Source organism: Arvicanthis niloticus, chromosome X (genome assembly GCF_011762505.2).
Source record: "Arvicanthis niloticus isolate mArvNil1 chromosome X, mArvNil1.pat.X, whole genome shotgun sequence".
In the NCBI taxonomy this organism is placed as follows: Eukaryota; Metazoa; Chordata; class Mammalia; order Rodentia; family Muridae; genus Arvicanthis; species Arvicanthis niloticus.
The window spans coordinates 48556654-48625121 of NC_047679.1; the positions used below are offsets into that span (position 1 = coordinate 48556654).

At 39.6% G+C, this 68468-nt stretch overlaps 1 protein-coding gene across 6 annotated transcripts; it reads right to left on the reverse strand.

Annotated features, from left to right (window-relative positions):
• Positions 1-10694: 10694 nt before the first annotated feature.
• Positions 10695-58425, reverse strand: Zfx (zinc finger protein X-linked). 6 transcript variants are annotated; one of them, XM_076918565.1, is made up of 10 exons: positions 56657-57330; positions 53237-53327; positions 49310-49375; positions 36062-36151; positions 32098-32667; positions 18286-18435; positions 17959-18102; positions 17443-17592; positions 16801-16941; positions 10695-16031 (listed from the first exon to the last, which is right to left on the reverse strand). In XM_076918565.1, the coding sequence occupies exons 4-10, from the start codon at positions 36120-36122 to the stop codon at positions 14848-14850; spliced, it is 2400 nt and encodes a 799-aa protein (XP_076774680.1). In that variant the 5' UTR covers positions 36123-36151; positions 49310-49375; positions 53237-53327; positions 56657-57330; the 3' UTR covers positions 10695-14847. The 6 variants fall into 6 exon arrangements, with proteins under 6 accessions (XP_076774680.1, XP_076774679.1, XP_034341031.1 ...); XM_076918564.1 differs by lacking the exons at positions 53237-53327; positions 56657-57330 and adding an exon at positions 58341-58425; XM_034485140.2 differs by lacking the exons at positions 53237-53327; positions 56657-57330 and adding an exon at positions 57798-58151.
• Between the last annotated feature and the right edge of the window lie 10043 nt (positions 58426-68468).

Below are 68468 nucleotides of genomic sequence, written 5' to 3' on the forward strand. Positions count from 1 at the left end.
CAAGTGCGCCCCTCAATCTTGTACTTCCCAGCACAAGCCAAATAAACGCCTATTGTTTATAAATGAGCTGGTCTGCTACTCTGTTGTAGCACTGAAAAACAGACGAAGACAGGAAAAAATGGTGCCAAGAACTGGGCTTGTTACTGAAGCAAATATTTTCTTTTTGATTTTCAAAAATTAAAAATTTGGCCAGGTTTGGTGGCTACACGTGCCTTTAATCCCAGCACTGGGGAAACAGAAGCAGGTGGATCTCTGTGAGTTTGGAGCCGGTCTGGTCTCCATACATAACAAGTTCCAGGCCAGCCAGGGTAACAATGAGATCCTTTCTCAAAATGTTTTTTTTGTTTGTTTGTTTGATTGATTTTTGAGAGGGCTGGCTTACTGAGTGAGACCGTGTCTCAAAAAAAAAAAAAAAAAAAAAAAATGTAAAAAACAGATCAAGATCAGGAGTACACAGAAATGCTTGTCAGTTAACATTGTCTTAGTGTAAATGACTCGGGACAAAAAAAGGGGGTGAAATAGACTATTTTAACATGTTTAAGATTTGTTTTGATTTACTGTGTATTGGTGTTTTGCCTGAATGTATGTCTGTGCGCCATGTTAGGCCAGAAGACAGTGTCAGATTCCCTGCAACAGGAAGCTATTAGCTCCATGTGGGTGCTGACTATTGAATTCAGAGCTTCCAACCACCAGGCCATCTCTCCAGGCCTTTTAATATTTAACATCTCCAATTATTGGGGGGGGGGGGTGAGTAATGTGCAAGTCCTGGAGAACGCCAGAGGCTTTGGATGCCCTAGAGCTTATGTTACAGATGGTAGTGAGCTGCCAGACGTGGGTGCTGAAAACTGCACCTTGGTCCTCCCTCTGGAAGAGCAGGAAGTGCTCTTGAGCACTGAACAGTTCTCCCTAATTTATAGCCATATTGAAATTCAAAAGTCTTCTAAAGGCACAATTAAAATTGATAAGATACCATGGCAAAAATAAGTAGGTACATGAAAATATATATAAATTAGGGACTGGTGAAATGGTTCGGATGGTAAATACTTGCAGCCAAGCCTGACAAACTGAGTTTGATCCCCAGGATCCACAGCATGGGGCGGAGGGACTGACTCTCATAAGCTGTCCTCTGACCTCCACATGCATGCTGTGGCACATATACACACACACCCAATAAATGTCAAAGGGTATATTGTGTGTGTGCATATATATATATATATATATATATGCATATATATATATATGAGATATAGCAGTAGCTTTTCTCTATACTCTAGCAGTAGATAGCCCTAAAAATTATCATGAACTTGATATGATCTACACAATTAAGCAGCAATATTTTATGAAAGAAAAGAAACAAAACTGAACTAACTAAATGGAGAAACAGATGTGAGGACAATATGATGAACATGTGAGGCTCAATTTAATAATAAAATTCCCAAATGGGTCTTTTAGGGGAACCAGTTAAAAAAATTTTCATGTTCCTTTGGAAGAATGTCAAGAAGATGATGAAAGAAAGAACAGAACTGAAGGTGGTTGTCTTCTAGATGTGAAAATCCACCATACAGGACTGAGAGTAAAACACTGTGGCACAAGCATAGAAAAATCAGTCAGAAAAAAATAGGTGTTAGAAAAAAATCCAAGGTTGTACATGTACGCACAAGAGTCGGTTCAACTCATGGGTAAAGGATGGCTTACTTCTTGAAGAGCTGTAATAGTCAGCTCTTTGCCAAGAAAAAAAGAGTCAAGACCTCCCTTTGGGGAAGAAAAACAAATAAATGGAGCTAGAGAGAAGACTTAGTAGTTAGTCAATTATACTGTTTTTGCAATGGACTCCAGTTCACGTCCTAGCACCATTGGATGACTCACAACCAGCAGTAACTCCAGCCCCGGAGCAGCCAATTTGGGATCCTGCACTCATGCACACATAGCCACACAGATGATACATATAATTTTTTTGTGATAGTTTTTTTTAATCAAATCATAATTTTTACTTTTTCACACAGGAGTTATAAACACAAAAATGCAGGATGTGGGGAAGGGGATGACACAGGAGCATAGATGTTCAGGGGGAATACAGATACCTTTCAGAACAGGGTATCAGCTGGGTGAAGGTTCAGGGGTCAGGTCACTATGACTCTGCCTATGATTCACTTGTCCTTATCTAAAAAATTTTAAACATCACAAAAACTTTAAAGTTAAAATAATAAAAATATTAAAAGCCAGGCATAGTGGTACACCTTAGAAAGGAGGGTCATGGAGTTCAAGGTTGTGTTTGGCTAGAATTTCAGGCCAGCTTGAAGTACATGAGATCCTGTGGGGCAAGTGGAGCCGTATCACCAGACAAGAACTGGTAAGGTTGAGCAGGTTAAGGAACTCCAGCAAGTCTCATAGTTGAGAATGGCAGGTGTTTGAATCTGCTCCTGACCAGATTCCTGTCCTGGAGCACATGACCACTATACCCCAGTAAGAGGACCATGACAACTGGTAGAGTAGCATAGAAACCCAGAGTTTTCCATGCTAATGAGGTATCTAGATGGGCCCCAGGGATTTAACCAATAAGCTTCCCTTCCCAGACATTCCTTCCTCCAAAAGGTATTTAATCTTTGGTCCACCCCGAGTAAGCCCTATGCATCCTTTTCTACTATGAATAAACAGTTTGGATAGGCAAGGACTGTCTCCTTCCTCCTTTCTCAAGGACCTCCATGGGGAGATCCCCAGCTAAGCCTCCTGCAGAAGGCCTCTCTGCACTCCTGGCACTCACTCTGAGCCAGCCTGGGCTCATCTCAGTCCCTCAGGCCCCCATCCTCAACTCTTCCAAGGTTCCCAGCAGCATCTGGATGCCCAAGAGCCACAGCCTCCATCCCAGCCCCTGCCATTTCTCATCTAGAAAAACATGGGCTAGGGCCCCTATCTTAGGCTGCATCTCATCTTCCCTGAGTGGGTGTCAGTATCCCACAAGCCAGTCACCTCAAAACAAAGAGTCTCGGAAACAGAGACCACAAGACCCAGTCTAGAAAAACTAGAAATAGGAGAAAATCTAGGGATATATTTGTAGAACTCTGAAAGCAGAAAAGAAAGGAACCTTTTCAAGCAGCACAAAACCTAAAGAAATCATAAAAAGAAAACCATAAACATAGTTGAACAGACAAATGGTGTGTGTGTGTGTGTGTGTGTGTGTGTGTGTGAGCACATGTGTGTGTATCTTGTTTCTATTTAATATATATGAGTTCAAAGCTGGCCTGGTTTACAATGTGAATATCATGTGTACCATGTGTTTCTATATAATAGAAACAAGATAAACTAGACAATAGAAATGTACAACAAGAGGAGGCCAGGGAGACGGCTCAGTGTGTAAAGGGACTTGCTGCTGTGCCTGATGACCTTGAGTTTGATGCCCGGGACCCACCTGATAGAAGAAGAGAACCAACTTCCAAAAGCTGTCCCCTGACCTCCACTGCCACACACATACTCCTGTGCACATATACACAAGCGTACGCATGTACACATACACACAAATAAGGAAATATAATAAAAAAAATTTTTCAGACATGGTCTCACTATATAGCCTTCGCTATCCTGGAATTCAAATTGTAAACTTTGAACTCACAGTAATCTCACTTGCCTCTGCTTCCCAAGTGTTGAGATTAAAGGCATGAGTAGGCACCGTGTCCAGTTTCCTAGAAAGAAACTGAATGTGGCCGGGCGGTGGTGGCGCATGCCTTTAATCCCAGCACTTGGGAGGCAGAGGCAGGTGGATTTCTGAGTTCGAGGCCAGCCTGGTCTACAGAGTGAGTTCCAGGACAGCCAGGGCTACACAGAGAAACCCTGTCTCGAAAAAACCAAAAAAAAAAAAAAAAAAAAAAACTGAATGTACAACAAATGCATTAGAAAATGAGTAGGTCATACAAAGGACACTCGAGATTCCAAATAGAAACTAAGAATCAGGATTTAAACAGGCAGTTTATCAGAGAGACAATGCAAAGAATAATCAGATATGCAAAAGTATTAAACTCTACTCTGTGGTGGATAGCCCTAGCCTCTTGTTGTCATGGTAACTCCACTCCTGGGAGGGGCTGCGAAGGAAGAGTGAATCTTGTAAACCTTCTGTCCAATCAAATTTGTTAAATAAAGGCTACAGCCAGTGATTGGGCAGTAGAAGAGGAGTGGGAGGAGCCAGTGGCAGGAAAAGAAGAAGACCTAGGAAACCGCAAGTTGTTAAGAGCTCTCATAGCCGGGGAATGGTGTAGTTTAATGGTAAATCTGCCCAATCTAGGCATGCAGCATTCATTTGATACTTATTGACTTGTGTCTTTTCTTCTATGGACTACCAATGGGCGAGAGATTTACTGCAACACTACTCAGAATCGCATCAAAGGACAGTTTGCTTGCTTAATGACTGGCTATAGTACTCTCAATAAGATTAAAGGGAACAGACTCTTTCATATATGGCCATGACAGGGTGAACTGCTCTAAGCCTGGAAACTTCATCTAACAGATTTCTTCAGCACCTTTTCTCCATTGCTCTATCCTATGTGAACAGAAACAAAACAACATACACCTCTGTATTCATATTTACCTTCTAGAAGAAAATAATTTGGCAATATCTAGTAACATTTTTAAACAACGCATGAACCATTCACCTGAGTCCCATCTTGGGGGAAGTGCTCAGGTATATGATATGCACAGATCATATACACAAGTGTAGTTTTTCGCTGTTCTTGTTTGTGTGTGTGGATGTTCATGTTCATGGATGGGAAGGCCAGAGGAGGATATCAGTATCGTTATCACTCACCATCTTATTGTTTTCAAGACAGGGTCTGGCCAGTGAGCTACCAGGATCCACCTATTTTTGCTTCTCCAATGCTACGACTTTGCGTGTCAAGAATCTGGACTTGGGTACTCCTGCTGAGACAGCAAATGCTGTTGACTCCTGAGACATCTCAAACTTGCTTTAACATTCTTCAAGGGGGACAAACTGAAAACAAGTGTCTATCAAGGGGCAGCTGCTTGATCAAATCCTGCTTGAGTCAGTGTATGAAAAGTTACTCAGCTGTTAGAGAAAATGAAGCTAAGCCTGGCTCACTGCCCCAGAAGAATGGACTTAGTATATTAAGTAATATGTAAAGATGTATAATTTCTAACCGTTATTGTCAAAAAACCCAAACAAACAAAAACCCTTGAAATAACTGGGTGCAGTGGTATACATCTGTGTTAGTTCAAGGTCTACAAAGCAAGACTGTCTAAAAAAATCTATCAATAAGCCTTGAAATCACTGTTTTTCTGTACTTATCTGCATGTAACAGGTCAACATATAAACTCAGCAGATGTGACTAAAAGCTAAAGAAAGACCTGTGTCAGACAAAACCCATGGGTTGATGGGGGAGGGGCTCCCAAGGTCCCACTCATACTTGAGGAGCTCCTGGCAATGCATGGTTGTTGGGAGAGGGAGAGTAAGATTTCTTGAGGTCCCCGAGAGGTTGCCCAGGCTTTAGCAGATTGCCCTACACTCATGAACATACTGGCAGCACTAAGTGGGCTCTGTGGGTTTAAAAAAAAAAAAAAAGAGCCAAGCACAGTGGCACAGACTTTTAATCCCTGCACTCAGGAGACAAAGGCGGCTGTATCTCTATGAATTCATGGCCAGACTGGTCTTCACAGCAAATCTAGCCAAGGCTATATAGCTAGAAAACTTTGTCTCAAAAACCCATAATAATAATTAATAGTAGCAAGTAGTAGTAATAGTAGTAACAACACAAGAAATTGTGGCAAGAGAGTAGAGAAGGATTCAGAGAGGGAGTGGGGGGCAGATCGGATTAAAATAGATTGTGAGTACATATGAAACTATCAAGCAATTAAAAAAAAACTCTTGAAATACCACAAGCTTTTTTTTTGGTTATTTAGCTTTGTAATTATGTGTGCATGAAGACAAAGTCTATGGGCTGTTCACTCTGATTCCCTCAAGGAAATCAGTTTGCAGGGGGCATAACAGTAAGATCATTAAGCTATTTTTTTTTTTTTTTTTTTTTTTTTTTTTGGTTTTTCGAGGCTGCGTTTCTCTATGTAGCCCTTGGCTGTCCTGGAACTCACTCTGTAGACCAGGCTGGCCTCGAACTTAGAAATCTGCCTGCCTCTGCCTCCCAAGTGCTGGGATTAAAGGCGTGCGCCACCACTGCCCAGCCATTAAGCTATTTCTAATACTTCTTCTGTATTGTGTAATATTTGTTCCAATAACATTTAAACATTTTTTGAAAGGCCCCTATGCAACTCAAACTGGCCTCAAACTCCCCGTGTAGCCAAGAATGACCTTAGACTCCTGATCCTCCTGCCTCTATCTCCTTGGATTAGATTAGATTGGATTAGAACTCTCTCTGTGTGGGCTTCAGGGTGGACTGGTGCCATGGCATACATTTGGAGTTCAGAGGGCAAGCTTTTTGGTACTTCTCCCCTTCCACCGTACTGAGACAGCCTCTAATGTTTCTGCTTCCCTGTGTACATACTCTGGGCTAGCTGGCCCATGTACATCATGGTGTGTGTGTGGGGGGGGGGGGGGCGGTTCTCCTATCTCCATTCTCATTTTGCTTTAAGAGTTGGGATTACAAGGTACATGTCGCCAGGTCCAGATTTTCAAAATGTGGATTCAGAGGGTCAAACTCAGGCTGCCAGGCTTGCATGGCATATGCTTTTCCCTGCTGAGCCATCTGCCAGAAGTAACAGACTTTGTAAAAAAAAAAAAAAAACAATTGTGTTCTAGGTAATGGAGATGAGGGGACAAAGTTGTTTTTGTTTTGTTCTGTTGCTACATCATTGTTATTTTCCGAATTTTCTCCAAAAATAAGTATATTTTATAAGTGTCTAAAGGCAATCAGTGGATTTAGAAAGGCACTTCATGTTTGACATAAAAAAGAATCAGTCAGGAAAGGTGAAACTCATGCATAATCCCAGCATTTGGGGGCTGAGGTGAGAATGAGGGCTTTTTGTTGTTGTTTAGTTTTTCAAGACAGGGGTTCTTTGTGTAGCTCTGTCTGCCTTGCTCTGTAGACCGGGCTGGCCTCAAACTCAGAGATCTACCTGTCTTTCTGTCTCTGAGTGCTGGAACTAAAGGCATATGTCATCACCGCCCAGTTTAGGACCGAGTTTGAGACTAGCTTGAACTACAGTGGTTTGAAGGCTAGTCTGGGTTACATAGCAAGACCTTAAGGATGTATGTAGTTCAGTATGGAGCTCTCAGTGAGTATGGGCAAGACCTTCAGCTCAAGACAGATAAGGTGGTATGTGCTTGTGTTCCCAGCAATTGGAGGAGGAGGAGGAAGAGGAGGAGGAGGAGGAGGAGGAGGAGGAGGAGGAAGAGGAAGAGGAAGAGGAGGAAAAGGAGGAGGAGAAGGAGGAGGAAGAGGAGGAGGAGGAGAAGGAGGAGGAAGAAGAGGAGGAGGAGGAAGAGATGATGGTGGACCATAAATTTGAGGCCTTAAATTCAATCCCCAGCTCAGAAAATAAGGAAGCAGGAGGGAGAGGGTGGGGGAAGGGGAAAGAGGGAGCGAGAAGGGGGGAAGGGAAGAGGGAAGGAAAGGAAGGAGAGGAGACAAAGGAAAGGAAAAAAGGAGGGGAGAAGAGAGGGGAAGAGAAAAGAGGGAAAAAGGAAAACTAGGAAAGGGGAAGGGAAGAAGTTACTGAACATAAAATAGAACCAATGCTGTTGTTACAAGGTGGAGATCTATGTCATGATCTAAGATTTGAAGGTGGCTGGCCTGACAGGTCTAGACAGGAGAGTATTGCCTAGCACATATGGAAAAGGAGCTCTGGGTTTGATCCCCAGCACCGCGTACAACTGGGAGTGGTGGTCTGAAGTGGAAACTGAAGGGTTCTTTGGAAAGTCGGTTGGATGATTTTCGCTGCGGCAAACACATGAAGGAACGTTTCATTAAAGTGGACACAGGTGTGAAAGGCTAAGGCAGACTCGTGAAGGAACGTTTCTCTGAAGCAGACACAGAATGTTCTGGTAAAATAAACATGTGAAAGGACAAGTGATGAAAGACTCTCTGTTGATGACACACATGTATTGGTCTTTCTTATAATATGTAGTTGAGTTACATTTGTCGGGATGCTATAGAGAAAAACGTACCAAAAAACTTTTGATGGTGTACTATAGTTTGTTGTCACTTGACTGACTGGATACAAGTGCTGAGACAAGGCACATGCTGAGGCAAGGCACGTGGAGGACACTTGATGTTTGGAGGGTATAAATGAGACTTTACAGAGTGACAGAGACAGTCTGTCTTGTTGGTACAACTAGGTGTGTAACTCTTGGGGGGGGGTCATGTCTTTGTTGATCTTCGATTTCCTGAGAAAGACACAGCTGAGAACTTTTCATGGTGTCTCTTGTTGACTTGAACTGAGGCTGAGGCCTGGCTGTCTCTGCTAGGTCGTGTCACCTCTGTTGCTAACCCCACTCTACTGAACTGGACTGCTGGTATATCTGTGAAGTGTTTGTGAGTGGATTGAACTGCTGCTGCTAACCTGTGAACTAAACTGATCATTTCCAGACAACACAGACGGGAGTTGTTCCAAAGACCCTTTTAAGGTCCACTTCTCCCATATCTTTTCTTTTCCACTATCTCTGGCAAGTGCTGGGTTACAAGAAGAGTTACAGTGGTCCATATCAGTAATTTCAGCACTCAGGAGGTGGAGGCAGGAGAATCAATTCAGTGTCATCCTCAACTAGACAGTGAATGAATTTGAGGCCAGTCTTAAGAGATAGGAATAGAGGAGAGGGTAATACACTGGCTATGTAGACCAGACTGACTGGCCTTAATTCAGGCATTCTACTCCAGCCTCCAAATGTTAAATGTTAGAGATGTAAACATGTAAACATTTAAGTCTGTGTGTGTGTTACCACTAGGATAAATCTTCAGCCCTAAATTTGCCCTTTGTGGTTATTTTTTCTGCCAAGAACTGTATTGTATGTCTGTAATCCCAACACTCAGTAAGCAGAGGCAGTGTGTTCTTAAATTTGAAGCCAACCTTGGGCCAGTAAGATGGCTCAGTGTTATGATAAAGGCACTTGCTACTAGACCTGATGTTGAGTTTGTTCCCCAGGATCCACAAGGTGGAAAAGAACCAATGCCTCAAAGTATATGATCTCCACATATACAATATGTTGTGCGCACACATGGCCACCAATAAAATTAAAATTGTATTTAAATTGAAGCCAACCTAGGTGATATATTATATAATAGTAAGTTCCTCTGTCAACCTTAAAGAAAACAAAATTTCTGAAGAACTATCAAAATATGCTGCTTAGGAGAAATAAGAACTAAACCTTTTAACATGCCACAATCCCTAGAAGGATAGACATAAACACACATGGCCAAAAGAGAAAACCTTGTACTTATTCATGGGCTAGTTAGTACCAGAGGAAGAACTGAAATACTGGTATGGCACAAGGGAACCCTCTCTCCATCTTTCCAGGTCTTAGTCAAGGTGGCTAGAGCATGCTGTTTCTATAGTAGGTGACAATCAGCTAGTCTTTGTGACTCAGTGTGGAGGGTGGATTCCATGCCTAGCTCTGAGTCTTCCCAATTCAGCATTACTACAGTGACAGTCAATATTTGGATCTTTTCATTATTTTTCAAGATTTTTATGTAAATGTATGTGTGTGCATCTGTGTAAGGAGATATCATGTATGTGTTAAGTGTCCTTGGAGGCCAGAAACAGGTATCAGATCCCTGGGAGCCAGTTACAGCTGCTCAACATGGGGAACTGAACTCAGGTCATCTAGAAGCACTCCAAGTGTGCTTAACCACTGAGCCACGTTTTCCAGCTCCAACATGTGGTTTCTTGTGCATATATATTCCCAACACGATTAGAACTCAAGGGAGGACAGATGTAACAGAACCTCCAAAACCTCAACATGGATCTATTTCCCAGAACCTCAGGTTAAAAGAAATGGGCTCTGTATTAAGTCAAACACAAACATGGAACAATCAGACTGCCTCCTTTCTAGAAAGTGAATTCACACAAGCCTAGTTCACTACTGTGTCATCTTAGCCAAAGTCCAGAGATTTCTGTGGCAATCCACATTGCTCTATGTCACCTAGAACTCATGCAAAAGGGGTCTTGAGTCTTGGTAACAAGGTACCATAGTGGCCTTACAGTATCAGCAGGTCATTACTGGCAAATCCTTGGTGTTCTCTAAAACCAGCAAGACAAACAAAATGGGAAGGGAAAACCAAGCAAAAGAAAATAATTCTTGATTTGTACCCTCAATTTCACCAAATATTTCCATCAGAGGTTAGAAAACTATTTTAAAACCCAAATAGGGCTGGGCAGAGGGCTGCCAGTAAAGTGCTGCTGTGCATTCATGAAGCCAGGTGCCCAGCACCAGCACCGATGCAAAAATCCCACAATGGCACATGCCTGAAATCTCAGTATGGGGGAGGCAGAGTCAGGAGCATCCCTGGAGTTTGCTGGCCAGTCAGTCTAGCCAAATAAAATTCAAGTACTTACAGATGCTGTACTTAAAACAACAGTGGTTCCCTTGATGGTGAGAAGTGCTAAAGTGAAGGGGTCACAGCATACTGGGCTTGTAACAAGGTAGGGATTGGTTGTGTGATCCAAGTCTCATTTCTGTGGGCATGTGTGTGATGTGTGCTCAAGTGTCCATGTATGCCTTATCTATAGCCAACACTCCACTAGGGTAACTTAAAACAAAATAGGAATTTATTTACAATAGCAAAGATGTCAAAAATAACAGGAACAATATATAACAAATCCAAGAATTATTTTATGAAAAAGGCAAACAATATATACATGAAACAAAAGATAAAAACAAAATTCATAGGGCAAACTTAACTTTGACCTCCTAAAAAGTTGTAAAATGCAGCAAAATGTCCTTTAATATGAATTACTTTAGTAACTCTGGGCCAATTAAAAACACACAAGAACACACAATTTTCAGTCCTTCTCTTTACTTATCAAGTCTCCCTACGTTTGAGGAATGCAACATTGGGGGCTATGTAAGAGTAGGAGATACAGGCTGTTCAGATGCACACTGAAGGATGAAAGAATAAGCCAAAGTCTCTGGATTCTAATATACTCTCACTGTGCCATCTCTAGCTGCTTTTGGTGAGCTTCTTGACTACTACACAAAACATCACACTAAGTAATCTTTTGGTTCCTCAAGTGCTCTAAGATCACATTCACTAAACTTAAACATGCAGCAGAATCACCAGGGAAGCTTGCTGAAACAAGCTGATGGGGCTCATGCCTTGTCCCAGCTCACTGGGGACTGGACTAAGAGGGCAGACTACCTTGCTGACAGGCATTATTCTGACACAGATCCTCTTTAAGATGCTGACTGATCTTGCATTTCCTTACACAAATGTAAGATTTTGCAGGAAATTAATACCTAGATCTCCGGTGACAATAGGGCGGCATATTTTAGCAGAATGAGTGAGATCAGGTTTTCTCAGACTCATGACTGATTGACATCCACCACATTCTCATGGACATGTACCTCAAGTTTTGGTTATTTGTCACCTTATCTCTCTTAGATCAACACTGGTTTCTAGATTACAGAATCTCATTGCTAAAATCAAAAGTGCTGTACATCTCTGAGGATTCCTGACTTTTACCCAACTTGCAATTTTCACTACTACAGTGACCATCCTCCAAGATTTGAATCTACTTAAGGCCTCTAACCTGGGTACAAATGGGTAACTCAAAGGTAGGGCCTCCGACTAAATGTGTTACGAATTGATAATAAAAACAAATCTTAAGTGCTTTCAAAACCCACTATATGGATGGGTAATTTAAAATAGGAATCAGAGATGCTAATAAACAAATCATTTACAAAGATAAAAAAAATGAATTTCAAGGACATGCTTATCAAAGGACTCACCAATCACCTCTTAACTTCTCAACGTTACTTTCAAATTCACAGGACTGAAATATCAGTATTTGCATCCAAGTCACAAAATTCAAAGCAATCAAGCATTTTGCATTCCACTGCTGCATAAAAGGAATTAAGAAATAGGGGGATGAAAATAATCCACTGCTTTTGATGTTTATTAAGTTTACAAAAACTGTACATTTTCTTTCTTAAGAAAAAGCTTTAACTTAGTACTGGTATCAAATAGACTGAACATTCGTTAACAGGAAAATATTCTGATTTTTATTTTTGCACGTTATTCTCAAGTACACAATTACAATAATGTCACACATCCCCTATATGATTTTCTTTTTATGTATTTTACTTTTTTTACAAAGTATACAGAGGGAGGGACATACAATATTTAATAGGATATTTCTACAGAACAATAACTTATATTATGTCCTTGTAAAAATCTGTACCTCTTTAAAACATTTAACTGAAACATCCTTTTTAGCTTTGCTAATCAAAATTGTTTTAAGAATTAAAACTAGGTTGTAACTAATGTCAGTACATAACAGTGACTACTTCATTTTCTTTTTATACAGACACATTTTATATTCACTTGACCAAACCCTTAAATACCTTTTAAAGGCTTCAATATTGTGCTTTAAAAAGAAAAGAACTGTGTGTGGTTCCAGATTATGTAAAGAGAAATATAAAGTGTGTAAAGTGTTGTGTTCCTTATCTTTCAGTTTATTTAAAAAAATATATGTTAAATAGTCCAATCATTTGTTCTGTACTGATTGAAGATGATTTTTAAATTTAATAAATTTCAATGTTAGGTGTTTACATTACTTCTGGGGAATATAATGAAGTAGATTTTAAAAGTTCTCACAAAAAAAGACAGCTTTCAAGAATAACAGGGCAATAAAACAAATCATAGTCGTGATGTATTTTTTAAAGCACATTGCGGAGGCTACAAAGGCAAAAGGGTTCCCTATTGGATGGAAAGCCTAGGGAACCCATGCCTTGGCATTGACTGGCATCGAGGATGGAGTTCATACCAGCCTTAAGAATTAATTTGATTTAGAACTAGACTAAATCAATCTAGCACTTCAGAGGTTTGCCAAACACCAAATACTCAAGACATCTAACCCCAAAAAATATAACTTTTGAATACAAATCTTGATGACAAAGAGAAGGATGGAAGGTAAAAACTAACGGCACGAAAGGGATGGAGCACCATAATGAGGCAGCAAGGCAGCTATCGAGTGGGAAGAAACTTCTAAGTCTCCCGTGATGTGCCAGACCCGTGTGCCAATAGCCAATTCCAGGGACTCTAGAAACTGTTTTCCAAAAAGACATCTTAACAAAAATCTTAATATCCAACTTATTTTTACAAATTTTCATCAGCGATCAGACCTGTATGTTACAAATTGCCAGCTCTCAAAAACAAAACTGTGAAAGACTTGGTAAGGATCCAAGTGAGGCCTCAGACTGTTCACACACTTGGACCACACCTCTATCATGTAATCCAAGACAAGCGAGTGTTAAGTTTTTCAAGTTAACTAAGAACTAACAGAGCAGGCTCAATTGGCCAAATCTAAGTCCTTATTAGCACCCGTTCTCTGGTCCATGGAGCCATCACTCCCTTTCTGTCCCCCTCGCTTGGTCAGACAAGAGTTCTCTCTCCAGCTTATCAGAGAGAACTGGGGGATTCATGTCTGGATACCCATTAGCTTTTCAGAAAAATATAAAGGCATGGAGTTGAAACTGTAGGAAAACATTGTATCTATAAACATCTTAACCTCTATTTTTCAATTATTTTTCAATTACCAAAGATATTTAAAAAGAAAATACCTTTACTCTTTAAAAATACTAGTGTCCTTATTTTCCTTCTAATTCTTCACCTGAGTAGTCTCTCTGAAGAGCAAGACTTACAAAATGCTCTCTCTTGCATCCCTGGATCTTTCATGTTACTGTAAATTTAATACTTTTCATTATAGATTTTAAAGAACTACTACTGGGGGTTGTGTGTATAAGTATGTAAAATAAGCAATACACACAGATACATGTTACATATATATGTGTATATATAGATAGATATATATAATTCAGGGTACATTTACATATATAAAGTTGCAAAAGATCCTATGAGCCACAATTTACCCCTAGGAGATTCCAAAATGCAGTCTTCAGTTAAATTTCATTTGGAGCACACAACCATTCCAAGACAAAGCAGCACAGATAAAATAATCAAAATACAACAAGATCAAGCAAAAATTTCCAACAAGGTTTTCTAAAAGTTTACTACACTGACAAAAGATGTAAAGAGTCTAAAGGAAAAAAAAGTATATTTTCTCCACTAAAAAGGAAAAAAATCAGAAAGCAAAGTAAACACAAACCCAGCCACTGCTCTTTTATGCAGCAATGCCAGGGACACATGAAAACTTTCATTGTCATACAGTTTACAATACTAAGCAAGACAAGTAAATGACTTTCATGTTACGATCATGAGACCTCACCATACAAAACCTCCCATTCCATTAGATGTCTCTGACGATTTAATTGTGAGAAATTTGTGAGACAAAAAGTCCACATGAATCCTTTCAGTTACCAATGCAGAGTTACCATGAGTTAACTGGTCTTACAAGAGTACCATCAAGGTAAGCAAGGTAAATATTTTAAAATAAATATAAAACTTCTAAGATAGAAAACTTCAGTATAGAATGAGGGATTACTTTAGTAAAAGCAACTAACTTGTTGCTGCTTTTTCCCATGTATTAAACAAACTGAATAGAATTCAGAACACACTATTGAACAAAACGTAAAAACAAAGAGTCAACTAGAAGCAATAATCCTATTTGTACACAGCATAAATCAATATACAGTATAGTATGTGAACAAGACTGATTGGCTTTTAAATGAATTTTCTGTTTCAAGACCAGTTTCTCTACAAACAGCTGTGAAGAGTACTGTTAGGGCAGGCCAACTTCTTTATGATGTCGCATTATGTGCTGGTTCTTTTCCGAGGGTCTTCGGAATCCTTTCTTGCAGTACTCACATCGGTGAGGATAGTCTTTTGTATGAATGGAGATAACATGCCGCTTAAAGCCTGAGGCATCTGTAGTGCTATATTCACAGTACTCACACTGATACACTTTCCGGCCACTGTGGGTCTTCATATGCTTTTTAAGCTCACTTTGTTGCCGAAATCCCTTTCTACATCTCTTACACCTAAATGGAAGGTCCTTTGTATGAACCGAGAGAATATGGCGACTTAGTACAAACGGATCTGCAATCTTAAAGTCACAATGTCTACACTGGTGCATTTTTTTACCCTTGTGGGCAGCCACATGTTTCTTGAGTTCTGAAGGCCTGTGAAAGCCTTTATCGCACATGTCACACTTATGAGGATAGTCCTTTGTATGAACTGAAATTATGTGTCGCTTCAAATCACTGGAGTTTGAACTCTTGTGGTCACAATGCAAACACTGGTGAGTTTTGCTCTCTTGATGGATAAGAGCATGTTGTTGCACCTCTTTGGTATCTGAGAAAGTCAGAAGACAAATGTCACACTTGAATGGCATCTCTTTACTATGCTTAGTTTTTACATGTGTTTTCAAGTTAGAAGAATCTGCGGACCTGTATTCGCAGTACTGGCATTCATAGGGCTTTTCTCCAGTATGGATTCGCATGTGCTTTTTGAGCTCTGATGGATGACGGAAACCTTTGCCACACTCTACACAAATGTGAGGAAAATTCTTGCTGTGGACTGCCAAAAGGTGGCGATTCAATAGGCCTTGTTCAGCTGTTTCATATTCACAGAACTTACACTTGTGCATTTTGTTGGCTCCTTTTTCCTTATGCACCATTTTATGAGTAAACAAAGCGCCAGCATGAGAGAAATGCTTTCCACACTCATCGCATTCTATGGCTTTCTCTGCCTTGCTGGTTAGCTTGTGGCTCTCCAGGTGATTGTGTAAACTTATCTTCTTGTTGGTAGTGTAATCACAGTCAGTACAGCGGTACTTTTTCTTGGCAAGGTGTTCAGGATGGTTCTTCATATGTCTTTTCAAGAAACCTCTCGATTTAAATTTCTTGCCACAAATCATGCAAGGGTAGACAGTCAGAGGATGTCCATCTGGGCCAATAATTATTGCTAAGAAAGGAAAGGAGCATAAGTGATCAAAACATGGTTTAGTTTCTTCAAAAGTCTGAATGCGTCCTCTGAACACTTTGGTCAAAGGCTCCTCATTTGGCCACACGCTACACATTCTTGTCTCATATTCAATCTAAGATACATGACAACCTGGCCCTAAGAACTTGAGCTGCATTAAACTAGCCTTTTCTATTTTAACAAAATCGGTTAATAAATATGTAATTTCTATTGAAAAGTGAGTAAGCCTCACCAACTTGGAAATCTATGGTAATTATTCATATAAAGTTTTTTAGTTAGAACTCCTGCTTTATTAAAAAATATTAATTCATGTTAATTTATAATAAAGCTTAAATATACCAATAAAAGTAAACTGGTATATAAGAAATAAGCTACATCATACAAACTCAAGTACTTATTGTGTTGCTCTGTCAATTACGCCCATTCTATGTGGAAATAATCATTCTTTAATTATAAAGCTTTTTTTTTCAAAAATAAACTGCCAACATGGATAAAAGGATTCCCCTTCATTTTTACACAATTCAAGTTTTGAACATTGTTCATCCTTCTTTGATCCATTTCCCACTCCTTTTTAATCAATAAAATCATTCATGAATATCACTGAATTCTGAAATTCAATACACGAAAGCTACATATATATATATATATATAGTCTAGCTACTAAAATGCCATCACGATACCCTGAGGATGCACACTAGCATTTCCTGAGAGCTTGCGGAGCACGCTGCGCGGGGAACTTGCGCGCCCTCACCTGTTTGGTACTGCCTGGAATCAGGTCTTCTCCTTTTCTTTGGTTTTTGTTTAGCCAGTCTGCCGAGGCCAGCAGACTCATCTATGTGCAAGAGGGCACTTGCAGTGCCATTCCGGTTTTCAATTCCATCAGAATTATTACCTAACAATGTGTATTAAAAAAACAAAATCATACAGTATTATAAATTATAAAGAATTAAGAATTCTTTATTAACTACAACAATGAAAAGCCATGATACTCATGAATGACAGATATACCCCACTCTAGAGTTTTATGAGCACACTCATTATAGTAAGACCACTGGAAATGACTAGCTTCCAAAACTAAAACATGTGTCAGAATTTTCCCATGGGTCCCAGGCTATCTCCCAAGATTTTAAAGCCATGGATCTGATACAGTTAAGCTGAACCGTTCCAGCTTGAAAGACTGTATACATCATATAGTGTATTTTCTTCATATAATGTAAACAAGAGGAATGCCTGTTGAAAGTCAGGACAAAAAGTAGGTTTTATAATCTTCCTCTGCTCTTGTTCAAATCAAATAATCCTCATACAGTATAACATTCCAGATTTCTAAACCTAAAACCACAAAAACCGTTTTTCAATCACAAATTCATGTCCAAAGAGTGGCTCTGTGACTTACCGTAAGCAGCCGCCCACGCAATCGGCATGAAGGTTTTCATTTCGTTGTCTTCCACTTGCTGTTCATGCACTGCAGCTGCGGCTGCGGCTGCAGCATCCTCCTCTCCAACAATCACTTCCATATAAACTTCATCGGCAATTTCAGCAACATCTAAAGTCAAAAATTATATCAACTTTTCCAACCAGGTTCTCAGAGCTCATAGGAAAGATATTTTTATTTTAATTCAGCTAATATGCAAATAGGAAGAAGTCTAAACATTACCTAGAATACAGCTTTTGTAAAATAAACACTCAACAAACACTTGCTGAATGGCTCTTTTCTTGGTTTTCACCATAATTTAGTTTTGAAGTAGCAAACACTCTAAACATACATGAGTCAATAATGATTCCCTGAGAACATGGCAGCATAATAATTTCTAAAATGATGCCACTTATTTCCTTCAAATACTGACCATTAAGAAGAGACAGAGAAAGACTTAGGAACACATTTACTCCCACAGAAAGACCATCTACTTACTCAGTTCTTCTTCTTCTTGCTGAGAGTCGTTAACAGTCATATAAACCATCTTTTCTCTGGGAACTCGAATACCATTGTTTGGATCGAGGAGTTCAACTCCGTGCTCATTCTCAGGCTCACTTTCGACAATGTCTACAGTTCCACCTATCGAGGAAAGCAGCAGCTCTAAGAATGTATTTTAAAATTTCATTTCCACTTCTTCCTTTTTCAAACATATTTCTCTGATACTATGCTAAACTCATTTATCTTCAGAAAAGACTTCACATCTTCTCAGTCTCAATAACCCAAAAAAAAAATTAGACTGAAGCTCTGCTCAGCACTGCTCACCTAAGTCATCTTCTCCAGGATCAGCTTTAAAAATGTACACCTTGATGACTTCAGGGCAAGTGCCATCCACTTTACAAGGATCAATTTCTGTTTCGTTGTCCATAGTCAGTCCAGATGAACCGTCATGTTCTATTTTACCAGCATCATCCACTAAGCAAGCAGAAAATACATCTCAAGTAATAATAGAAAATGCTTAAACAGAAAGTTACTGTTTGACTTCTGCTAACAAACATTCTCTTTCACTTGAGTCACATAAAATTGGATGATTTTAACCTAGACAAGTAGACGGTTCAATAAATACCCTTCTAAAGACTTTTAAAACTGAGATCAGATATTTAAAAAGGTATTATTAAAAAAATGCTTGGTAGCCTAAAAACTGTAAGTAAAAGGGTGTATTTAGCCTTTGCTAAACACAGGTAAAAGTATTCCTACATTTAAAATAATCTTTTAATATTTAAGGTGAAGACCTTTAATCTTCTAGTAGTAAAATAAAAAAGCATGGTCTTCATATGAATATTTCATCAACTCTACTTCATGGTTACTATCCTTAAATATCATTTGATGTGATCTATTTTCACCAGAATAATACGTTTAAAAATAAAGAAAGCATGACTGCCAAAAAGGATGGGGAATGGAAATTCTAATTCAATCTGCTTAAAACTTATAAAATGCTGGGCTCAGTGGCACATGCTTTTAACCCTAGCATTCAGGAGTGAAAGGCAGGCAGACCTCTGAGTTCCAAGGCCAACTTGGGTCTACATAGGGAAACCTTGGGCTACAAAAAAAAAAAAAAAAAAAAAAACAACAACAAAAAAACAAAAAACAAAAAAAACAACAAAAACAAAACAAAAAACACCCCCAAAAACTAAACAAACAAAAATCTTGTAATACATATCTTATGTAAGTAACACATATATATAACTTTCACTTGTGACTTTAAGTCAAGGTCCTTGGTGGTAAATACTGCAATATATAAATTCAAACACACTCTGATATGCCAATCTATCCTCTTGAAAGACAAAACAAGAGGAGCCATAAGAAAAGGAGAAGAGGGAAACAAAGCAAAGAAGGTAGAAGATCGTAAAGTGTTAAACAGCAAACTACACTTTTAAAAGCTTTATAGAAGTCACCAAAGTAATCAGTGTTATGTATGATTTGGAAAATAAAACACAAGAAAAATGATGTCAAACACACTCTAGATCTGAAAAAAGACCAAAAATGGAACTGCCATTATTAGTAACCTTATATCACACATGATTTAGGAGCATCTCTGGCAACACAGAAAGCATGGAAAAGGTTAATAAAAACTCAGCTATCATAAAAAGTTAGACTTATCAATGTTAAGTCTACTAAAGACACACGACCTGGAATGTGGTGGCATAAGTCTTTAATTCCAGTACTTAGGAGACAGAGACAGGCAGATCTCTGTTGAGTTCGAGGCCAACATGATCCAGAGCGAGTTCCAGGACAGCCAAGGGGCTGTACAGAGAAACCCTGTCTCCAAAAACGAATGAACGAAGGAGGAAAGGGAGGGAGGGAGGGCGGGCGGGCGGGCGGGCGGGCAGGCGGGCAGGCAGGCAGGCAGGCAGGCAGGCAGGCAGGCAGGCAGGCAGGCAAAGAAAAGGGCAAAGAAAAGGACAAACCATAAAACTAGCCCTAGTGGTCCAGCTTACCCCCAAGTAAAGGGAAATAGGCCCAAGGCCTAGAAAAAGAGACCTTATGGGCCATCAACAAGCCTTTCCCTTTCTCTTTTTAGTTTTCTTCTTGGTGTTCTCCCACATATATTTGTTTTCTTTCTGGCTAGATATTTATGTTTTACTCAATTCATCAAATGGTGAATTGTAATTGTATATTATTATTAAGACCTTAGGTTAGGTATTGGGAAATACCAATACGACAGAGTAAGTCTGCACTCCAGTGGGAGAGCAGACAAGTAGTCAGATGGCTACTTTTAACTGGAGCGATAATACATGCAACTACGGTTTATTGACTAAGTACTACTTACAACAACCTTGTGAAGCAGAGTACAGTACTGCTGACATTTTACAACAGAGCAAATAGAAGTCTAGAAAGGTTGACTATTTGTAGTTACACAGAATTTAAATTTCAAAACACATGAGTCACTGTGTCTGTTAACTTTTGGTCTCTGGAGTTTGAGATGGATACTGGCAAAGCAATTACATTATATCAAAAACTAGTGAATGGTATAACTACCTAAAGATGATTTTTCCCACCAAAAATGAGATTTACATATGCACGACTCTTTAGGCAGTTAGTACTGCAAGCAAAGCTAGATGATGGTGGTTCTGATCACTTTTAACCATTTAAATTCTGGATTATCTTTTTGTTGTTTATAACCAATATTAATTAAAGCAAGATACAACTAATGGTTGTGATGTCAAAAGTCCTGTCATGTTCTCCATCAGGTTCAAAACCTGCATTTACCTAAGCAAAATTCTTATAAATATACAGACACACACAACAAAACAGCAAAAAAAAAAAAAAAAAATTCAAAAACGGCAAAAATATACTGACATGTGTCAACCTGATTTCTTACTTACCTAGATTTAATTAAGACCGAATTTTTTTTTAAATCTTTGAAAATGATCTCTTTAACAAAACAAAATAAAAAGGCCAGGCATGTTGGCACATGCCTTTACTCAGCACTCAGGAAGCAGAGGCAGAGGCAGAGGCCGGTAGATCTCTAAGTTTGGGGCCAGCCTGATCTACAAAGCTAGATCCAGGACAGCCAAGGCTATACAAAGAAAATCTATCTTTAAAAAAAGAAAATAAAAAATAGCCAGAGTAATACATGAAACACTGTCTCAAAAATGACTAAAACATATGTTTATGTGTATCTTATTTGTTGATAAATTAATTTGCTTTTCCTTGAGTCATTTAAAGTAACTGAAAAATGAAGGTGCCTTATGGAGAAAAGGCAAACACTTGTTAACTCACATTATAGAAGGATCTTTAATAAGAAGTTCACATAGAACATGAAAGAGGACCAACATCCAAAATGATAGTGCTGTGTTGTACACTAAGAGGTTCTATGTAGACAAAGAAAGGATATCTCACTCAGACTGAAAGAATGAGAAGGCACTAACTTCATTCAGGTAAAGGGCAGAGTACTATAGAGACAAGAATCGGTATGAAAGGACAGAAGGCAAAGTGTGTCACAAGGCATAGTGGGGAATACAGCCCAGTGCTAAACTGAAGTCAGGTCACAAAGGCCTCCTACACATGGCAGACTTGATCCTGGAAAGCTGGAAGTTTTTCAATCAAGTCAGACATCAAAATCTCTTGGGGAACTTGAGGGCAGGTTTGAGTCTCTAGCCAAGCAATTTTACATAATCCAAATATAAGGACATGGGGCCTAGAAAGTGAGCAAAGAGGAGATTGATTTAGAGGAGTCGTAAAGCCCTAACCCTGACCAGAGGCGAGAGAGCATCTGCTGTAAGTGATGTGAAATCTTTAAGCAATGAGATCAGTGGTCTATTACTATACCATCTTGCTGGCTTTGACAATGTGGATGGGCTGAATTCGATTAAGACACAAAGCAGGGAGAACACTTATGAGTCTGCTATAGTAGATGGACAAGCAACAAGGCCTTCAATAAAAACAAGAGATAGTAGGAAGAAGGAAGAGGACTAGGTTGGACACCTACTTGGGATGAGCAGGACTTGGGGATTTGGCTAGTACACTACTTTGAGAAGAATATGACAAAGGAACCAAGTTTGATTATTAGTGGGTGAGAATGTAACAGAAAAGATGAAAAGGAAGAATCTCTCTTTTATTCATTTAAGACAGGTTCTTACTCTGTAGCCCAGCCGGGTATGAAGTCTTAATATGGCCCAACCTGGTCTTGAGTCTGAGGCATCCCTCCTGCCTCACCCTCAAAAGTACTGGCATTAAAAGTCCTGTGCTAAGCTATCAAGATGGTTCAGCAGGTAAAGGTGCTTGCCACCAAGCCTGATTTTGATCCCTGGAAGCAAAGAATCAACTCCTGCAAGTTGTCCTCATATTGTGGTATATGATATATACATGTGCCCAGACATAAACACAGAGAAATTGAATTTCAAAAAAAAAAAAAAAAATCAATAAAAGCATGTGCCAACATACTCAGAAGTGAATGGTGTTAAAATAGTAAGAATTTAATTAAATATTCTTGCATGGTGGTGGTGGACACCTTAATCTCAGTACTTGGGAGGCAGAGGCAGGCGGGTCTCTTTAAATCTGAGGCCAGCCTGATCTACAGAATGAGTCAGAGGACAGTGAGGAACTATAGGAGAAACTCGTCTCAAAACAAAACAAACAACAACAACAAAGATGATTTTAAATATTCTTAAAATCTAGGTAACTGAACCAATAGTCATTTTCAATTTTCAAACAGTGGGTAGCCCCAGAAATCTCACCAATCTATGTATCATAGGTATCATCATTGGGGCACTGTTTTTTGGTTTTTTTTTTTGTTTTTTTTTTTTTTTTTTTTTTTTTTTTTGGTTTTTTCGAGATAGGGTTTCTCTGTGTAGTCCGGGCACTCACTCTGTAGACCAGGCTGGCCTCGAACTCAGAAATCCACCTGCCTCTGCCTCCCAAGTGCTGGGATTAAAGGCACGCGCCACCACTGGCCGGCGGGGCACTTATTTTTAAAAAGCTCAAGATTGATAAAGTTGACCTAAACTTTGAGCAAAGTTTCACAAACTGATACTAAGCAAGGCACTCAGAAAGCTGAAACTACATAATGCAAAACTGTCTCAACAATCAAAATTAAAATAATAAAAAATGGGCTGGAGAAACGGCCCAGTAGTTAAGAGCAATTACATCTCTTCCACAGGACACAAGTTTGATTCCTAGCACCCACATCAGGTAGCTCACAACTGCCTGTAACTCTAGCTCCAGGGGATCCAACACCCTCTTCTATCCTCCTAGCACATAAGTAACACACACCCAGACACACAGGCTTAGAAAAGTTAAGAAAATCATTAAAACAAAAATAACCAAGCAACAACAAAAACTCTACCTGATTTTAACTGGTACTAAAAAGATGTCTTTTGGTTCCAAAGAGCAAGGCCAGTTTTGACATGTTAGCTTGTCTCTCAGGACCCTTATAAAACCTTCAATGACTGGAAAACCTAACCATTTTAGAGCAAGCAAAGTGTCATACACTCACCTATAATTCAGAGTTAAAAAAAAACTATTTGCTTTCATAAATAGATGGGAAGATCCATTTCAAGTAAATACACCGACTTCCCTGATAACAGCTATTTCTATTATTATACAAAAGTAGAATTTACCTTCAGATTTTCACCTTGAGAACTTGCCCTACCTACTCAAACTGCGAAATTATTCTGAATATAAAATATTACAGAACAAATTTTTTTAAAGAACACTTTGATGGTCCTGTTAAGTATTCAGCATTTCACTGTAATTTTAAAGCTACTATTAAAAATGAAATTTCTAAAAACAGACAAAAAAAGCTTCGATGAAGTTGAATCATCCCATGTATGATTTCTGCCTAAGTGTCTTCTTTAGCAGTCATGAGAACTAGTACATTAAAATAAGGTTTCTCCAAAATAGAAGTGCATATTTTTTTAAACTAAAATTACTTCTAATAATACCATTTGCATTGCATCTTGCTATTTCTTTCATGTTTCTATGGAAGTTCTCTGCTTCCTTTTCCAGATAAAGAAACCAAGACTCTGAGACAGTGTATAACTTGGTCAGAAGTCAGTTAGCTAGTAAGAGACTTGAAAGTGCAAGAACATGCCTGTCTTTAGAACTCAGGCCTTGCTGGGCAGTGGTGGCGCACACCTTTAGTCCCAGCACTTGGGAAGCAGAGGCAGGTGGATTCCTGAGTTTGAGGCCAGACTGGTCACAGTGAGTTCCAGGACAGCCAGGGCTACACAGAGAAACCCGGTCTCAAAAAACAAAAACAAAAAAAGAACTCAGGCCTTATGGTCACCTCTTAGGAGTTATAAAAAAATGTTTAGTGTCTGAAACTCAATATTAAAAAAACAAATATCAACAATCCCAAGCCACCCAGGGATTATCTCACTTTATTTTTTGTATTTTTTTTCTATTCTAAAAATTGAAACTAGCAAATCATCTTCTCATCTTGCCCAGCATTTGACCTAAAAACTGAAATGAAATTTTGGGGAACAATCTCATTACTAATAATAGAACTATAGCAAATATAAGCATGCTTTATAGAGGTCCAAGGAAGCCTCAATAAACCCATCTGAAGATTAAAAACTAGGAAATGATTGCTTACAGTGACAGTAGATACTATGGCATCAAAAATTACAGTACACTAAAGTCCATAATCCATTAATTTATTGTAGATGTCTAATTTAGAATTGCCTACACAAGAATATTCTCCCTCCCTCTCAGAGACAGAAAGAAAGAAAATGAATGCGTGTCTATTTCTTTATAGAGATACAACTAGAACCAACTCTACCCATGAATTTCATCTATAGATACAATTTTGGATGGAGGAGCAAAAAGAAAAATAATCTCTGAACAAGCTTTAAAGATGAAGTTTTAAGGTGATTATAATAACAATGTTCTGTATACTCAAAAATCACTAAAAAATAGATTTTAAGTTTTATCAAGACAAAGAAAATAAATATGTAGAGCAATGCAACTTTAATTGTTCAATGTAACCATCCCATACAGTTCCTCTACTCACTTACTACAAAACCTTTGCCATTCTTAAAGGTCTAAAGTCAATATATTTATGTTGAAATACAGCTTTATGAGCTATCTTTGCTAGCAGGTAGAAACCAAGAAAAAAAATCACTAACAATTTCCAACACAATGGTTTAATATATTTTTTTCAAATATAAAATAAAAATATTTATTTTCTAAGTAAGGATTAATATTATCTCTCTTTACTTTGAAGAGATGATGATGAGGGGGAAAAAGTTCAAAACTGCCTGTACAATAGACGACACAAAAGACACAACCAAAGCTAATACCTCTAAATCTAATTTTAAAACAACGTAACTACCTCATTATAGCAACAGGACAGGAACATGAGCCTACATACCTGTTTAAATTAAATGTACCTTTGCGTTCTTTGAACATGTTATCATTTAACAAGAATAGAGTGAATATAATATTGAATATATTTAATATATATAAAATGTTAAAATATACTAAAATAAGTTTATTTCTGCCCATATTTACTTTTTCAGGGCCATTAATACTGATTTCAATCAGAACCCTAGGACCTAAAAGACAGTTAAATATAAAGGGTTTTTTAAAAAGTCTGAATTCTGCAATACTACACTTGGTAAACTGGTCTCAATTACTACTAAACTTATCTATTTTAAAATTTGTCTTCTCAAGGTATTCTTCTAAAAGAGCAATAAAGGCCAAGCCTTACTCCTTAGTAAACTCTTAGAAGGCCAGAAGGGTAAAAGCCAGAAGGGCAGAAAGCAGAAAGAAACCAGAGCGCTCTCCTTCATAATCTGGGAGAAAGCCATTTCCTCTAATCTTAGTGCTGTGTTGTCTAGTCTTATTAGAGAAAATCTGGCATTGGCATTTTAAAATGGTGTTTTGGGCCAAGATGGCTTAATGGGCAAAGGCCATCATCAAGGCTAACAATCCATGTTCTATGCTTGGAACCTGCACAATAGTAATTGTTACAGGATATTTGAACCTATTTCTTGTTTGGATGTGGCTTAGCCGTTAGCACACACTTCTAATCCCTCTGTCTGGAATACAGACATACCCTTAGTACATACCTGTAATCACAAACAATGAAGGTGAAGTTAGTTTATAGAAGGAAGCACCCATGTTTGAAAATGATGTCTAATTGAGTGACAGAAAAAAGTGACGAATCAGAAAAAGATTTGACAGAATAGGATATGCCCAACACTTCAAGAGAAGAGAAGAAAGGGAAACTACTTAAAGGAGAGACAGACAGTATAGGACGGAGAGAATCTAGTACAGGATACAGTAAAGTTCATGGAGAATATACCATAGAGTTGAGAAGGAGTTGAAGGCAGTTTTACCAGGAGAGTTTTACAGAGACGGACTGAAGAAAAGAACAAGCTAGACACAGGTAAAAACAGAACAAGCCAGAGAATGAGAAGGAGCCAGAAGATTAGAACATTCTGCTCAAGTTAGTATAAGGCCAAGTAGAGCCATTGAGGACAAGAGAGAGAAGCCAGATTGAATCAGTCAGCTTGAAGAGGAGTTTTGAGCCAGAACAGCTGAGTTGACCAGCCAGTCAGAGATCAGAAAGAACTAGAAAGGGTGAGTTTATTCAGCAGTAAGTCTCAGATGCTAAAAACATTCTAGGCCTAGATTGAATTGTATGGAGGCTAGAAGCTTTCATGACTAGACCTAGATTAGCCAACAGGGGCAGTAAGCCTCCCAGATGACAAATACACCAAACAAATAAAAGATACTTTTACAGGAAAGAACAGACTTCTACAAGATGTCCTCTGATCTCTACACAGACACCATGGCACAAGCACATGTTTACATGTGCACATGCACACAAATAAAATGTATTTTTAAAACTAAAATAAAGGGGCTGGAGAGATGGCTCAGCAGTTGAGTACTTCTTGCTCTCAAAAGAGAATCCATGTTCAGCTCCCAGAGTACTAACAGCCACCCATAGCTCCAGTTCCAGGAGACTGATGTCCTCTTCTGACCAGAGTGGGTACCAAGCACACACATGGTGTACATATATGTACATGCAGGGAAATACTCATAAAATAGAAATAAATCTAAAACTTTTAAAAATAAAATAAAAACATTTTTGTACTAGAATATCTTACTAATGAACTGAAGTCTTCACTCTTCAGCTGGCTGCTCAACTCACTTCCATCTATCGTAGACATTTATCGAAGCTTCTTAAACTAGCCCATGTCCATCAACCCTTCACCACTATTCTTTGGCTTTCCACCCAACCTTGTGTTTATTTTTATTCTGTATTGGTAGAGGTGATTGTTTATATATTCTTGGCCCAAGGAGTGGCCCTGTTGGAGTAGGTGTGGCCTTGCTGGAGTACATGTGTCACTGTGGGTGTGGGCTTTAAGACCCTCATCCTAGCTGCCTGGAAGTGAGTATTCTGCCAGCAGCCTTCAGATGAAGATGTAGAACTCTCAGCTCCTCCTGCACCATGCCTGCCTGGATGCTGTCATGTTTCTGTCTTGATGATAATAGACTGAATCTCTGAACCTGTAAGCCAGCCCCAATTAAATGTTGTCCTTATAAGACTTGCCTTGGTCATAGTGTCTGCTCACAGCAGTAAAACCCTAAGACTGTAGAAGATGCTCCACAGGGAAAACAGCTGTGACATTCAAACATTCCTCTAATCTTCTGTCTTTAGAGAAGATTCTCATTCCTATTAATATTTTATCTCTCTACCTAGGACACAACTACTGTGACCCTAAACACCAGCCCCTTCCTCTTCTCTGCATCTTATTCCACCTATTAGCCTTCCTTTCTCTATTGTCAAACTGGCCCTGTCCATTGGTTTGTCCCTGTACCCATAAGCATGTCTGAGATACATTCGCCATTTCTCTAACCAACAAAAGCCATACTATTGCCTTCTGTCCCTTGACTAACCATAATGGCTTATACAAAGTGTTTTCCCCTAATTTCACTTTCACTGACTTCTCAATGCATTATAGTTCAATTCTTCCATCTCCTACCCACTCATTCGTGTGACTGAATCTAAATACCAAAAACATCCTTATTGCCTACCAAGAGTCTTCCCAAAGTGGTGGACATGGTTAAGGTATTCTCTGTATCCTAGATATTGTTGAAAAGACTCAGTTTATTACCTTGTCTTCTGTAAACCTTCAACTTTCATTTTACCCCTCCTCCTCCTCCTCTTGTCTTTCTAATGAGACCTTGTCTCACCTTGCAGCCTAAGCTAACTTCAAATGCCTACATCATTTTATACACAAAAGATCTATTCTGCCACTATGTTTTCAAGTTAGCACACAAACTAACAGGTTTCCTTATGGCATTCTCATACACATGTATAATACTGTTATTCACCCCACTCCCTCATGACCCACTATTGCTAGTTGCCTTCCTCTCTCCAAGTAGTCCCCACTTCTGCTTTCATGTCATATGTACTCCATTTTTCTTTCCCTTCCCCTTTCCTAAAGAATTCTTTCTTGGGACTGGAAAGATGGGTTATCGGTTAAAAGCACTGGTTGCTCTTACAGAGGAATCAAGTTTAATTCTCAGCACCCACATAGAGGCTCACAATCATCTGAGCCAATATACCTCTTTTTATGGGAATGTGTTACACATACATACATGCAGGCAAAACATTCATATACATAAAATAAATCTTTTTTTTAAAAAGGGTGTTCTTCCTCCCTATCAGCGTGGTGGCTCACACCTTTGATCCAGGCACTCAGGACGCAGAGGCAGGATCTCTGAGTTTAAGTGTATCCTGAATAGTTTCAGCTTCAGAACAGCCAGGGCTACATAGAGAGACCCTATCACACACACAAAAAAAGTTCTTCCTCCCTTCTCGTGGTCCCTTTCTACTTCTTTCTTTATTCATTTTATTTATAAGTGCTCTGCTTCCATGTACACCTGCCTGCCAGAAGAGGGCATCAGACTCCTTTTACAGATGGTTGTGACCCACCATGTGGTTGCTGGGAATTGAACTCAGGACATCTGGAAGAGCAGCCTAGTGCTCTTAACCCCTGAGCCATCTTTCTAGCCCCTTCCCTTTCTACTTTTATGACCCACAACCTACTTCATTCACAAATTTCAATCTCTAATGTCAGCATGAGAGAAAACATGTAGTTATTTGTCTGAGTCTGACCTAGTTCTCTTAACAAAATAATCTCTAGCATCATACATTTCCCTGCAATTATTTTATTTTTTCTCTCAGCTGAATATCTACCACTTTTCTTTATCCAATCATCTTCTGGTGGACATCTAGCTGGTTTTATTTCTTAGCTATTGTGGTGCAGCAGTAAACTTTACCATGTAGGATTCTGTAGTATACTGACTCAAGAGTCCTTCCTTAAGGTAAATACCCAGGAATGAATGAATGAATATACATATATAAACATTACACACACACACACAATTGAATCAATAGTAACTACATCATATAACATACTTAACAATCTTTTTCTGCAAGCATTCTCTAGAAAACACCAAACACTTCTCTGAGATACTTCCTATCTTTCTGTTACCTAACCCATTTCTCCACTCTCCAAAATGTCTCCAAAATTTGTATTTTCAACTGCCAAGAAAACAAGTATGAGACTGTCTCCAACAAGGAAGCACGTCCTTTTTTTTTTTTTTTTTTTTTTTTTTAGCAAATCCTAATTCATTCTTACCCCCCAAACCTACTGCCTTTCTTGAATGATTCTCATGAGCCAATCTTACAAGCTAGAAATCTTAGGGTCAAACACCAGTTATCTTTCTCCATCCAAGTCCTACTTAGCTAATCTGAGACTAAATCTCATCTGTTTTACTTTCTAATCTCGAGTTCAGCTCTCCTCAATCTTCTTTGAGATATTTATTGTTGTCTTGGTTTGGAGACAGGTCTTCCTAAGTGCTGGGATTACAGAACTACACTACTACACCCCAATTTGAGGTACTCTTTCTTACACATGAACCACTTCAACTGTCTATCCTACTGCTACAAAGATTATTTTACAAAATAAACTTAAAACTGAAATAAGCTACATCACATATCCCCTTGCAGACCAGCAAAAACTTACAAAGAAAAATACTGCCTTGTGTTGGTTAGAATATTAAAAAAAAATAGATAATCTCATAACACAGGAAGACTTATATTAAACAAAACATTGAGGTAATATAACCAAACTTGTAAATATGCATAATCTTTTCTAAATTTTTATTATTGTATGTATGTCTCTGTATTTATGTGTAGGGAGCACATGTGTGGAAGAGAGGAAAATTTTGGGAACTCAGTTCTCTCCTTCCGCTGTGGGTTCCAGGGACTGAAATCAGGGCACCATCAGGCTTGTGCAGCAAGACATGAACACTTTTGCCTGCTATGCCATCTCACTGGTCCTAAATGTGTATACCTTAGAACCCATAATTCTATTTCTGGAAATTCATTATAAGGAATGAAGTACAGAGATGTCACCACATCTTATGTTTCTAGGAAAGGCCAAGACAGAAACCACACATGAACAAACACAGGCACACAAAGAAACATAGCTACCTTTTTATAATACATGTGATATGCATGAGTACATGTATGTGAGTGTGTGTCTGCATGCGCATGTGTGTGTGCTCATTTATTCCCACTAGTCTACCTAGCCAGCTTGTCCCCAAAGAACCTGCTTCTTTGCCTCCTGTCTAAGGATCACTGTTGGCCACCATGCTTGCCTGGATTTTACATGGTTTCTAAGGCTTCAAACTCCATTCCCCACACTTACATGGCAAACACTAATCCAATGAGCCATCCCTTCAACCCCCCCCAACCCTTTGTCTTCCACTCACCCATACCTTTTTCCTGCATCTTGTAAAACTAAAAATATCCTTCACAAAGGTGAGCTACTCTAGTCTCCACAGGAATTCAGTCACAACTCTGAATCACTCTGTAACCTCCCTCCTACAGTAGACTGTAAGTCTTTCCCTCTAGTAATTATGGTTTTCTCTACTTTATGTATTTAGGACTTATAACTGGAGCACCTACAGCAGTGTGCACAAAGTCCTGCAAATACATGCAGAATGAATGGTTCCTTTTTACAAAGACCATTTATTTCAAAAGTTCTATCATAACTCGTTGAGATGTTATTTTATTTTGACCTCTTTCCTCAGCCTATTGAGTGCTGAGATTACAAGTACGCATGTACCACCACACCAAAGTGAAAATATCTCAATAACTTTAAAAAAGATGGTTTCCTATAAAATGCTGGTGGACTCCATCATATGGCATACTAATTTCATGCATGAAACAACTAGGCAAGTTTATAAATAATTTACCAGTCCTTATTTATGGTAGTTTAGTACCTTAAGGAGTAAGAATTTATATTGGGTTAGAACTATAGTCTACCTAACCTAGAACTTGATTATCTGAAAGTAGTACCAAGAAATGTTATAAGACAGCTATTCTCCCAGATGCCAACTTAAAACATTTGGAGGTATGTCACCAAAACACCTTAGTTTGCCTCAGTGCTCTAATAAATTCATCATGCTTGAAATAATCACGTTACAGTACTGTTCTTTCCCATTCTGTTCCATAAGCAGTACTTTTCACACAAAGTACAGTAAGTATTAATGTACATACAAGAACGTAAGTTCATACTTCAGGCATTCTCTGAGCATTAGTTTGTTTCCTGTACCTATAAGCATACAAGAATATAAGTAGTTTGGTCATGTGCCTTTCCAAGTTGTTTGAGGACACTAAGGAAGGCTGGTAACAGCCTAATAATCAGACCCTTTATGATTTCAAAGTTACAGTCTGTCTTTCTGTAACTGAAGAAACCCTCTATTATACCTTTATATATAAACAAGTCAACTATTTCACTCTTCACAATTTTCAGTTACCTTACAGACTCTAAACTAAAACTCACCTTTACAGAGATGTATGTTGTTTTGTTTTGTTTGAGACAGACCTGAGCTGTCCTAGAACTCACTATATTGACCAGGCTGGCTTCAAACTCAGAGATCTGCCTGCCTCTGTTTCCCAAGTGATGGATTAAAGGTGTGCATCACCACATCTGGACAAGGTATTTTTATACATTTCATTTTAAAGGACACTCAATTAAAAAAGTTTCACCCCTGGTGTAAGTAAAGAAGCACCTGTGAGAAACACTATACCCCCAAACTTACAAGAGATCATAAGGTAGTCCTCACAGTTGTTTTTTTCTTCATCCTGCTGGTTCACAGGGATCCCGTTGGCATCTATGACTGCTTCGGAGGCACAGTCTGCTACCAACACTTCTTCCGAGACAACATCAGCGGTCAGAGGATCTGTGACAATTTCTGCTTCTACGACACTATCATGAACCACATGTTCAACGTGACCAACGTCAGACACATGTATAGATTCACTTGTCAAGACATGTTCAGGCATAGATATTGAGGCTGAAGTAATATCAGAAGCTAAAACATCATCTGGAACTGTGCAATGTGTTAAAGAAACTTCTTCAGTTACATCTGAATCCAGCACTTGTTCAGGGATGATGACTGTTTCAGATACATCTGCTTCGTCCATGATATCTGTACACTGGACATCTTCTATAACAACATCCTCAATAACATCTTGGATTACAACTGAGTCTGGGTCATCAGGAACATAGTTATGTACGGTTATGTCTGAATCCACAACATCTGACACATAAACCGTTTCTTGTACTTCCACAACAATTTGATTACCATCCATGTGTGTAGCACCAGCTCCTAAAAAATAAATGAACTCATAAATAAGTGTGGTAGTTGGAATAAGAATGGCTCCTATAAGCTCATATATTTGAATGTTTAGTCACCAGGAAGTGTTTGAACAGATTATAAAGATTAGGAGGTGGAGATTTGTTGGAGGGTGTGTGTCATTAGGTTTCAAAAGCCCATGCCAAGTGCCAGGCCTAGTGTGCATTTCTGTGTGTACGTGTGTGTGTCTGTCTATCCCTCCTAACGCTCTGCCTGTGGATCAAAATGTAAAGTCTTTGCCTATGGATCAGGATGTAGCTCTTGGCTGCTACTACAACACCTGCAGACTAAACCTCTGTAACTATCAACAAGTCTCCAATTTAAATGCTTTCTCTTTTAAGAGTTGCCTTGGTCCTGATGTCTCTTTTTGGCAACAAAACAGTAGCTAAAGACAGTAAATAAAATCATAAATTTCAGCACTAAATATTTCAGCCAGCAAAATTATTATTCAATTTCTCCCAAGATACTATAGTAGCTTCTCAGTTTTCTCAAACATTTAGATTCCCTTGAACCTATTTTTAAATAAAATTAGAAAGACATTTTTAGGACACTCTTACATATTCATCCCAAATCAATAGATAAGGAAAAACTATGAGACAATTGAGACAAGGAAAATTATTCTCCACAGTAAAATTCTAGGCATGCTCATTCACTCAGTTACTTAAGGCATGGTTATAAAAAGTAATGTAACTATGGGTGGCAGATGGGTCAAGTTTTCTTTATTATATGTGTTTTTCATGTATTTCCTTCTTGTTCTAGCTCCCTTCCCTGAACTTGTAATTTTTTTCTTATTTACATCTTTCCTATGACTCCATTTTTTCTCTTCACTTCCTTCACATCCTTCTCCTTTTGCTCTGGTATCACAAACATTCTCTATCTAGGACTATAGAATTTTAGAATTTGACCTCTATTCTGGGACATAACAAGACCAGGGCATAAACAAAAAGAAGAACCAGAAAATTTGGTCTGTCTCTGTGGGCAGATAGTGAACAGAAGTGCCACTGCTGAGGGGCAGTGGGGTAAAGGCAGGTAGGTAGTAGAAGGAACCTACCCACAACTTGAACAGAGTACTGGATTCTTTCTAGCCGCTTCCCTGCCCTCACTCCCCAAAGAAGCTCCTCACAATACAAGAAACTCTATGAGAGCTCATCTTAGTTAAAAAAGTGACAGCAGATGAAATCAACTTTTTGTCTAAAGAGATTAAATGACTTAGCCAGGATCATTTTACACAGAATATGGTGTGCAGTTAATACTGCTCTCAACAAATGCTGCAAATTGAACAAATTATACATCCTCATGAGAAATACAAAATAAAATAAAACAAACCCAGTATTCTGGCTACCAGTCCAGAGAACAATAAAGAAAATCTGGCAAGTCTAAAAAAAAAAAAAAAAAAAAAAAAAAAAAAAAAAAAAAAAAAACAAAAAACCCTCTTCAGTAGATCAATGCTTCTGATTGGTTTTCAGAACAAGCTAAATCCAAGTAGGTGCCTAATTCAATGTGACAACAAAACCTAGCTACCTAGGTACCTAATTCACAGTATATTCCTACCCAAACACTCAATAACAAAACAAAACAAGAAGAAAAACAAAACAAACAAAAACTAGCCTGGCCGTGGTGGAGGCCCACACCTTTATTCCCAGCACTCAAGAGGCAGAGGCAGGTGGATCTGTGAATGAGGCCAAAGCTGTTCTAGGACACAAAAAGAAACTCTGTCACAAAAACCCAAAACCAACCAAACAAGCAAAAATGTAAATCACAGATGAGGGTTAGACAACACTTAATAGTTTTGTGACCTTGAGCAAGTCATGGAACCTCTGGGTTTCCATTTCCTCATCAGGAAAATGAGAACAATAGTATATGCCATGCATACTTTACAAGATTGTGACCATCAAATGGGAGTATATGGGAAATGTTCTGAAAAACTGTAATGACATAAAAACAGAGGCCCTGACAGGTTTAGTGACTTGCTGAGATAAACAAATACCTTAAGTACTCATCAGGACCAAAATGAAACAAGTCTTTCACTCTGCCACTCAGGGCATTTGCTAGGTTTCCTTGTCACAAATAAGAGCAAATACACAGTGTATTTTTCTCCTAAGTTTCGTTTCTCTTCCAAGAACAATAATTATGCTTCATGTTCTAATAAAGAATTATAAACTATCATTATCAAAAGAAAATCACCAAACTTGAAAGACTATCCTATGAAAAATGATGTTCTCCCTACTAAATATTTAACTTTCTGATGAACTTGTTATTTAATATACTACAACCTGGTCATTGATAGACCAATGAAAAATGAGTAAATACTTTCTAATGAAGACAGTTTGGGTGTACCCACTTCAATGTTATACATTCCCCTTGTGTCCCCTGGCAGTGAAGCAAGACTCTGTGAGGGAACCTATGAGAAGGCTGTAAAAGGAGGAGAGTGTCAGGATGCGGAGGGCCCTGGGTTACACTTTACCAGTTAGGTGAGAGAGAACATGTATATCACATATCTACATGTTGTAGTACGTATTCTGACTAGTGGGCTAGATTAAAGAAATGCAGGGTAAGGAATAAATGTCACTGCCAACTAAGAATGAGACAAGAGACTATGTGACAGGAGAATCAAGTGGCACAGATGTAGTCAAGGAATATTTTTTTCAAGGAAACAAAGAACAGAATTCAGTGGATAGCTGAGCAAGAAGATAATAACTAAAAAAATACTAAGAGGCTGATATTACTGTTGTGCAAGACTGAATATTCTTTATGTAAAATGCTTGAGACCAGGAAAGTGGCACACACCTGCAGTCTTAGAACTCAGGAGGCTGAGATAGAAGGATAAAAAATTCAAGGCTCAACCTGGATTTTAGAGATTATCTCAAAAAAACTAAAACAAAATGCTTGAGAACAGTAGTGTTTAGCATAACAGACTTTTCACCTTTTAAAGTATTCACACATACATAATGTATCATTGGTAGAGATCCAAGTAGAAATGTGAAATTCATTTCTTTCATACACACTTTATATGTATAGTCTAAAGGTCATTTTACATAATACTTGTTCATATGCATGTGCCTTTACTTCAACCCATGACATGACGTGAACTGTGGGATTTTCTTTCTACTGTGGTGTCACAGCAGTATTCTTAAGTTTTGGGTTTTGGAGCATTTGGAATTTTCAGATTGATACTCAACTTATACTGACAATATTAAAGTTCCTTATGAATGGGCCCAATTGTTAAGAAGGGGATGATAATGTGCTCATTTTCCATTTCTAGATTCTGAAATCCCAACATGACTAACAATGTGAGAGTTTAGCAATTAGAGCCACAACAACCTCCTAATTTGGTAGATAAAAAGTACAGCAATCCAAGTCATTATACCTGTTGCATCAAAAAATGTGTTTGGTGCTTGTGGTTGAATTTCAAGTCCATCTTCATCCATGGCCTTTAAATTCTCATCAGCCAGAACACCTAAATCAAGGGAAGCCAGTATTAGTTTTGGTATCCTTTTTTAATGTCACATTTTCATTTCTGAAGGATTCGAGTTTTATAATAGACAAACATCTATCCAACATAAACATATAAATTCAAAGGATCACCTTTATTCAGGCTCATTTTAAATTGAGATACATGCCAAGTACACACCTATAACCAAGGCTGAGGCAGGAGACTCACAAGTTCAAGACCAATCTGGGCTACACCGAGGGTTCCAAATCAGTCTCAGCTACATAATAAGACCATGTCTAGTGAGGCTCTGTCTTAAATAAATAAAATAAAAATAAATTCAGAGCTGGGTAGTGGTGGTATCTTTAAACCCAGTGCTTCGTAGGCAGAGGTAGGCATATTTCTGTGTTCGAGGCCAGCCTGGTCTACAAAGTGAGTTCTAGGACACTCAGTGCTAACCAAAGAAACCCTGTCTTGGGGGGGGGGGGAAATCAATAATCTTAACCACTGAGTCACTGCTCCAGATCTAAATGCACTCATATTGGTAACTGTTCACATATTAGGTGGAAAACCTTCACCCTAGTTGTAATGGTACACACCTTATAATCCCAGAATTCAGGAGGATCCCTAAATATTCAAGGCCAAACTAAGTTACTTAACAGGATTTTCATGTGTTCCTCCCCCTTCCCCAAAAGCCTTGAGGATCAAGATATAGATATAGAGCATTTTTAGGACCCTAGCACTGTCATCTGAGTAAGTCACATCATCCTCCACTTGATTACTTAACTACTTCTTGTTTTGGTTTGGGTTTTTATTTATATAGCCCTGGCTGTCCTGGAACTCACTCTGTAGACCAGGCTGGACTTGAACTCAGAGATCTGCTTGCTCTACCTCTCGAGTGCTGGGATTAAAGGTGTAAGTGACCATTGCCCAGAAACTGATTTTTTTTAAGGCTCAACTAAATTCATTCTGTCATGGAAAATTTCTGTGCAAGTTTATACATTACTTCTCTAAATGTATGCAGTCTTTCAAACACTATATTGATAATAGAATCACAAAATACATGATTATAGTAAATGCAATTGTAGTAAGCACTTTTCTTAACCCCCTAATTTATGCAAGTTCAATTTTCACAGTGTATTTAACTCTTTTGGCCAAAGGTAATTAGCACTAGCTATGAAATGATTTAAAAACCAGTAAGTTCATTTTTAGCACAATAAAATAAAATTTCTACCTTTGAAAATCTGAAGCCATGTTGGCTTAGACTAGTAAGATAAAGTTTACAAACAAACAAACAAACAAAACCTCAACTTATGCCCTGAGAAAACAGACGAAGCATGAAGAGGCTCACCAACAGATTTTTGGATGCTGAACCCAGAACTTCCTAATGCCCCACTTTATCCTCCTCCCTTGGGATCTTGAAAGACATCCCAATGACCTTAATTCTCCTTTTTCTACTTTAGCCAAAACCAACCAACCAAACAAACCCTTAATGTATCAAGTAACATACTACCTAATATTATTCGATTAGTATTTCAAAAGATCAGACATCACAGATTTTATTTGCCAATGTTCTAAATATTGCAGAAACCTCCTCATTGGTTTCCCGGTCTGTACTTTCTAATCCAAACTAAACGGAACTATTAGACACTTCTTTCTTCGGCTTTTAATTCTTTGTTAGTAAATACTATATGCTTGTGAAAATTTTAACACAAATGTAATTTCTCTAAAGAATCATTTCTCTGTTCAAAGGTTCAAGCTCATACTATCTTAAATTCTAACTCCAAACTACCTTTCCATCACTGTCTCTCCCAACATTCTCCCAAGTACCTCTCACTATCACACATGCACACACATTCCAATAAACAAAAATGCCGGAAGATCCCAACCCTTCCCCAGTACACTAGGGCCCATCAGTATTTCTGGTACTCAAAGACAGACAGGAGGATTGCCAAATTCTAACCTGGCTACACAGCAAGACGGTTAGAAAAATAAATTAAAAAAAAAAATACACACACAAAAAGAACCTAACCTCACAAAACACACAAAGACCTACCTTATGCAGAGCTCTTCCCTTGCAAATGTCCTCCTCTAGAACTCCAACATATACACAATGCTCTGGAAATGTCCCCTCCCTACTCAGAACTTCCAGAGCATGTTATCTTTCTCAGTAGCCTTGCTAACAATCACTTGCTTAATGTATTCAATTGTATTTGTATGTACTGAATTCATGCATGGTCATATAGGTAGGTGGGCTTTGGTATGCATACAGAGGCTAGAGGCCAACTTTGATAGTTGTCCTTGATTGCTCTCCACCTTGGTTTTGTTTGTTTTCTAAATTCCTTTTTAGGTTTCCTCAAGGCTTTTCCAAATATCCTTCCTGTATTTATCCCCATCCCCTTCTTCCAGCATCTCCAGTTAAAGCTCCCATTTTCGCCCTGCCCACTGTCTACTACCCTGGCTTCTATGGTTACTTCAAGTTATACACAGAACACTAAAGATACGATTCTAGGACTCACACTTCCACCTTATTTTTTGAGGCAAGGCTTCTTACTGACCCCTTCCTGCCTTGGCTAGGCTGGCTGGCGAATGGGTTCCAGTGACTGGTCTGTCACCACCTCATCCCAGCTTTTATGGAACTGTTGAATCCAAATTCAGGTGCTCGTGCTTATCCAAGAGTCACTTTACTTAACGACTCTGGCCCCTATATATCCTATTTTTATATGCTTAATTCCACATGGGCCTTAAAGAAATATCATGAGAAACTCAAAATTACATAATAAACATTTTTTTCAATGTGCTAACAATGGTTCTATTCATTTCCAAGAAATAGCTATGTTTGTGGTAAGAAGAATTATTTGAAATTAAAACAAATGATGGCTAGATTAATAAACAAAAAATGGTTTAACCATGAAAATCAAGGTGTATATGCTCTAAGCTGTCACTACTACTCCCTCAAGTCACCTCTGGATATAATTCTTTTCCCTTTCTTAAAAAAAAAATGCAATTGCAAAATGATAAATGTATGTTATCCTTCTAAGTATAATGAAATGTTACATGAAATTAAGCCAACTAAGACAACAAAAGAGATACATACATTAAGGTACATCTGTCAAGTCTCCCTACATTAAGACTAATTCCCATCAAGTCTAAAAATTCTCAACTTATAAAGCAACTACTTTACTCAGCTCTAATCTTCCTTGGCTTTGACTCAGACAGATAATCAATTCCACTGATTCTGAAGTTCATTCCAGCCCATTTTTTGAAGTGCTACCTTAGTTCCCTTCTCTATACAGCAGCCACCCTGACTCCTCTCACATCACAACGAAGCCAGACCTCAGTCTGGTACACTTACTCCTTTCTCTTACTGTTTTCTCTCTACTCCCCTGGTTTCAAGTATCATTTGTACAGACCACCAAAAATCTACATGCTCAGAGCAGCATGTTCCGCTTCCTCCAGACTTATGACTCTTTTGGCCACTCTCCTCTCTTTCTCCTTCCCGCTCACAGTCATATCTTGTCAACTACTTCTCCACAGGACTCCTCAGCAACCCATCCCAATCCTTATTATCTCCAGTCTTATTACTGTCTCTCATCTTCATACTTCCTGATCCCTGAGGCATGAAAATAGCCTCTTAAGTGGCCCTGCTCCTTCTGCCACTCCCATAACAAATGACTAGGAACCCTGAACAAGTTGGAGCCAGTGCCAAGGTCTGAGGTATTACTGCTATCCGTGGAAGACTAATCTTCCTACCACTGCTTTGATCAGGACACTCCCCTGGGCTCAGAACACTTCAGCAGCTCCCCAACATTCAGAGGCTCTACAATATGAAGTCAATATGCCAGGACAGATTATTTGTTGTTATTCTCATCTTCTTATCTAACATATCATCTAACATATTCTAGCAAACATGGAAGACCGCCATTACAAAACTCAGTCGAGTTCAGAAAAAAACAGAATTTGTACTTACAAGCAGAAATGACTATGCCTAGGGCTTTGCAACCCCTCTTGGGTTAGACTTGTTAACTCCCTCTGACAATGAAAATGAAACTGTGCTGTTAGAATGGAAACCGGTATCAAGTAAGGGTGGTTAAAAGGGGCAGGCCAACAATGACAAAGAAGTGTGTGCCTGGGGAGCAGAAACCAACCCCCCCCCCCAAAAAAAAAAGCTAGACTAATAAACAGAATGCTTCAGAGCACCACAATGAAATACAGATGGGAAAGTATCATTGTTAGTGCTTTTCTTAAACACTCTCAAAACACCTCTGAGACTGGCACCCCAACTTGGAAAAATATCCCCTCCCAGTACAAAAGTCATGATTATGAAAGAATTCAGAATACAAAAATTAAGTATTAAGGGAAATATTAAACTAGGTGAAATCCAGGAAAAATGCTCCCCAAACTTTCTTTCTTCCACTCTTTAAAACAGGGCAAGATAAACAACCCCACCAAGTTAATAGGAAAAGCAATGGTACTTCGTCTCTTAAATTAGGAATTTGGGATAATTTACTTGTTTTATATTTCTGTAATTTTCTTTCTGGAAAGAAAGACAGGGCCTTGCAATACAGTTCAGGCTGGATTCAAATGAATGGCTGTGTTCTGTTTTTGTATGCCTACACACTTGCTTGACTGCTCTTAAGACAAATTAACAGGATTCTTAGAGATTCACATTGCTAATAATATGCAAACCCACTTTTTTGCTTATGGTCTTCCAAAAACCTTGATTTAATAAAATGTATGGCTGACTAGTCTTTTCACTGCACACTCAAGAGAACAAATCTGTATTGCCTAAGATAGACAAGATGCTTCAACCTTCACGAAGAGCAACAAAAGCAAACCTATTTTCAGATTTTCAGACGTAGAATTATTTTCAGAAACTGAAACTGGTGAAAATTTACAGCTATTAAAATCTAATTAATATCTTCCCTCTAAAGTTAAGACTTTGTTCCCAAATTTTGCCATGTTGTTCAATACTAACCACCATTCTCTTAGGTTAACACTCAAAGCCAGCTATTCTTTTTATTTTTTGAGACAGTGAACTTTGTAGCCCTGGCTGTTCTGAAACTCACTCTGTAGACCAGGCTGGCCTCAAACTCACCTGCCTCTGCCTCCTGAGTGCTGAGATTAAAGGCATGTCAGTTTTTAATTTATTATCACTGAGTTTTTACTTATGAGTAGTCATCAGTTTTTTCTTGTCAGCTGTCATCAATTTTTCTTTATTTTCACTGCAATCACTCTAACAAGCACTTTTCAATTCACATGCACACCCAGTGGGCCCTTTATCAAGATTTGAAGAATTTTCTTAAACAAAGAACATTTTCTTGGATTTTTGGCACTAGAAACTCCAAGGGCCTTCAACAGGGAGCAAATGTTCTACCACTGAGTTGAATCTGAGCCCTCTTTTTCACTTCTTGAAGCAATTTCACTAAGTTGTCCAAACCAGCCTTTAATGTACCCTATCATGCCAAGCAGGCCTTTAACTTTCTATCCTTCTGCCTCTCAGTCTTCCTAGTAGCTGGGATTACATATTGTGATGGTTTGGATATGCTTGGATCAGGGAGTAGCACTATTAGAAGGTGTGACCTTGTTGGAGTAGGTGTGTCACTGTGGTTGTGGGCATTAAGACCTCATCCTAGCTGCCTGGAAGCCAGTGTTCTACTAGCAGCCTTCAGATGAAGATCTCTCAGCTCCTCCTGCACCATGCCTGCCTGGATGCAGCCATGTTCCTTCCTTGATGATAATGGACTGAACCTCTGAACCTGTAAGCCAGCCCCAATTTAAGGTTGTTTTTTTGAGTTGACTTGGTCATGGTGTCTGTCCACAGCAGTAAAACCCTAAGACACATATCTACGTCATAAGGTTCTTGCACCTATTTTTTCAGAACTAGACACTGATTCCAGCTAGACCTAGTCCATGTAGGGTTAAGTGCTCTATTACTGAGCTTTGACCCTAGCTCCTTACATTTTCTGTAGTCTGTCTTTTTTTTTTTTTTTTTTGAGACAGGGTCTTATTATGTAGCAAAGGTTAGCTTGTAACTCCTGCAGGCCAGGCTGGCTGGCCTCAAAGTGGTGACAATTCTGCCTCAAACTCCTAAGTGTACTTTTCTGGCTTCTCTATCACTCATTAGAATTTCTATTACACAATAAGTACTCCTAAATCTGTCCTCTATGTCACTAACTTTCCTCTTATTTGCTTTTGAATTATGTATTTATGTTTGTGGGTATGAGCATGTGAGTGCAGGTACCCACTGAGGCCAGGTGTGAGATCTTCTGGAGCTCAAGTTTCAGGTGGTAATGATCTGCCCAACGTAGAAACTCAACTCCAGTCCTCATAAGTTGTATGTGTTCTTAACCATTGAGCTATCTCTCCAACCCCTGACTTTCCTCTTTTTGTATTTGCCTTTCTACAAACTTTTCTATACTGGCTAACTTGATCGTCACAAATCAGATCTTCTGTTTTGTTTTGCAAGGTCTCTCTGTTATGTTATCTCTGCCTGTCCTTGAACTAGAGATCCACCTAGATTAAAGGCATATGTCACCATACCCACAGCAAGAGATCCAGCTTATTTATTTATCTGTCTATTTATTTATTTATTATTTAGAGTTCCTAAATAACTGAGGGTTTTTTCCATAGCAATCTTTCAATTTTATGGGTGGACAAAATGTTTTCCCAGATACTTCTGAGACTCCAATGGTTATTCTATACCAAACATTATACTGTCTTCCCTCTTATTTCATTTCTCAGTTGGATGATTTAGACACCTCTTCTAAACTGCTGCTTTTCCTCAAAAGCATTGTTCCTTTTGCTTGTCCACATTTACAGACAAGTTGCTAAATTAGTTACACTGACAGCTGGAAGATTTCCTTCCTCAGCCCCATTGAAAATCTCTGCTTTGCCAAGAAGTGAACTTGCGTTCTAACAGTCACAAGCATCCATTCTAGTTTGAGTACACAAGACAAAATATGTAATCAGTCAGGCTTTCCTTTAATGGTGGAAAAGTATTACACCTTCCAGGTCCAGTATCATATCCTGCAGAATGATTATAAGCCACTTAAAATACTGCCCCTTAGCTGGCTCTAGCTGTACAAGCCTAATCCCACTTACTTGGGACATTTAGGCCTTACTGTCTATAAAGCAAATTCAGCTGAGAGAGAGAGAGAGAGAGAGGAGAGAGGAGAGAGGAGAGAGGAGAGAGGAGAGAGGAGAAGAGAGAAGAGAGAAGAGAGAAGAGAGAAGAGAGAAGAGAGAAGAGAGAAAGAAACCCCAGCACCCTGGAGGCAGAGGCAGATGGATTTCTGTGAGTTCAAAGCCAGCCTGTTCTACAGAGCAAGTTTCAAGACAGCCTGGGCTACACAGGAAAACCCTACTTGGAAAAAAAACAAAATGAAATAAAAATTAAAAATAAAAAGAGGGCTTGGAAAATAGCTCAGAAGTAGAGTACCTTGACTAGCATGCAAAAGATCCTAGCTCAATCTACAGTATCACAAAATCAAACAAACCTTTCTTGCCACAGCACCCATTCTGTCAATCCACGTGTACTTTTGTAAATCCATGTGTAAGTCAGATAACTATGCATTTCCTGCTACAAGAGCACCAGAGGTAGACCTACTCACATTGATAGGGAAATGGGTCAGCTTTAATCATCACTTGACTATGTCCATGGCTTTGCTCTTTCTCCTATGACCTTTTTTGCTTTGAACGTTAGTGTATTTATAGGATGCCACTTTCTGGTATTATGGCCACAGAGTCACTAATAACTCTCTTGGCTTTTTCCCCTGACAGATTCTAAATTGCTTTATTCAAGGACAAAGTATTCTGATGAAAAGTAAGTTTCAGGGTTCCTTGGCTCTAGATTTTTACTTCTTTTCCTCGGTATGATTTTGAAAAAAAAAAAAAAAAAGAGCAAAGGTATTTGATATTCTATGGTAAATTTAAAGTCATGATTTTAATGTACCATAGAAAATACTATGGAAATGTGTAAATAAAACAAAAACATCCATGAGACTGAAATTTTTAAAAATGAAATCACTACTAACAATTATCACTCGTGATAATACAACACTCAACAGAACAAATATTCTTAGACATAAGTAACTAATCAATTCAAGTCCTAGTCTGTAAGAACAGATTATACCAGATTGTTTTATTTTTAAACAATCCTGCTCACCTCCTCTGTCCAGGTAAAGAGAAAATGCCTGTGTTGTGAATGAAAGAACCCTGTCCTCCTTCCTTGCCCTGCCCCACTTGGAACGTTTGTACATTTCACTCAGGAATTAAGTCTGAGTTTTTGTTACAGACTAGTTTTTCCATAAAACCATTCTGTGCCAATTGGTAATTGCAAGGTTCTGTTTGCTTAAAGAGTCTGAGCTTTCACGATCTATTAAACATTGGCACTAAAACGACAAACCTATAAAACCCTTATTTTTCCAAAGCCCCTATTCCTGCTCAGATTAAGAGCGGTCAAAAATATCCTCTGAATTTAGCTATATTTGTAAGCTAACAATACAACACTATGTTAAAAGCTTTTAAGATTAGCCTGATGGTAGGAACAGTATACAGGCTTTGCACGTGTTTTCAGATATGTAAAGCAATAAACTCCCCTTTATAAAAGCACTGCCCTTTAAATGCACGCAGTAATTGACCAATCCACTGTTACCATATTCTACTGTTTATCATAATGGAACGAATATAATGACTCTTTTGTTTCACACAACCCCCCCCCCCTTTTTTTTTTTTTGGTTTTTCCAAGACAGGGATTCTCTGTGTAGCCCTGGCTATCCTGGAACACACTCTGTAGACCAGGCTGGCCTCAAACTCAGAAATCCACCTGCCTCTGCTTCCCAAGTGCTGGGATTAAAGGCGTGCACCACCACTGCCAGACTTGTTTCACCCTTTTTAACTTCACAATGACTAATTTTTAAGTTGCTTTGTAACTTTTGCTGAGATTTTCAACAGAAATCCTACTCACGTCTGTTTTTAGCTGTAGGTGTACTAGAGTGGAGTATGTAAACCGATAAAGACAGTATGTATGAAAACATAATATAGGGTGAAGATTAATTTAAATTACATTACACAAGAATACATTACATTAGACAAGAATATAAGAAATAAAACCATCATAAGTGAAATTTTTAAAAAGTCAATTTCCATCAAATACAATACAGGGTCAAGAAATGTTGGAGGTTATTTAAAAAAGGTTCCCTTACACATTTGCTTTGTTCCTGTAATTTCTGCCAATCTTTTCCCAACCTAAGCATTTAATTCATCACTGGCCTAGTCATTTCGGTAGTTATTAACTTAGTTGAGTACCTTTCTTACAGATTCCCTTTCTCAATGAGTGAAATATACCCTTGCATAAAAAAAAAAGAAAAGAAAAGAAAAAGCTTAATAGTGGTGCCTCCCAACAAGGAGGCAGAGACAGGAGATCTCTGTGAGTCAACCTGGCCAGTTCTAGCACATTCAGGGCTATACAAAGAAACTGTCTCGAAAAAACAAACAAATACAAACCAACAACAACTTAGGCTAGGTGATGGTATATGCCTTTAAACCTAGCACTGGAGAGACAGAGGTAAGAGAATCTCTCTGAGTTTGGTCTACAGAGAGAGTTCAAGGACAGCCAGGACCTCTCTCTCAAAATAAAAACTAAATAAAACCCCTTCTAATACATTAGAATTTAAAAGGACTTTAAGTTGTTGGTTGGTTTTGTTTTAAAAATTCATTAAATTATTTATTCAGTGTTTCTGAGTACATGCAAGTGAATGCACATTCAAGACCCGCATTCTCATGAAAGTCAAGAGCACAGCCATGAGTTAGCCCTCTATTTATACCATGTGGTCTCCAGGACTGAACCCGGCAGTCTGCTTAGCAGCAGCCACCTGCACCAGGTAAGTCATTTACCACTGCTGGGTTTGATTTTTTGAAAAAGGGTCTCATAATCCAATAGCCCAGGCTGCCCTTGAACTAACAGCAATCCTCTTGCCTCAGCTTCCTGAGTACTGAAATGACACATGCTAACTACTATATCTGCCTTACATTTTTAGTTTAATGTAATCAAACTTTCAATTATTACTTTACTCAAACTAATTCATTTCTTAATTGTCTAGTAACTAGTTTTTAAAATCACATATTGTCACTTTGTACTCTTTAAAACATTCAATATTTTTAAGCTATGAAGAGTTGGGGGTATAGTTCAGTGGTAGAGTGATTGCCTGGCATGTTTGAAACTGGGTTCTATACTCAATACAATAAATATAAACTGTACCCTTCCCCCCCAATCCTTGAGCAGGCCTAAGAGACCTTGTTTACCACAACAGACCAAGTGATAGGATCTAGGTGGAGTTACCCACCTTAGCTTCACAGAACTCAGAAGCAGAACTGCCCCTGAGCTTGCCTTGAGACATCTCTTGACCTGGAACGGACTATGGATTATCCCACCCATCTGAAACCAGGAGGGGCTGTGGGTTGGGTCTTCCCCTTTAAATTGAGAGCTGAACATTAAAGCTTTGGGCCTTGATCAGAGAACTTTGTCTTGGCGTCGTCTCTTCCCGCCGCTTCCCTATTCTCAGCCTCTCTTACAGGTAAACCAGGTTCAACATTGTTGCTGCTGGTGGCAACAATAAACTATGAACATTTATTTATGTTTTCATTTCTTATTTTTAATTGAATTTCTGAGAAACTATCTCTATATGGTCCAAACTCTCCTGAAACTCCTATATAGACCAGGTTGGCCTTGAACTACCTGCCTCTGCCTCCCCAGTGCTAGGGTTAAAGTCATGTGCCATCATGTCAAACTAACTATAAACACTGTTAATATCACTGTCCTACCCATTAACACTAAAAGTAACTGTGACTCCAGGCTATACCGTACCAACATCAACATATGATTTCTATTACTGCTATTCCTAAATACATTATACTAATACCAGTAATGGTCTCCACGCATCATAAATATTGGCAAGAATATAACAGTGGGCCTTTCTATAACTAGAACAATGTTTTCTAACCGGCAGTTGCAGAACTGTAGTGTGTTTCTATACTGATGTTTTATTAATACAATTAGCAATAGGCTTTGCATATATAATTTAATAAGTCTTTAAGTCATTAAACAAAAGAACGGGCTAAATTTGCCATACAAGATGCAGCAATAAACATAAACCAGGCTGACTATCAACAAGTGTTTTTAAACTATACAATCTTTCCCTGGCACTAAACTAAAGAATCAACTATTTTAAGGAAGGAATAATCTAAGGGGTTGTTTCCCCTAAAAATTATGAAGACAATAAAACACTACTAAACTAAAAACATAATGATTAAAGTATGGGGAGCTGATACAACAAAAATGAAAAAACTTCTAAGAAAACTGTAAGTCAATGGGTGGGACATGTAAAGTACCAACACTTTGTTAGACACAGAGAGGCAGCTCTGTAGTGAAGTGCTTGCCTAGCATGTGAAGGACCCTAGTACCTAATACTTAATCCCTAATACTGGGAAAAAAGAAAGGAAGAGGAGAAAGAAGAAGGAAAAATTACTACAAATTTTTAAAAAACAAAATTATTAGATATAACCCTTTCAAAAAAAATCACATTTTTTCTCAAACTGTATGAACTATGCCAGAACACAAAGCTTTACCAATTATTTTTACAAAATTTCCCATTTAAAACAAAACCATGAAGCAATTTAACCAAACTAGAAACTTAGCTGTTTTAAACTTCAAGTCAAATATTTGTAAATAAGACCTATCATATAAAAAATAATGATAGAGTGCTTTGTTTGATGGTGCACACCTTTAATTTCAGCACTGGATAGGAAGAGGCAGGTGATTTCTGAGTTCAAGGCCATCCTGGTCTGCAAAGCGAGTTGCAGGACAGTCTGAGCTACCTAGTGAGATTCTATCTCAAAAAAAAAGTATAAAACAGTATATATCCACTGCACATACAGAGAGACATTAACACAATATAATCCTTACAGTGTTAAAGGAAGAAGCCAAATAATGGTCAAAATTAATCATCCAAAAAGGAAAAAAGGCCAAGTATGGTGGCGTTCGCTTTTTATCCCAGCACATGGGAGGAAGGGTAAATGTTCAAGGCCAGTCTGACCTACAAGAGCAAGTTTCAAGATACCCAGGGCTACATAGAAAAATCCTGTCTTGAAAAAAAAAAGTTACAGTATGTTTTAGATTTACTAAAATGTATTATATGCTATTTGATCTTATTATAAATTATCCTTGTCCTAAATTACATAAAGTTGCTTGCTGTTGGTATAACTACAACTGAGTTTTGATATTAGTCAATGTTCCCCAACCATGATGTAATAACGTTAGAAAAGAAATGCCAGAACATAGGCACAGTGTACATGTCTGTAAACTCAGCACTTGGGGAGACAGAGGGAAAAGGATCAAGAGTTATGGCTAGCAGCAAGTTTGAGGCCAGCTAGTGCTACATGAGACCTTGTCTTTAATAGAAAAATCATGAAAAGGACACTCAATAACAAAAATAAAGTATCAAAATTGTAAGATCCAGTTATCAGAGAAAAAAATTTCAAATTTCAATCCATGTAGTTCAAAAATAGGTTAAGTACTAGTGAGCAAGCCTCCAACTTAATTCTTTTTAAATGCCAGATCACACAGAAACAAAGTAGAATAAAAGGCATAATAGTGGCAAGAACAGAAACTATTAAAATAAACAGTTTGAAAAATCTGATTAGTGGGGCTGGTGAGATGGCTCAGTGGTTAAGAGCATTGACTGAGTCATGAGTTCAAATCCCAGCAACCACATGGTGGCTCACAACCATCCATAATGAGATCTGATACCCTCATATGGGTGTCTGAAGACAGCTACAGTGTACTTACATAAAAATAAATAAATTAATTAATTAATTAATTAAAAAGAAAAATCTGATTAGCACAGACTAGTTACTGACAGAAAAATGGAAATTAAAGTCAATTTTCTAATTATCAAGGAAACCTGTATTTTATGTCAGAATATTTGAGAATTTATATTTTTCTAGGAAACTTTGTTTTATATAAATTACCCCCCCAAACGAAACTCAAAAGCAAAACAGATATACCACAGGAGAAAGGGAGCTATTAATAATTCAAATCCACAATCTACAAAAAAGAAGAAAGCAAGTACAGTTTTACAAATGGAGTCTGTCTACCTTTCAATGATCAGACCCTATGCAACAGACCTGTTTCAAAAAAGAGGGAATGCTCCCCAATTCATCTTACAAGGTTAGCTGGGCAGTTATACGCACCTGTAGAGAGAGAAAGAAAAAACCCAATTAATAGGAAATTCTATGTCATCATCTTGAACTTTCATTTAGACTTACCAAAATAACTTTTGGAATTATTTGGGTAGGATTTTTATAGTTCTATACAAATATGCATGCACACACACATGCATACACCTACGTGTAAAAGAATTAGTGGGGTATTCCCGATTTACATTCAGGGTTCTACTGTAAGTTGCTCTTCTTACTCAAACCTGTTCAATTGTTTCTAACAGAACTATTGTGTCAGCAAGCGCTCCTAGTGTAGCATTTCCTAATATGCTTTACTATTATCTGTAGGATTTTCTTTCAAGGCAGACCATTTAGCAATTCTGTGTTCTGTTGCACTGTTTGGCAAGAAATAATATGCAACAGTGCACATATTCTTTAAAGTGATGGCAAAATATAATTATATGCCAGGCAGTGGTGGTACACAATCTTAATCCCAGCACTTAGGAGGCAGAGGCAGGCAAATCTCTGTGAATTCTAGGCCAGCCTGGTCTACAGAATGAATTTCAGGACACCAACACAGAGAACTTCTGTCTAAAACAAACAAACAAACAAACCAATTATAACTATATAGTGGCTCCTGCCTGGAAAATTATATGATACTATCAATTGGGACTCTATTTTTAAGATGTTAAGATGTAGGAGGGAAAAGTATATTTCAGAATCTATAACATATGGTCACGAGCGTTCAGCAATGTAAAATCAATGCACCATGCTGCTTATAGAAAACAAGCTAGAAAGGAAAAGACTGGTAGGTCTTTTATACAGCTGCAGCGCGCTTGCCTAGCTGGCATGCGGAAGCTTATGGCGTCAATCCTCAGCACCACTTGGGGGAGAGGTGGCTGGTAGCACACAATTGGCTTACAATTCCAGAGGCTGAGGGAAGAAAAAAAATCTCAAAATCCAGTAGAGCCTGGACTAAAGAATGAATCCAAGGCCAACACGGACAACTATTCGGAAAAACATTAACAATTAAAAGACAGGACTGAAGAGGCTGAGGATAGATGTAGTCAGTCTCCTGGCCTAGCATACATGAAGTCCTAGGTTCAATCCCAAGCATCGCATATATAGTGCTATCTAAAAAGACTATTAAAGAACTTGGCATAATGGTACATGTCTATAATCTTAGCATTCTGGATACGGAGACTGGAGGATCAAAAGGTCAAGAGTTATTCTTAGCTATATATGGCTAGTTTGGGAACAGCCTAGGACACATGAAGGGGGAAAATGAGAGACAGACAGAGAGACAGAGACAGAGACAGACAGGCAGAATAATGCTGGTCTAGCATATATTAATCAATGAGTTTAATCCCTGGCAGCAACAAAGGGGGGTTCTGGGTGGAGGGACAGAGAACAAACAAAAAGAAAACTTGGTTTACAATAGCAACAAAGATTACAAAGATTAGTGTGTCCAATAGAGGTAAAGGTAAATACAATAAAAATCCAATCATTTATTCTCAGACATTGAAAATCTAATCCTAAAATAAGTAGAGACAAATCAGCTAAAATAATCCTCTAAAATTGAGCAAGTTAAGACTTAATTACAAAGCTGTCATCAGGAAATCAAGGTGGCAGTGATAGAACTAGCCCAACAGGTTAATAAAAACAGAAAGAGAAACTAAAAGCAGATGTGGAACCAATGAGGTAGAAGGCACTTGCCATCAAGCCTGACAACCTGAATTCAATCCCCAGGACCCACATGGTGGAGAGAACTGACTCCTGCAGGTTGTCATCTGACCTCCAGACACATCCCCAGACATACACACAGAAATAAATAATGTAATTCAAGTTTAAACAAATAAAATTAAAACATGTGCAGATGTATATAATGTAGTACACCTCAGGGGAGACAGACTGAAACTATCTGAGAAATTACAAAAATAAATGAGATCCCTACATCACCCACCAGAGGGAAAATGCCAGATGAAAAAGCACAAAGCCAGGCACTGGTGGCACACACTGTTAATCCCAGCACTTGGGAGGCAGAGGCAGGCGGATTTCTGAGTTCGAGGACAGCCAGGACTACAGAGTGAGTTCCAGGACAACCAGGGCTACACAGAGAAACCCTGTCTCAAGAAAAAAGAAAGAAAAGGAGAACACAGTATCATGATTACCTTGAAATAAAGAATTTCTAGAGAACAACACATACACACATATACACATGCACACGGGGGGGGGGGGGGGAGCACAAGCACAAAAACTGGCTACCTTCACATTAAGACCTCCAACACAAAAAATAAAGCTACAAGAAAAGCCACAGAGTAGGAAGATACTTTCAGCGTATATAGTCGCAAATCTTTAAGATCTACAATATAAAAATATCCACAAACCATAAGAAAAAGGCAACAGTCCAACACAAAAATGGATTAAGGACTTATACACAAACAATTCCCAGAGAAGTCAAATGACCAGTAAATTTGGAGGAAATCGGTTCAGCCAATTCCAATAGTAACCAAAGAAATGGAAACTAAACATAGCAAGGAGACTGCATTTATACCCAACAGATCGGGAAAACAGCAAAATCTAATCTTTTGGCAACCATCTCAAGAACTAAGCTCAGAAACAGCTGGTGAGAGTGTCAAATGAAATGCAATTTGGAGTTTTGGCAATCCCAGAAAACCTGACAATGCACAGACTTCCTCAATACAGCACTGTACTTCTACTACAATCTCAAGAGGGAGAACTGTTTGAGGATGCTCACGGCAGCACTGCTGGAAATTACTGAAAACTGCAAACAGCCTAATGTGCCCCCTGATTGTATAAATACATCAGTGTTTTTATATATTAAAATACAGTATTAGTGAGAGCTTGCTTAGCACCCGAAAGGCCTTTGCTCTGATACCCAGTACTGCTTGCCCCCTGAAAAGTATGAATGAACTACAACAGTAGTTTTCAAACTTTTTGGTTTCAGGACTCTAAAGCTTTCAAAAATACAGGCCCTAAGGAAGTTTTTTATGTCACTCATACTTAGAGAAATTTAAATTAAGAATCCAGTATAGTGGTATATGCCTGTCACCTAAGGACTTGAGAAGTTAAAAGCACACTGCCAAGTTTCAGGCCCCTCTGGAACTGGAATAAGATCTTGTCTTTTTTTAACATTTAAAAATATTAATTCATTACAAATCTTATTTTATATATAAGCATGAACAACATTTTAGAATGTTTTTTAAAACAAACTATTTTATATTTCTGTAAATCTAATGACTTACTTCACAGAGGAAAGATAGATTCCAACTGTTTCTGCACTTAATTATGGTATCATGAAATATATATTCTCTAATGCCTGAATAATAGTCAGGTGAATGTGGATGAAAAGGGCAAATGACAACATTATGAAGATAATTCTGACCTCATGAACCTCCTATGAGACCATTAGGGACCCAGAAGAATCCCTGTAGCACATTGGAAAGCCAATAATTTGGATGTTTAAAACTATGTTTGGTAGTTGGGAGGTGGTGGCTCACCCCTTTTAATCCCAACACTCGGGAGGCAGAAGCAGGCAGATCTCTGAGTTTGAAGCCAGCCTAGTCTACAGAGCAAGTTCCAGGACAACCAGGGCTACACAGAGAAGCCCTCTCAAAAAACACATACATACATAAACAAGCAAACAAAACATGTTCAATATATACAATGCACAATAGATACAGTTAAGACATAAGGCCTAATATTACTAATATTACATACATTCCTAATAATACATAGCTAATATTGCTTTAGTTATATACATATTAGAACAATGATTGCATGAAGAAAGGAATGGGCTGAAGCCAGAAGCTGTGAGACTAGTTCATTAAAACATCACAACAAATTAAAATTTGTCAACTCATTAATACTTACTTTTTAACAATTTTGAAATACTTCATAATTTAAAACTTTAAACAAATGGCTATATTCATTAAGGCCGTTTAGTTTCTTTAAAGTGTACTTCCTGCTGAGCAAAAAAAAAAAAAAGGTTTGAAGATTACATGGATTTTTTTAAAATGCTGTCTGGATAAATAATTTGGCAGGAATAAGAGCAAGTTGGCCATATTCCAATCAGATATGGGACAAGGATAGAGGTTACTCGGCACCTGGGTTCAACCTGCTGTCCTAACAAGATAGGTGTGCCTTAAAATGAATATTCCTTGCTCAAAGAACATACGGGATAGATAACTGAATTTCAATAGCTGGAAACTATTCAACTAAACCAAATTTACTGAGGCCAATAATCTAGATAATTGTTTGGGAAGATGATGCTCATATGTTCGGTACTGATTGGGGACAAAGACAAATGAGAACCTGTGTCTACATTCTATTTAGAAGACAAAAATACAAACATATGTTAAAACATGAATGATTAAATGCTAAAGATGTCCACATTGTCCCATGAAACAAAAAATAACAACTCAGGAACACTGATGATTTTAACAACAGAAAGAGTAAGAAATGGGAGTTGTTTGGGGACCCTGAACTTTAAAAATAATCCTATAATAGTACTAGTCATCTATGTGTTGGATAAATTTGTTTTCAGCTATGCTAAGACATGTTAGACACTTCAAATGCTGGATTAGACACTAGATATGTGGGTATGGTAAGAGACAGTGAACTAACAGAGAAGATTCCAGAGGGAGAGAAGCTTGAACCTTTCGGGAAATCCCACCATAGGAGACAGAAAAGGCAGTGTGTGAAACCAATCACTTACTTAACAACATTAGCATACGGGAGAAATTTCCTGACTTAGGAATTATTGGATTTATTAAAAGGTGAAGTGGAAAGTTAAAGCAAAGAGAAGACAGGCGAGGTTTCTGTACAGTAAGCAAACCAAAGAATACTTGTAAAGACAGGGAAAGGAACCAGCAAAGTTGCAGGAGACCAAATTAGGCAAGGCTAATCCCTGCACTCAGAAGTAAAGCCAGCCTGGTCTACTATAATGAGTTCCAGGACAGCCAGGACTACATATAGAGAACTCTGTCTCAAACCAACCAAAAAGATCCGACAGTGCTCCATCCCAAAGGAGGCAGGCCAACGTGTATGCAAACAGCAAGGCTAGATAGAGGTAGGACAAAACTTACCTAGAAGGCAAAGTGAAAAGTCTACACATGAAAAATAAAATCAATTATAGGAATAGACACTGACAACCAGACAACTAGTTAGACTTTCAGTTAAGTTTGAAACAAAAAGGAAGCTAAACCAGTTGTGGTGATACACATGTCTCAGGAGGCTGAGGCAGGAGAATTGGGAGACTGAGGTTAGCCAGGCTACTTAATGAGACTGGGTCTCAAAACAAACAAAATTGTATCTTTGATGAGGGTGAAGGATTTCAGGGGCCTGTTAACTGTTTTTCCTAAAGCTTAAAAATGAACTGCCAGTGTGCATAAGCATAATCAACACATAGCAATAACCGTGTTGGGAGACTAAACATCAAGCAACGGAAGGGGAAATGTCTTCGAAACAATCTATGAGCATGGTTTTTTTTGAAAAAGAGTAAATTGCAAAAAAAGAAATCCCCATCTACTAGAAAGTGGGCATAAATCAAAAACTAGTATCTTGTTTACCCAAGACTGACACTAGTGTTCCACCAGTCAGTTCTCCAGACTAGTGGGGTCTGTGACCTTTAAGGTAAAAAGAATTTTGTATGTAACCATTCCGGGTGGAAAGAATATACTTACCAATCTTCCTAACTATACAACTCGACTCTTATTTCATCTCACTCTTGAATGTCCACTATCTAGCTTTTTACAAAGAACGGCTTAACTGTACTAAGAAACTTAATCTGACACTGTGTATCTATCGTGCACTGACTGCTCTCCTCATCCCACTCACAGATACCTAAGAACTGCAGCTTAAAAGCCTTCTTAAAGACAATTTTTAAATGTGATTTTCTCTTAATTTTTGAGATTTGGTCTCAGTAAGTAGGATGGCCTCAAACTCACAAAAATCCCCGTCTCTACCTCTGAATGCTGGGGTGAAAGACATGTACCACCACCGCCCAGCTTAAGAGAACTTCTTTAATTAAAGTTTACCATGGCCTCTAGGAAAACCAATCTCCAGGAGCAATATTTCCAACCTGTTGCTGTCTACGAGAGTGAAGACACTGAGAGTGAATATATAACTGTGAAACACGTTTCTCACATAAACATCTAGATAAGTCAAATATTAATCAAAACATGCAGGAAGGCTTGCTTAGCAAATAACCTTAGTTAGCCTCTCAAACAAAACTCTCAGCAGGGAGAAAAACAGATTGTAAAGGGCAGCTGAAGGCCACTGCTTTTTAATAACCATCCCTCCAAACTACTTTTCAAAACTGACTTCCTAAAAACCATCATGGGGACAATTGTAGGTTCATTTCTTATCTTCAAGGAGCACCAGTCTTAATTCTCAACAATGGTAAATGAAATCATAGGAAACTCTACTGTTTACTACAGAAATATCAACAACTGTGAGCAAAACGTTATTTATATCGAGTATAGAAAAAGGAGCAGCTGTGTAACAAAAATGGATCATTCAAAAATGTAATAAAACATTTTAAAGGGGTAATAAAATCTGGCTTCTGACCACTCTTTGTAATTATCATCAGTATGAAAACACTGGTCAGCCTACCACACAACCTACTTCTCTCAGACTTATCCTAGCCCAGCCAAGCTGAGATCCGAATAGAGATCGGGGTGTCGTCATCCTTCGAGTTTGACTCCCCAACTGCTTCCCCACGGAGCAGAAGCCCTCACACTGCAACCCACCTTTCCAAGCCTCCTACCTATACTATCCATTTCAGCCAAACAGTGAATACTTGCCGTTCTCCAAAGAAACTTCACCCTTGAAACGCCCTTTGCTTGTCTGGACCACCACCTAAAAACACCAGGCTTGTAACCTCAAAATGCCACTTCAGGAACTCATTCCTGATGCTTCAAACGGAAACCCTGCCTCCTCTGAAACCCCACAGTGACTCGGATGTAGCTTTCGAGCTGCCCTTCTTACATCTCAACATTTACTCTTCTACCTTTAAACAACAAACCTCCCACAACCACCACCTACAAGAACCTCCTTACTCTTTCTTAGCACCTAGCACGGCTCGCACGGGACGCCGAGGTTACCAGGAAAGTTGTGCGGGGTGAGGTCGAAAGAACTTTCACGGGGTGGAATTCCACTCTAAAAACCTCACAAACGATCTACCACAGCGAATAAACGAACGCTAGATAATACGTCACGCTACAACGTTCGATAAGAAAATAACTTCCTGCCCCTTAATTTTCCTCAGTTAAAAAAAAAAAAAGTATATACCAAAATTTAAACGCAGCCTCCCAAGAAATTGTTTCCACAAAAAGGATCACAAAAAACTTCCCTCCGATAGTTAGTCTTCCGCTTTCGTAGGATGCCTTTTCTCCCCCCTATTGGTCAATCGAGTGGTGAGAACTTTCCCATCACTTTTCTTTCTTTATTCACAGACTCGTGAAAGCAACGATTGGCGGAGAACAACCGCACCAGGGTCACCCTAACGGCCATGTCTACCTCTGAGAAAATAAAGTAATAATAAAATGTCGCCCGCTCCACTACAGCCACCGCTGCAGATCAGCCTGAAGCGGTAGCAAGCGCCGGGGAAAGGCTCGAAGCCCCGGGGCAATACAGATGAGGTGGCTCTGGCGCCAAGACGGCCGCGATGGCCGCCTGCGGCAGCTGAGCTGAAATACAGCGGAAACAGCAGCCAGTCACGGGGCTGTGGGAGGGTGGGCAGGAAGGTGGCGCTGCCGCCAAGCGCCTGGAATCCAAGTGCTCATCATGGCGACGAGGGCAATGGCCGCCATGGGGAGCGAACACGCCCCTGCGCGCACACTCGACGCCGCGCTGGGGCTCCGGTACCCGTAGTCAGCGCCGCTGCTGCCCGCTCTCACACCCCCCCTCACGGGCTGTAGCGGAATTTTCTCCTCAGACGCCGCCTTCAAGATGGCGGCTCCCCCTCCCGGCAACCCCCTCAGTCGTACCCTGCAGCAGGCGCCGATCCTCCGCCATCTTGTCCCCCGTCCCTCTTCCCCCCCCCTCGCCGATATTTACATAGCGAAAATCGGCCGGGCCGGCCTGCGGCCTTCACCTCATGCCTGCAGCCTTAGCCTCCTCGCCAGGCCTCGCCCCCGCACGGTGCCCCGGGTTGGCCGTGTCGCCCACCCAGGATCCCTCAACCGCCTCCCCAACCGCCGGGCAACACTGCCCAGGCCCCCGCCCGTTTACAGAGCGCGCCTCAACCGCCGTTCTGAACACCCGGGCGCCACCCCGGGCCTAACTGCGGCCTCCTCGGGGCCTGCTCGGCGTCGCGCGCCACGCCGCCCGGCCTAGCGCGGGAGGGCGCCTTGCGGGCCGCCGACCAGGCCGAGACCAGGCCGCCGCGCGCGCCCTAGGCCCTACGGCCGCAGTGGCACCCTGGACTCACCGGACAGTCGTGCGGCGGTCGGCGACGGTGGCGGGTGCTGCAGGCCGGCCTTTCTCTGGAGCACTGGGCCGGGCTCCGGCTGGTGGGGCGGGCGGAGGGAGGGAGGAGGGGCCGAGCTCGGAGCTGACAAAAAGCGGCCCAGCTCCCCGGCACGGGCCCGCCGTCAGCACGTCACGTCACCGCCGGGGAGAGAGACCCAGGAAAATGCGGAAGGATAGATGGGCCCCCTCCTCCGCCCGGTGGGTCCCTCTGACGCCCCGGGGTTGGCGCCGTTCACGCCCCGCAACCGGGGAGCCCAGTGGCCTCGCTGCGGCGGGGTCTCCGGCGGCCTGAGTTTCCGTGACAGAGCGCCCCCCTTCTTTCCACCTCCGCGCTCCCGCCCGCCACCGCCGCCACACACACGCCGCTGCCACCGCCGCCTCGGCTGTAAAGTCCGCACGAGGCCGTGGTCCGCCGACCCCGTCGAGAGGCGGGAGGCCCGGGCCACCCCCCACCATGTTTGTGGGCCGCAACCATCCCCCGGGAGCCTCCGGGGAGACCTACCGCCTCTCCGCGAGGGTCCTGGCCTGAGGCGGTGGCTCGAGTTGTTGCAGGCCCTCAGACCCCCCTCCCGCCGTAAATGTGTGTGTGTGCAGTGTATGTATGTGTGTGTGTGTTTTCATCCCGGGTGCCTGGGGATGAAGATAAATTTAGCAACCCTCGCCGTCCCCTGCCTTCCCTTAAAAAAAAAAAAAAAAAAAAGACAACTTTGTAACAAAATGAAAATGGGCTTGCCAATTTGAATGGTGCAGGCAAAGTATGGGGGGGTTTACCTAGAACAACTACCAAACCCCGTAATTTTTTTTAATAAATAAGCTTTCTGTCAGGCCAAATTGGTCTCTCTTTTTTTTTTTGGAGGGGGGGGGCTACATTTTGAAGACTTTAGCACACTTCAGAGAACAGAAATTTTTAGTGGTATAGAAACTACACATGTGTTACACTGGAAATGTATGAATCATAACTTTTATGTATGTTTCGGTAATGCTATACATTCTACAATTATCTAGAAGTTTTTTAAAATACAATTCCTAAGTCTCTTAATAAGAAGATAGAGAAGGGAAAATATCCGATTCAACAAAATATTTATAAACTTAAAAATATGAATTTTTTGGTTTTCTCAGTCCAGATTACATTGTTAAATTTTTTTCCCCGAGACAGGATTTCTCTGTCTAGCCCCAGCTGCCCTGAAACTTGCTTTGTAGACAAAGCTGAACTCAAGAGATCTACCTGCCTCTGCCTCCCAAGCACTTAGATTAAAGGCATATGCCACTACCACCCAAGTATGTTACATTTCTATACTGAATTGGGGGCTAAAACAATATCGAAAGTTACTACGAAAATGTTAAATCATGTAGTTTGCACATTAATGTAGACTCTAACATGCTATAACTTTTTGTGGTGTACTGGTGTACTTGGAGATATAGTCCAGGCTGACAAAGAATTTCTTGCTTCAGCCTCTCAAGTGCTGGGATCACAGACAGGTGCTGGGACACCCAACTTGACATATTGGCAGAGACAATGTTGATAGCTGTTTTCCCATAGTTAAGACATTTTTAAATAACAAGGAACAAAAATGATAAAGCAAATAGCAAAATAGCTGGTGTGAAATGTCTTTAAACATGGACGTTATGTATTTTAATTCCAAGAATGTAAATTGTCGTGTCACGAATCTTACAATCATAAAATTGTTTTTAAAAGGGAGACAGGCATGATAACTCAAACCTGTAATCTCCATAATCCAAAAGGGATTTTGGCAAGTTTCAGGCCAGACTGTGCTATTAAGTGAGATTCTGTCACACACACACACACACACACACACACAAAGGTGGGGGATCTCTTAGGTAGAACCGATACTAAGATTGGAACAGAAATTAGCATGGACCCTGGGTGAGGATGGCACACATCTGTAAAATGCTCCATCATTTTCCCCCTGAGGATCTACAAGAAATCTAGTAGATCTATCTACTAATCAGATAGTCATTTTCTTGTTGGAGTTTTAGTTTCCTGCCATCAAAAAAAAAATGTCTTTCAAATATAGATGACAACATCTTCATCGTCTATAGGAAATTCAGGCTATGATACAGGCTGTATCCACATAAAAATAAAACTAAGCAAGATTACTTCAAGTCAAGGAAATGAGAAAAGATCGGGGGTGGCATGTGCTTTTAATCTCAGCACTTGGGAGTCTGAAGCAAGAAAATCAAAATCTCAGGCCAGCCTGGACTGCACAGGAAGGCCATCTCAAAAACCTTGAAAAAAAGTTGGCAGGCGGGCTCTGCATTTTTACATGTTCTGGAAACTGAAAAGGAAGGATTCTTTACAGTCTAAGTCTTGAAAACCAGCCTCACCTCAAAAAAGTATGGGGGGATAGGTTATAGAGTCTATATTAATACAGTTTTTTAATGATAACCTGTGTTTAAAGTACTTTCTAAGGGCCTCTACTTAATACTAGGTTTGCCCAGAAAGGAATTTACATCAACCACACAACCATAAACAGCAGGTTCAAAACAGAAAGAGCGAATGTCAGCATTCTTCCAGGTTTTCCCTTGTTAACCACCAACTACTCTAGCAGTTGCTAAGCACTTAAGAACGGAGTGTTCAAGGAAAATAAAGAAAAAAAGATGCTGCCTCAATTTACAACATCACACAAGTTATTGGGTATTGGCAGGGTCAAAGAGCCCTTTGTGATTACTTGGCATATAGAAAGAAACTTTTGACAGGAAAAGGGAAAGGGCGGCCTACTTATGATGCTTAAATTAGATACATTTCTATTAAAGTGCAATGAGAGTCCTATTGATGATTGCACAAATAGAGTCAACTGTATTTTTATTTTAAATTTTCAAAACAGGAAAGGTAGCAGGGATATAGCTCAATGCGCCTGTCATGTACAAGATCCAGCACTGCACCCAAAAAGGAGGAGGAAGAGAAAGTGAACTATCATTTTTAAATGACATCATTTATGAAAGTGTACTCATACCCTTGGTGTGCCTGAGATTGCTGAAAAGCATTTCTTAAGCCTTGGGTGATTGATCATTAGACACCTTGTACTTAATTTCTAATAGTGCTAGTGACTACAGAACCTTGGGCATCACTTTTCTGTCTTCTGGCTAAGATGAGTGTAGAATCTTGGTGAAAGGAAACAACAAGGATGCAAAGGTTACCCTTGCAAAACATCTTTGTTGTTGTGTTTGTTTGTTTGTTTGTTTGTTTGTTTGAGACAGGGTTTCTCTGTGTAGCCCTGGCTGTCCTGGAACTCCCTCTATAGACCAGGCTGTCTCCAAAATCACAGAGATCCACCTGCCTCTGCCTCCTGAGCACTAGGATTAAAGGCATGCACCACCACTGCCTAGCTTGCAGAACTTGTAAAAAGGAGGCAGCTTTTTATCGTGTAGAACGATAAAAACATTCCTGAAAACAGTGATGTTGCAGACTTATAATCTCAAGCAATGCAGAGGTTGAGGCAGGAAGGTGCTAAATTAAGGCCAGCCCAGGATACATAGGTAGACTCTGTCTCGAACAACTAACAAAAATACACTCTTAAACTGCTTTCATTTTTCTCAGCTAAGTAAACACAAAGAGGAAATTTTATCTGGAGAAACTGAGAGCAGAATATTTCAAAGGCCTATATAAGAAATATAAAATGACTGATTTCAAAGCAGTTAACAGAATTTTGATGGTATGCTGATATGTATTTGTTCCTTCAGAGCTGTTCATGCATGTTAAAAAAAACATCCAGTCATATTTTTGGATGTTTTAATAGCAGAATTTCTGACATATTTATAGGTGCCTGAACCAGAAGCCATGTGAGGCCTTTTGATCATTTCCCCAGAGAAAGATTAGTGCAAAAAGATTTGCCCTCCACAACTGTCACTTAGTAGGAATCCAAACAAGATGATATATTTCTGCCTTATGAGTAAATACAGACTTTCTTGAATAAAGTTGTGATGATGCATTTATTTTATATCCCAACATTTAATTTTTTTAAAAAAAATTTCCCCTAGGGATGCTATATCTCTATCTGAGCATGCCCTATAAAAATTAACTACTTGTCTGATACTTGATACTTAAAGTATACTTAGCATGAGCAAGTTGCATCTTCAGAAGAATTCAGTTGGCTATAATTACTGCCAAATAAGAATTTTTAAGTCTCCAAGCTGTGTGCCTTCCCCTAGGAAAATAATTGTAAAATAGTGATTGAGAAGTAGGTGATGTTTCAAACAATGTTTTTCATAGGAGTCATTAGTTGACTAAGATATTCTATAATTCCCCAAACTCACCAATGACCAAATTCTACCTCAGGGAATATAAATAACAGGACACAGCAGACCAAGTAGTTCCACTGAAGAGGGAAAAATCAATACAGTGGCCTAGAAACAAGCAGTAGTAATCAGGAACACCCCTTGGAGCCTTCAACCTCCACTGTTTTTCACTGAAGAACTCGGGGCTCCTCAGAGAAATGACTGAAGACCAGAAAAGCACATATGATGAGCCAGAACACCTTTTACAGGAAAGCAAGTAGAAAAGGAGTGTAGAAAAGGTCCCGGGAACCAGTTCAAAGATTCCAGCTGACTAAAGTTCAAAAATGCGAACATCTGCAGGATACTAACTTCTACGGATCAAAATGTACTGGATATGTTCATGAATTCATGAGGCCTTGCAGAAGATCAGCTAATGGTGATGCTGTCGCAATTTGTATAAGTGTAAAGAACTAGTAAATTCTACAACTGAGCTACATCCCCAGTCCCTGGTGTTTTGTTTTGTTTAGTTTGAGATAGGGTTCCACTATATAGCCCAGGCTAGCCTGGAACTTAACAACCTGCCTGCCTTTACCTCCTAGGTTATGCTATCTATCAGGTTCACCACCTTAAAATGGTGATTTTGATGGTGTGCAAATTATATCTTTCTTTTTTAAAATGATCATGTTTGGAGACTGCTAAGGGACCCACTCATTATTTTGAAAGCTAGTGAAGGGGAAAATGAAGCACTTGCCCCATAAAAACTGTCCCTTCAGATTAACCAAATGGTTCCCTAGGGAACTGTTTAGCTAGGAATATCCCCCACTAATAGTCAAAGAACACTTGATAACATTAGACTATCACTGTTCTGTAAGCACCAAGCTAATAATAGATCTTGGCAACAATAGTCAATGGCTGCTAAGCAAAAGACCTACCAGATGTATACCCCATGATGGCTACACTGCCAATTCACAGGAAGCACAGAGGACAGAGAAATAGAACAATGAGAGGCCATCACATTTTTAATGTGACCATCAACATGTAATCATTGAGAAAGTTTAGAAAACAAGGGGTCAGCTTTCTTCTACAAACAAGTTGTAAACAATTGAGAAAAACCAATCAAGTAACCAGCACTGAGGAAGTAGAGGCTATGGAAAATTTAAACCCTATATGCCAATGTAGCCAAAGAAAAGAGTTAGCTTCCGATTTCAAAGCATCTTTGAAGTAGGCAAAGCATTACATATATCATGGCTTCCTTTCTCTATGGACCGTATGAGCATTGCTCATTGTCATAACGATCATTACAATCAAGCAATTAAGTGACTAAAACTGTACTACTTGTTACTAAGCAAGCCATTAGTGATGGGCACACAGCTTGGGAATAGAGTGCTTGCTTCTCATGCATGAAACTCTGGGTTCACTCACCAACACAGACAGAACAAAAAGGAAGAAAGGAAAAGGGAAGGCAGGAAACAGTAATGTTTTCCAAATGTGTAAGAAATCACTTTGGTAAAGAGGAAGAAGTGCCTGGGGCCCATCTCACAGAAACTCTAGACAAGCAGTTCACCAATTGAACTGGAGCCCCAGCTTTCAAATTTGTTTTACTTTGGCTATTTTTTGACACAGGGTCTCATTAGAAATTCTCATTTACCCTTGTATGGCAGTACATGCCTTTAATGTCAGCACTGTGGGGTGGGGCGGGGAGAGAGGCAGTGGATCTCCATGAGTTTAAGGCCAGCCTGGTCTGCATACCTAGTTCTAGCCAGCCAAGGCTATATAGTAAGACCTTGTCTCAAAAAAAGGAAGAGGAGGAAGAGGAGAAGGAGAAGGAAGAAGAGGAAGAAGAGGAGGAGAAGGGGAGGGAGGAAGGGAAGGAAGGAAGGAAAGAAGAATTCCCACTTGAAGCACTGCAGAGGTAGAAGCAGATCACCAAATACATGGAGAGACTGGTTAAGAGTACTGGTTGCTTTTCCAGAAGACTGGATTCAGTTCCCAGCACCTACATGGAAACTCACAACCACCTGGACTATAGTTCCAGGGGGACATCACACCCTCTTCTGGCTTCTATGAGTAATGCATACCTATGGTGCACAGACATAAGAACACCCATACACATAAACTAAAATACCTCATCAAATTTTCAATTTAGCCTGATGATTTCTCAGGGCTTATCTTTGTTTTTGTTTTGTTTGGTTTGGTTTGTAGAAGGGTCTTGTTAGTTTTGCCCTGAATTTTGCCCAGTTTGGCAAAAAAAAAATTCCTGATCTTTCTGCCACCTCCTCTTCTGAGTGCTGGAACTAAAAGTGCACACCACCACCACCCTGCCTCATCCTCTCAAGTGCTAGACTGCCAGCTTGAGCAACAGGCCAGACATTCAAGAATCTTTCTTTCTGTCCCACATCCTCCTCACTGACATTCCCAAGGGCAAACACCTGATTTTTGTTATTCCTTTTACCCAAGGTTGTATCACCCCGAACACTAAAACAATCATCAAAAGTATCGTGGCAAGATAGGGCTGTAAGTGCAAAATGCCTGGTGCTTAATCACTCAAGGCTTGATTACCAAATGCTTTCAGGGATCTGAGGTGCCCTCAAGGCCCTGATGTACTTTCACTGATGATGCAGGTTTTAACTGTAGTATCATCTCCACTCACTAGGATTACAGGTGTGCACCACCACCCTTTGACTTGGATGGTATATTATTTTTTAACTATACTGAATGTATAGACTACTTAGAACTTTTACACCTCCTGAGCCAGGCATAGTGGTAATTCCAACTCTTGGAAGGTGGGAGCAGCAGGGTCAGGCACTCTAGATCATCCAAAAACTACCTAGCAACTTGGAAGCCAGCCTGAGCTACGTGAGCCTGTGTCTCAAATATCCCAAAGGATCAAACTCAGACTACTTAGTGTTTCCATCGAGTGGCTATTCTGTTCTTTAATATATGTTTCATACAGACTGAAGCTGGGAGAGTAGAGAAAGTTGAGAGCTGGGTGGAGTTTCCAGTCTTTATGCAGATACCTCCTTAAGAGCAACGCACACACACCTATGCACACACACCTCATTCTCATCCTAGCCTTAATTTGCTCCTTTGCTCACATGAATTGGAAGCTCAGATACATGACCTTTGTGAGAAAAAGAAACCTTTTAACTATTAAGGGAACCGTTAAGGTCTAACTCATCTTTAGGCCCACTATGTTGTACATACCCAGCAAGTGAGAAAAAGGAGCAAGGTATGATTTAATTCTTTTTTTAATGATTTATTTTTTATGTGCATTGGTATTTTGCAAACATGTATGCCTGTGAGAAGGTGTCAGATCCCCTGGAACTGGAGTTACAGGCAGTTGTAAGCTGCCATGTGGGTGCTGGGAATTGAACCTGGGCCCTGTGGTAGAGCAGCCAGTGCTCTTAACTGCTGAGCCATCCATCTCTCCAGCCTCTGACTTAATTATTTTTATTATTGGATTTTATTTTATGTCTATGGGTGTTTCACCTGCATGTATATTTCTTCATCTTACCTGTGTCTAGAGCTCAGGGAGGCCAGAAAAGGGTCTCGGATCCCACGGAACTAGAGTACAGGTGGTTGTGAGCTCCTGGGCGGGTGCTGGGAACTGACCCTAGGAATTGAACCTCTTAAACACTGAGCTGTCTCTCTAGCCCCAATCTTCTGTTTTTATTCAATTTTTTCTGGATTTAATACTCTGGATATGGACGCATGGAAATTACTCCCCTAAGTATTTCTCCTTTTCCTTCGCAATAATGGAATTTTAATTAGACACAGGGCTTTACAGCTAAAATATACACTTCCTGGTCCCCTTTGCCACTAGCTGTCACCACATTAATATAGTACAGGAGGGAGGGATGTGGCATTGCTCTATTCTGTATTATAAAGAAACATTTGTACTCAATATTACAAAAAGGAATCTGCACGTACATGTTATTAATAGCTGAGAAAGTATGCACTGTTAATTGTTGGATTGTTTTGCATTAACCCCCTCCCCCAACCCAGATGTCTTGGAAGGGGCACCAGGTTCATACCAGCAGAACCTAACTAGACTCAGCCTTTCAAGTGCTTGGGCTCAAACATCCACAGGTTGATAACAAGGGAAGAATGGGCAGACAGCGCAGGTCTCAGAAGTGAGGTTAAGCATCTGAGCAGAGGGCCAAGACCGAGGTCTGCAGAGATTTGCTGACTCCCTTTGGCCTCCCCTTCCCCTATAACTCAGTGCTGGCTGAAGATGAGATAGAAGGCAGGGGTTGTTGTGGGTTTTTTTTTTTTTTTTTTTTTTTTTAAGTGTTGATCTTCTGCCTTCTCAGATCCCCTGCTCTCCGAATAAAGCACAATTTCAAGATTCAATTCTTATCACTGCTCTTTGGCCTGTGGTGTTAAGAGGCTTGAGAATGCAGGCATTCAGCTTACCAGACAACCCAGTTCATAGCCATAGAACTGGGGAAGACAGGTTAAGTGCCTCTTCAGGGCCCTTTAAAACATGGTGTCTGCACTCTCTTGGGCCCTTTTCCATTGCCTGATGGCTTGGACATAACAGCAGGCTGACAGCACTACTTGGGCTATGCAGATAAGAGGCTCGTGTTGAGTTTGGCATGGATTCCTGCCAACCCTGGACCTTCCACCACCACAGGATTCCTTTGTGGGAATCCTTAAATCGTATTAAGTTTCTGTGTTTTGAGAACTCGTTGAGAAAAGTACTGAGCCTTACCTTTTCTTCTTGTTGTTCTGAACAGTCAGATCGTGTTCTAAGTGCGTTCTTTTCTTTAAAATACACATGTAAAGTGCTAACTTCCTTCTTAGTACCCTGCCCGGGTCACTCAGCACTCAGGCTTTGTTGCTGTCTAGTGCTAAACATTTCAAAAGGTTTTCGTTTTAATTCTCTCTCTCTCTCTCTCTCTCTCTCTCTCTCTCTCTCTCTCTCTCTCTGTGTGTGTGTGTGTGTGTGTGTGTGTGTGTGTGTGTGTGAGCGTGCATGTTGGGTGTATGTATGTGAGAGACAGAGAGACAGACAGACAGAGACAGAGAGACTCATGCACACCATAGCACACACGTGGAATCCCATAGGACAGCTTGCTTGCAGGAGTTGGGTCTCTCCTTCCCCTGTGAGGTTCCAGGATTGAACTCTGGTTGTCAGGATTAGTAGCAAGCACCTTTACCTGCTGAGCCATCTCACAGGCCCCTCAACTTTTTTCTTCCTTTAAAAAAAAATGGTCAGTACTTAGAAGTATTTTTAAATGTCCCTACAAAGCCAGATATGGTGGGATATATATGTAGTTACAGTGACTGGAGAACCTGGAACAGAAGGCTAGCTTGAACCCAGTAGTTTGAGGCCATCCAGGGCAACATAAAGAGAACCTGGTGGGGGGGGGGGTCGAGGGGAGGGAGAAGAGAGAACAGAGCAGAGGAAGGGTAGGGAAGAAGAGAGCCCAACAGAGGAGGGCAAGGTTGTTTTTATATTGTTCATCTCAAATATGATTTATTTCTCTGAACCAAAGATTGTACTTGGCACATGGACTACACAAACCATCTTTAGTGAAGGGCTGGGGTTTTTGTTTGGGTTTGCTTTGTTTTGCTTTGCTTTGCTTTGCTTTGCTTATTTCAGCCAGGTGAGGTAGCACACACAAGCCTTTAATCCTTGAGCTCTGGGGCAGAAGCAGGCATTTCTCCGAGTACAAGGCCAGCCTGCCCTTTATAACTAGTTTCAGCCCAGTCAGGGATACAAAGTGATACTTTGTGTGGTGGTTTGAATAAGAATGGCCCCATAGGGTCAAAGCTTAGACTTTAGTAGTGGAACTCTTTGAAGGGATTTTAGGGATTAGCAGGTGTGAACCTGTTGGAGGAGGTGTGTCGCTGGGCAGGGGCTCTAACAGTTCAAAACCCCATGCCAGGACCTATCAGTCGTCTATCTCTCAGTCTCTCTCTCTCTCTCTCTCTCTCTCTCTCTCTCTCTCTCTCTCTCTCTCTCTCTCTCAATGTACTTACCTCTCAACTATTTCTCCAGCTGCCATGCTCCCTGCCATGATGATAATGGCTAAGCCTCTGAAATTGTAAGGAAGCTTCCAAGTAAATGCTTTCTTTTATAAAAGTTATCTTGGTCATGGTATCTCTTCACAGCAATAGAACACCGACTAAGACAAAGTTGTTACTAGGGACTGGGCTATTGCTGTGATAAGCCTGATCATGCTTTTGTTTAAAGGAATACGAACTTTGGGACTTTAGCAGTTGAACGCTTTAAGTGGGGGGCTTTATGGGAGCATAGAAGACAGTGGTAGGTACTGAGATGCAGCTGCTCTTTGGCTACTTGGTGGGTTTTTCTGTCTTCCACCCTTCTCCACCCTTTTCCTTCCACCTTTTCAACCCCCTATTCCTAGAAAAGAGAGAAAAGGGG

Excerpts from the sequence above, each read along its gene's own strand:
- Zfx (XM_076918564.1), bottom strand. The coding sequence starts at position 36,122 with ATGGATGAAGATGGACTTGAAATTCAACCACAAGCACCAAACACATTT. Across the intron at positions 18,103-18,285 it reads TCCTGGAGAAGATGACTTAG|GTGGAACTGTAGACATTGTC; the intron begins GTGAGCAGTGCT and ends TTTCCTCGATAG. Across the intron at positions 16,942-17,442 it reads TGCGTGGGCGGCTGCTTACG|GTAATAATTCTGATGGAATT; the intron begins GTAAGTCACAGA and ends ACACATTGTTAG.